The 72089-nt window shown below is 46.5% G+C and overlaps 1 protein-coding gene across 1 annotated transcript; it reads left to right on the forward strand.

Moving 5' to 3' along the window:
- Nucleotides 1-31374: 31374 nt before the first annotated feature.
- On the forward strand, nucleotides 31375-33069 carry LOC119319343 (B-box zinc finger protein 20-like). Its single transcript, XM_037593833.1, has 3 exons — nucleotides 31375-31836; nucleotides 31942-32304; nucleotides 32628-33069. Exons 1-3 carry the CDS (start codon nucleotides 31402-31404, stop codon nucleotides 32766-32768), a joined length of 939 nt encoding a protein of 312 aa, XP_037449730.1. The 5' UTR covers nucleotides 31375-31401; the 3' UTR covers nucleotides 32769-33069.
- Nucleotides 33070-72089: the final 39020 nt, after the last annotated feature.

Raw genomic sequence — 72089 nt, forward strand, 5'->3', positions numbered from 1 at the left:
CCATTTATGACATAATTTAGCCTATTTAGTCCACAAATGACATTATAAGATGAAGAAAATCCAGGAAGAGGAATAAAAGAAGGAATAGGAAGAAAAGAAGAAGAAAAATAAGAAGAAGAAAAGAAGAAGAACTTCTTCTTCTTCTAGTCTTCTTCTTCTTCTTCTAGTTTTCTTCTTCTTCTTCTCCGAAATGAAGTTAGCTCTAAGTTATATCAAAAATGGCATAATATGCTTAGTTCACTCAAAAATGGCATAATTAGCTAGGTTAGCTCCATTTTACCTAAGTATGCTTACTTCTTCTTCTTCATTTTCTTCTTCTTCTTCTTCTGATTCTAGTCTTCTTCTTCTAACTTTCTTGTTTCCCATTTTGTAGATTTAATTCACTATATGGAAGCTTGCATGGATGGAGTGCTTGTTTCCCTTTTCTTTTTTTCGTTTGTATCGATGAAAAATGTGGAACTTCTTATATGGATGCATGGAACAATGTGTTGGATGAACATTGTGATGTTACTGTAATATGTATGGATGGAAATCTGTTTCTTATTATGTATGTATGTTGATCATGGATGGAGCTATGTGTTGGATACATCATATGTCTGTTGTGCATGTGAAAAAATATGTATATTTGTGTGTGAATTCCTGTGAAATTAAATGGATTCAAATAAAAATAGGGGATATGTAGCCTCTTTGCCGTCTGCTAGCAGACGACGAAGCTCTTTGTCGTGTGCTAGCGGATGGCAAAGAGGACACGTGGCAGCTACCTGTAAAAACTGGGAACACTGGCTGCCTATTTGGTCACTTTGCCATCTGCCAGCAGACGGCAAAGATTCAAATCACTTTGTCGTCCGCTGGCGGATGGCATAGATGGCCACGTGGCAGCTTCCCAGTGCTGCCTAGTTGAGCTCTTTGCCGTCTGTCAGCGTACGGCAAAGAGCTTTGACTCTTTGTTGTCCGCTGACAGACAACAAAGAGCGCCGTTAAGCCCCTAACGGTTGTCACGCCACCGCACTGCCGTCCGTTGTCTATGCCGTCTGCTGACCTCGGATGGTGGACGACACAATCCTTTGTCGTCCATTTCAGGAAGCGGACGACAAAGCAGGCCTTTGCTGGCACGTGTTTAGCTGTACAGTTTGTCGTCCGTTGGCAGACGACAAACATGTTTGCCATCCGGGATCTATGCCTTTTTCGTCTGCCATGGCAGACGGCAAAGAAGCTGATTCCAGTGGTGAAGTGAGGCAAGTCCTTCATGGACGATGGCCATGGTGGGATAGACAAGGTTGCTTCTTGTGGACCCTTCGTGGGTGGAGCCCTCTGTGGACTCGCGCAACCGTTACCCTTCGTGGGTTGAAGTCTCCACCAACGTGGATGTACGATAGCAGCACCTATCGGAACCACGCCAAAAATCTCCGTGTCTTCAATTGCGTTTGCACACTCCAATCCCATCCCTTTACTTTATTGCAACTTGCATGCTTTATGTCCTGCTGCTCATATACTCTTGCCATGCTTGCTTGAAATGTATTTTGAATGTTTAAACTTGTGCTAAAACTCCACCTTAACTTGAAGAATTTAAAAACTGCTATTTTTCTTTGTTGAGGGTCTAATCAACCCCCCCCCCCTCTAGACGCCTCTTCTCAATCCTTTAAATTGGTATCAAAGCATTGATCTCCATTGCCTCGTGATGACCCACAAGTATAGGGGATCTATCGTAGTCCTTTTGATAAGTAAGAGTGTCGACCCCAACGAGGAGCAGAAGGAAATGATAAGCAGTTTTCAGTAAGGTATTCTCTGCAAACACTGAAATTATCGGTAACAGATAGTTTTGTGATAAGGTAATTTGTAACGGGTAGCAAGTAATAAAAGTAAATAAGGTGCAGAAAGATTGCCCAATCCTTTTTGTAGCAAAGGACAAGCCTGGAAAAACTCTTATATAAAGGAAAGTGCTCCCGAGGTCAGATGGGAATTATCGTCAAGCTAGTTTTCATCACGTTCATATGATTCGTGTTCGGTACTTTGATAATTTGATATGTGGGTGAACCGGTGCTTGGGTACTCCCCTTCCTTGGACTAGCATCCCACTTATGATTAACCCCTCTTGCAAGCATCCACAACTACAAAAGAAGTATTAAGGTAAACCTAACCATAGCATGAAACATATGGATCCAAATCAGCCCCTTACGAAGCAACTCATAAACTAGGGTTTAAGCTTCTGTCACTCTAGCAACCCATCATCTACTTATTACTTCCCAATGCCTTCCTCTAGGCCCAAACAATGGTGAAGTGTCATGTAGTCGACGTTCACATGACACCACTAGAGGAAAGACAACATACATCTCATCAAAATATCGAACGAATACCAAATTCACATGACTACTAATAGCAAGACTTCTCCCATGTCCTCAGGAACAAACGTAACTACTCACAAATCATATTCATGTTCATAATCAGAGGGGTATTAATATGCATAAATGATCTGAACATATGATCTTCCACTGAATAAACCAACTAGCATTAACTACAAGGAGTAATCAACACTAGTAGTAACCCATAGGTACCAATCTGATGTTTTGAGACAAAGATTGGATACAAGAGATGAACTAGGGTTTGAGATGAGATGGTGATGGTGAAGATGTTGATGAAGATTGACCCCCTCCCGATGAGAGGATCGATGGTGATGATTTCCCCCTCCCGGTGGGATGTTTCCCCGGCAGAACACCTCCGCAGGAGCCCTAGATTGGTTCCGCCAAGGTTCCACCTTGTGGCGGAGGAGTTTTGTCCCATGAGCTTGCTTATGATTTTTTTCTCGGACAAAAGACTTCATATAGCAGAAGATGGGCACCAGAGGCCTGCCAGGGGGCCCATGAGGCAAGGGGCGCGCCCAGGGGGTAGGGCCTTGTCAGAAGGCATGCTTTTAATTATCTCATCAATCTTTGCTTTTGAGAATGGATCTTCCAGGTGTGAAAGGTCTTCAATATTTTTTAGCAAATTTGGGAGCTCAAAAAAACTTGAGGTTTGAGTTGTAGTCCATAGCCTTGACTTGAAGGCCCTCTATAGCACATCTACTTTGGCTTGATGATCATGGTGCTCCTGCAGATTATCATACATAATAAGTGGGATCTAGTTATTTGTTTATTTGATTATTGCTTTAGCCTAGAAAACTTTGTGTTCCCATCACCAAATTTTACCCATCTTATGGTGGCTCTCCGCTTCTAGTAAATGCTTTGATACTTCAAAATATTAATTTAAAGTTTTTTTACTATTTCTCTCCCATTCCATTCTTCTGTGGCAAGGGACCTGAATTCTTTAAGTACATCCAGTAGCATGACCATCTCATTTGAATGTTTAATGGATTGGACCAAATTTTCAGCCCTTTTCCCAGTCTTTTAAACTTTGTAGTAATTCTCTTAGCATTGTCAAAGATGTGAGTGTCTTGTTCCCAGATGTTTTCAACTACCTCTTTAAAGTCAGGGAGTTGTAACCAATAATTCTCAAATCTTAATATGGTTGCTTTAGGAATGTTGGTGCCCACTTGAATAATACATAGAACATGATCAGAAATTGGCTTTGCTAAACAGATAGCAGATGTGTCAGGGTAGTTCGAAGTCTAGAATTTTGAAGAAAAACACCAGTAAATTTTTCGAGGAGGGGTGCCTCTTGCATATTTCTCCATGTAAAATTTCTTCCTTTCATGGGAATTTCTACCGACCCTAGAGTGCTAATTGCAACATTAAAATTCATCATGTCTTGTATATTCCCTCCTTCTTTGTTTCCGTTGTTTGCATATCTGATGAAGTTGAAGTCTCCCACCATCAACCAGTCTAGATCATTAGTCATTTGAATATTTTGAAGCAAATCAACGAATTCAACTCTCTTAGTTGGGAGATAAGGTCCATAGATGTTTGTAAGTATCCATAAACTACCATTCAGGCAAGAGGTGAACTGGATTGATAAAGCAAACTTGTTTTTAAAAAATCTCCCTAAAATAGATGCGCAAATGGAAGGATGACAGTCAAACTTGTAAATTCTTCTCATTTTATTTATTCCCTAGGATTACCATGCCACCTATGGTTGTATTCTCTTATCATACCTTTTATTTTTGAGATTACTATATAGTGCATGAATTGCCATGCTTCATCGGTTCAATTTACTGTCATACATGTTAGGATTGTTTCTTGGCTTCCTGGTTCTTCTTTTCTGTGGTGAACTTGAACAGCTCTATTGATGTGTCACAACATAAAGTCTTGTACAAGGCTACATATATTTAATCATGTATGCTATATATCACCTTTCATTCGTTTCCAACCGTGTTGCTGCATGACTTCTTTTAAGAATAGATTATCCAACTCAGTGGACCTTGAATGTCTGATATAACTTCATAATGACCTTTCCTACTAGCAATATTTCCCATTTGTACCACACTAAGGCACCCCACTTTCTGATATCCGAGTCAAATGCTTTACCTATTGTCATTCGTGCTGTCCTCAGGCACACATGAAATGGTTCTTCACAAGATCATGATTGTATTCATACAAAACAATCTCCTTCTCTTGTATTATTTGGCCTCTCTCTACTGTGTAGTACGTAAAAAGCTGCCTGTAATCATATAGGCATCTGTCTTTACATTATGTTTTCGTCGCACGTGTAGTAGCTAGTATGTAATAAACAGAAACATAAAAGGACTTGCATGAATCCAGCTAGCAAATCAAAATACACACGCCACCTGCTCGCCCTCAAATCCATCGACGCGTCTACTCTCACTAAAACAAAAGATGACATACATGGATGCACATGCTCTTTGATGGGCACAGCATGCCGCCGCGCCTCTGTCTGCTAGTTAGTAATTAGGATGCTAGGGGAAGGACACTTTTTGACAAAGGGTGGGTTTTATTGGCTCAAAAAGAAGCATCAAGTGAATACAAACTCAAAGAGCACACACCCAGCCTCTACATAGCTAGGATGCACATATCTAACACTAACGCACGCACACAAAAACACACCAACAAATAGCAAAGTCATATAAGATCAAAACTATGCATAGGCGAGTAAAATAGAAAAATCCAAAGCTATTAGGAACATGATCGACACTAAAGAGTTGTCGCCACCACTTTTTCGCAATCCTAGCAGCTATATGTGATGCAACTGCCCCCGCTGCACAACCATCCCTATGTGTCAAGTCAATGTCCATAATTTGCATCTCACCACCGCAGTCAACCACTCAATGTTGAGAGTTGAACATTCATGATCTTTGGATGACCACCGCTGTCGTGGCGCCATACGAGGTCGCTGCACCATAGTCTACAATCAACCCCACTCGACCGACCAAATCTAAATGATCACCACCAAGCCATGGACCGTAGCGCCTCGACCTATCACCGCCCGCATGAATGTCCCTAATCTCCCTCTTTGGGTTTGTTACCATGTTTCAATGTCAAATTGTTTCTTTTTTTCTCGAATACGCACGAGTGTGCGTATCGTAGTATAAAGAAGGAAGCGGGGAAGACAACCATCCACCAAGTCCATCTACAGATTACATGCAACGAACAAACCCACCTCCACCCTCATCTATGCTACCTACTCCTATCTACCCACCTTGTCAATGAACTGAAGAAAAAATCAAGATCACCCTTATGTAGCCCTGCCGCTATTCAAGGACTACCTTCTCTCTCAATTGTCCTTTCCAGTCTAGGGATAGAAGGAAGGCTCCCTCAAAGACTATATCGTGGCGTTGGTTCCAAATGGACCATGAGGGAGTCCTGGATTAGGGGGTCTCCAGACAGCCAGACTATCTCCATTGGCCGGACTGTTAGACTACGAAGATAGAAGATTGAAGACTTCGTTTCGTGTCCGGGTGGGACTCTACTTGGCATGGAAGGCAAGCTAGGAAATACATATATGGATATCTCCTCCTTTGTAACCGACCTTGTGTAACCCTAACCCTCTCCGGTGTCTATATAAACTGAAGGGTTTTAATCCGTAGGACAACAACCACAACATACAATCATACCATAGGCTAGCTTCTAGGGTTTAGCCTCTCTGATATCGTGGTAGATCTACTCTTGTACTACCCATATCATCAATATTAATCCAGCAGGACATAGGGTTTTACCTCCATCAAGAGGGCCCGAACCTGGGTAAGACATTGTGTCCCCTACCTCCTATTACCATCCGGCCTAGACGCACAGTTCGGGACCCCCTACCCGAGATCCGCTGATTTTGATACCGACATTGGTGCTTTCATTGAGAGTTCCTCTGTGTCGTCGCCGTTAGGCTTGATGGCTCCTCCGATCATCAACAACGATGCAGTCCAGGGTGAGACTTTTCTCCCTGGACAGATCTTCGTATTCGGCAGCTTTGCACTGCGGGCTAATTCGCTTGGCCATCTGGAGCAGATTGAAAGCTACGCCCCTGGCCATCAGGCCAGATTTTGAAGTTTGAACTACACGGCCGACATCCACGGAGACTTGATCTTCGACGGATTCGAGCCGCAGCCGGGCACGCCGCACTGTCACGATGGGTGAGGGAGTCTTAGATTAGGGGGTGTTCGGGTAGCCGGACTATACCTTCAGCCGGACTCCTGGACTATGAAGATACAAGATTGAAGACTTCGTCCCGTGTCCGGATGGGACTTTCCTTAGCGTGGAAGGCAAGCTTGGCGATGCGGATATTCAAGATCTCCTACCATTATAACTGACTTTATGTAACCCTAACCCTATCCGGTGTCTATATAAACCGGAGGGTTGTAGTCCGTAGGCAATAAACTCCATACACAACAATCATACCATAGGCTAGCTTCTAGGGTTTAGCCTCCTTGATCTCGTGGTAGATCTACTCTTGTACTACCCATATCATCAATATTAATCAAGCAGGAGTAGGGTATTACCTCCATCGAGAGGGCCCGAACCTGGGTAAAACAAAGTGTTCCCTGCCTCCTGTTACCATCCGGCCTAGACGCACAGTTCGGGACCCCCTACCCGAGATCCGCCGGTTTTAACACCGACATTGGTGCTTTCATTGAGAGTTCCTCTGTGTCGTCGCCTTTAGGCCCGATGGCTCCTTTGATCATCAATAACGATACGGTCCAGGGTGATATTTTTCTCCCCGGACAGATCTTCATCTTCGTGGGCTTCGCTCTGCGGGCCAATTCGCTCGGCCACCTGGAGCAGATCGAAAGCTACGCCCCTGGCCATCAGGTCAGGTTTGGAAGCCTAAACTACATGGCTGACATCCACGGGGACTTGATCTTCGACGGATTCGAGCCACAGCCAAGCGCGCTGCACTGTCTCGATGGGCATGATATAGCTCTGCCGCCGAACAGCGCCTGGAAGGCCGCATACACATCGGTTCCGACCCCTAACTCGGAGCCTGTTGCGCCAATCGAGGATGAGCGGTTGGACGCCACCTTGGGGGCTGCGATCCCAAAAGCGATCGAGCCGAACGCTAGCCCCGCACTCTGCACGACCCGTGACTCTGAGGATCCGGACTCCTCCCCGGACTCCGAACCCCCCGCGCCCCTGCCAATCGAATCCGATTGGGCGCCGATAATGGAGTTCACCGCAGACATCTTTCAGCATTCGCCTTTTGGCGACATCCTAAATTCTCTCAAGTCTCTCTCTTTATCAGGAGAGCACTGGCCGGACTACGGTCAGCGAGGGTGGAATACGGACGATGAGGAAATTCGAAGCCCACCCACCACCCACTTTGTAGCCACTGTCGACGATCTAACCGACATGCTTGACTTCAGCTCCGAAGACATCGACGGCTTGGACGACGATGTAGGAGACGAACAGGAACTAGCACCTGTAGGGCGCTGGAAGGCCACCTCGTCCTATGACATATATATGGTGGATACTCCAAAAGATGGAGATGGCGATGGAACAGTGGGGGATAACGCCCCCAAGAAACAGCCAAAGCGCCGGCGTCAGCGGCGCCGCTCTAAATCCCGCCAAAGTAAAAACGGCTATTCCGGCACGGGAGACAATACTATCCCGGATAGCACCGAAGAACACCCACCTCGGCAAGATTCGGCGCAGGAAGATGGAGAAGCCAGCCCTCATGAGAGAGCGGCAAACCAAGAGGTCGAGGATGATAACTATACGCCTCCCTCCGAAGACGAGGCAAGCCTCGATGACGATGAATTCGTCATACGATCAGACCCCGCCGAACAAGAGCGTTTTAAACGCAGGCTTTTAGCCACGGCAAGCAGCCTCAAGAAAAAGCAGCAACAGCTTAAAGCTGCCCAAGATTTGCTAGCTGACAGATGGACTGAAGTCCTTGCGGCCGAAGAGTATGAACTCGAACGCCCTTCCAAGAGTTACCCGAAGCGCAGGCCACTACCCCGATCATAGGAGGAAGCACCTACATCACCAGCGCATGACATGGCAGACCGGCCACCTCGCGGCCGCGACAGAGAGGCCTCTCGGCCCTCCACCCAAGCCATGCCCCGACGCCGCTCAACTAAGGCATGGGAAAATGCGCCCGACCTGCGAGACATACTGGAGGATAAGGCAAGACAAACAAGATCAATCTACGAATCGCGCAGGCGCCCTACAGCATGTGATAATGATCTTCACGCTGGATACAACAAATCCGCCTGGGCCGAACACAACAGACATAGCTCTTCCGAGCTGCGTCGTGATATAGCCCAGTACAGAGGCGCCGCACACCCGCTATGCTTCACGAACGAAGTAATGGATCATAAAATCCCAGAGGGTTTCAAACCCGTAAACATCGAATCATACGATGGCACAACAGACCCGGCGGTATGGATCGAGGATTATCTCCTTCACATCCACATGGCACGCGGCGATGATCTACACGCCATCAAATACCTCCCGCTCAAACTTAAAGGACCGGCCCGGCATTGGCTTAACAGCTTGCCATCAGACTCAATCGGTTCTTGGGAGGACCTGGAAGCCGCATTCCTCGACAACTTCCAGGGCACTTACGTGCGACCGCCGGATGCCGACGACTCAAGCCACATAATTCAGCAGCCAGAAGAATCGGCCAGACAATTCTGGACACGGTTCCCAACAAAGAAAAACCAGATAGTCGACTGTCCGGACGTAGAGGCCCTAGCAGCCTTCAAGCATAACATCCGCGACGAGTGGCTTGCCCGGCACCTGGGACAGGAAAAGCCGAAATCCATGGCAGCCCTCACGACACTCATGACCCGCTTTTGCGCGGGAGAAGACAGCTGGCTAGCTTGCAGTAACAACTTATCAAAGAACCCTGGTAATTCGGATACCAAGGACAAAAGTGGCAGGACACGTCGGAATAAGCAAAAACGCCGCGTTAACAGCGACAGCAATGAAGACATGGCAGTCAATGCCGGATTCAAAGGCTATAAATCCGGTCAGCAGAAAAAGCCATTCAAAAAGAATACTCAGGGCCCGTCTAGTTTGGATCGAATACTCGATCGCTTGTGCCAGATACATGGCACCCCCGAAAGGCCAGCCAATCACACTAACAGGGATTGTTGGGTGTTCAAGCAGGCAGGCAAGTTAAGGGCCAAAAACAGAGACAAGGGGCTGCACAGCAACGACGAGGAGCCCAAGCCGCCGAACAACAATGGACAGAAGGGCTTTCCCCCACAAGTGCGGACGGTGAACATGATATACGCAACCCACATTCCCAAGCGGGAGCGAAAGCATGCGCTACGGGACGTATACGCGATAGAGCCAGTCACCCCAAAGTTCAACCCATGGTCCTCCTGCCCGATCACTTTTGATCGAAGGGACCATCCCACTAGCATCCGTCATGGCGGCTTCGCCACATTGGTTCTCGACCCAATCATCGACGGATTTCATCTCACAAGAGTCCTCATGGACGGTGGTAGTAGCCTGAACCTGCTTTATCAAGATACAGTGCGGAAAATGGGCATAGATCCCTCAAAGATTAAGCCCACAAGAACGACCTTTAAAGGCATTATACCAGGTGTAGAAGCCAACTGTACAGGCTCAATAACACTTGACGTGGTCTTCGGATCCCCGGACAATTTCTGAAGCGAAGAGTTAATCTTCGATATAGTCCCGTTTCGCAGTGGCTATCATGCCCTGCTCGGACGAACCGCATTCGCAAAGTTTAATGCGGTGCCGCACTACGCATATCTCAAGCTCAAGATGCCAGGCCCTGGAGGAGTAATTACGGCCAACGGAAACACCGAACGCTCCCTCCGTACGGAGGAGCATACGGCGGCTCTCGCGATGGAGGTACACAGTAGCTTTCTCAGGCAATTCTCCAGTCCGGCCATTAAAAAGTCAGACACTGCCAAGCGCGCCCGGAGTAACCCACAGCAGAACAGCCTGGCACACCCAGAGCAAGCGTAGCAATGCGGCCCCAACCCCAGCTTTCGCGACATAGCGAAACCAGTACCTCGCGTACATAACTACGCCCTTGAAATACCATGGGCACAGGGGAAGGGGCACAATAATGGCACGCCCAAAATACGGCTTAAAACGTACTAGGGGCTGCCGGATTCTTTTTTCATTTTTTCTTACTTTCAGGACTCCATACTTCGGACGACCTGTTCGGCAATTCGACTGCCGCACAAACGATGCAAGATCCAGGGAGGCAGACAAGCCATGCCGCATTATGGAACTCCCAGGTGGTCTCTGTTACGAGCGATATACCTGTTTTAAATACAATTCCGCGGCATGCCCCTGGTCAGGACATACTGAATAGTCCAAATATCTTTTTGCTTATCGCACTCCTTGTATCGTTCGGCTTTGATAAATAGCCTCTCTATAAACAATGCATAGCTTTTGTCTATTTTCTGCATTACTCTCTTTTATATATGTTCATCAATGACATGTTGCACCCGTACACTATGGTACGACAAGTACGCCAGGGGCTTCAGTACCCTTTAATATGGTGTGAGAAGCCCGTACACTTTCACAAGTGCGGCACCCCGAACTTATAGCACTATATGCATCGGCTCTGAATCATGATTTGGGTCAATAGTTGGGTTTTCCCGGCTCCTATGTTTTGGTGCCTTATGTTCCGCTCTATCGGCTAAGGTAGCACTAGGAGAACCACTGCGATTGTGCCCCGGTTGAGCTGGGTTAAGCACCTCAGTGGAGAAAGCTAAAACTGACTATCATGATGAGGCGAGAGACCGGTCGCTGTTCAAGAGGTTTTTCGAGTCCCTAAAGACTTATGCCGCTTCGACCGAGGAGCCGGATTTGTCCGGCCAAGGCGTGGATAGCGCCCCGAACTCGGTCTTCCGAACTAGGGGCTTCGTCGAAATTTAAAATTATAAAGTTCTATGGCTAAGTGAGAGTGTTCAAGCATTATAGTCCGATTGCCTGGTTCGTCGTGCTGAGCGCCTCCCTCGAAGGACCCAACCATGGGAAAAAGAGCGCTCAGGTTTATCACCGAACACCCCAGCACTAGTGGCATGGGGGCAGAAGCCGACGACTGGCCATCTCTCAATTTTTGATAAACGGCCGCACAGAAAATAATATTTTAAATTCAATAAGCATTGCTTAGCGCATATGAACACGTTTTCAACGCACAGGATAAAAACGAGCGAGTTTATTCAAAAATTACATCCTTGGTACATTCATCCGCCACAAGGCGGGCACCTGCAAGAACATCCTTGTAATAGTTCTCGGGCTTGCGATGCTCCTTCCCCGGCGGCGGCCCGTCCCTCACAAGCTTTTCACCATCTAGCTTACCCTAGTGCACCTTTGCACGGGCAAGGGCCCTACGGGCACCTTCGATCCAGACGGAGCGCTTGATGACCTCGAGCCTTGGACAGGCCTCCACCAGCCGCCGCACCAGTCCGAAGTAGCTCCCAGGCAGGGCCTCTCCGGGCCACAGCCGAACTATGAAGCCTTTCATGGCCTGTTCGGCCACCTTGTGGAGCTCGACCAGCTGTTTCAGCTGGTCGCTCAAGGGCACAGGGTGTCCGGCCTCAGCATACTGAGACCAGAACACCTTCTCCGTCGAGTTGCCCTCTTCAGCTCGGTAGAATGCGGCGGCGGCGGATACGCTGCGGGGAAGATCTGCGAATGCCCCTGGAGAACTCCGGATTCGGGTAAGTAATAGGTAGTTTACTTTTATATTTCTGCTTTGCATAAAGAATGCCTTACCTGCTGCTATCTTCTTCATCTCCTCCAACTCTTGGAGGGCCTTTTGGGCTTCAGCCTTGGCAAACTTGGCCGTCTCAAGGGCCGCCGCGAGCTCGGACGCTTGGGTCTTTGACTCAAGCTCCAAACCCTCATGTTTTTTCATGAGAGCCTGAAGCTCTTGCTGCACCTCCCCGACCTGAGCCCCAAGTTTCTCTTGCTCGGTGCGCTCCACGACCGTTTTCTTTTCGGCCTCGGACAGCGCTTGCTTGAGGGTCGCCACCTCAGTCGTGGCCCCTATAATAAGCAGTGCAATCCTGTTATTTTTTGCAATCACGCCTCTCTATAGGCACTTTTTCTGTAAGGTATTTCTTACCCTTTTTCTCCTCGAGCTGCCGCTTGGCAAGGCCGAGCTCTTGCTCGGTCCACTCGAGGTCCTGCTTCAGGACACCCACCTCCACAGTCAGTGCGGCGGTGGATAGCAGCGAAGCCTGCATACGTATATTGACTCTTTTTCGTTAGACTCCTACGAAATTTAATAGATCCTCTATTCGGCTTTTCTTTCCGAATGCCAAACAGAGCATCAGGGGCTACTGTCTATGCGGTAATATTTTTATATATTTTTACTTACCTCGAAGCCTGTTAGGAGGCTAGCGCAAGCTTCACTCAGTCCGCTCTTGGCGGACTGAACCTTCTGGATCACCGTACTCATAACAGTACGGTGCTCCTCTCGATGGAGGCGCCGTCAAGCACCTCCAGCAGATTGTTCGGCACCTTCGGTTGGACGGAGGCTGCCGGCTCAAAAGGCTTGCTCCTCTTGGAAGGAGTTCGCCTACCGCGGTCCGGAACTGTTAAAGATTCTGGCGTGGTGTCCGACACAAAGCCGGACTTGGAGCCCTGGGGGGTCTTGTCCCCTTTACTCCTGGAGTCCGGGAGGTCGCCTTGCGGCTCCTCCAGGACCACCTCCTCCTGCCCCGGAGCTCGTTGCGACGCCACTTCAGCGTCGTCCGCAGTGCGGGGGGAGACAGCGGGCGAAACTGAGTTCATGTCCGATGAATCCAGGGAGCCGCTCGACGACTCGTTGAGTTCGGCCCGGGGCGGGCTGCATGATTATATTTGGCATTAGGGAAAGCTGTGCAACAAAAAGAATATCATGAGTTACTCTGGTATCCGAACACTTACGATTTCGCCGGACGCTTGGCCCTGTTTGGCCACTCCTCTTTGCCCTCTTCGGCGTTGGGGCGTAGTCTGGCGGAGGGGTCTTCCTTTTCCTAGACCCCTCGGCCTCCCCCGTTGGGGCGGCCTTCCTCTTCTCTCTTCCCCCCGCTGGGGGGGAGAGGTTTCCTCTTCCTCCACCTCGTCTTCACGGGGGGAGTGTGTCTCGGACTCGTCGGACGACGAGTCCGACACCACCATATGCCGGGAACTCTTTCGAGTCCCCGTGGCCTTCTTCTTCTTGGCCTTCTTCTCCGGCACCACATAAGGTGCCGGAACCAGCAGCTTCGCTAGTAGAGCGGGGGCTGGGTCTTCGGGCAAGGGAGCCGGATAGTTAATCGATCCGGACTTCGCCCGCCAAGCCTGTCAAAGGTGAGGGAGTTTAGATCCCGCATAGAGTCAAACTATGAAAAGAACCTAACATCCTGTAAAAGGTGAAAATAGCCTACCTCGCTAGCGTGACGCTGCGAGCTATATCCGCGGTCCTCGGAACCGGATGTGGGAGCCTCGGCGCCTTTGGTTAGCACCCTCCAGACGTCTTCATACGTCGTGTTGAAGAGCCTGTTAAGGGTTCGGTGCTGCGCCGGGTAGAACTCCCATAGATTAAAGTCCCGTTGTTGACACGGGAGGATCCGGCGGACGAGCATAACCTGGACTACATTTACGAGCTTGATCGGCTTGCTCACCAGGGACTGGATGCACGTCTGCAGTCCGGTCAGCTCTTTTTCGTCACCCCACGACAGGCCCATCTCTTTCTAGGACATAAGCCGCGTGGGGGGTCCGGATCGGAACTCAGGGGCTGCGGTCCATTTCGGATCGCGCGGCTCGGTGATGTAAAACCGCCACGATTGCCACCCCTTCAGGGTCTCCACGAAGGAGCCCTCGAGCCATAGGACGTTGGCCATCTTGCCCACCATGGCGCCTCCGCATTCCGCCTGGTTGCCGCGCACCACCTTGGGCTTGACGTTGAAGGTCTTGAGCCAGAGGCCGAAATGGGGGCGGATGCGGAGGAAGGCCTCGCACACGACGATAAACGTCGAGATGTTGAGGACGAAGTTCGGGGCCAGATCATGGAAATCCAGGCCATAGTAAAACATGAGCCCCCAGACAAATGGGTGGAGTGGAAAACCCAGTCCGCAGAGGAAATGGGGAAGGAATACTACCCTCTCATGGGGCCTTGGGGTGGGGAGAAGCTGCCCCTCCTCGGGAAGCCGGTGCGTGATGTCTTTGGACAAGTATTCGGCCTTCCTTAGCTTTTTGACATGGCCCTCCATGACGGAGGAGACCATCCACTTGCCTCCCGCTCCGGACATTGCTGGAGAAGGTTGAGGTGGGAAGTGCGGGCTTGGGCGCTGGAGCTCGAGTGCGCAGGAGATGGATAGGCAAAAGAGGAAGAAGGCGTAGGTAAAAGGGTGGATCCTTATCCCCTTATATGGGTGGATGCGGTTCTGTGTCCCCACCAGCCTAGTAAAACTCGCTTGCCTCCCAAGCGCCGTGATAAATGGCGCGGTTGGGTTATCCACGTCCGTATTGATGAGAATCCCGTAAAGGGGGTACACGATCTCTGCTTTGACAAGACGCGCCAAGGAAACCGCCTCGCGAAACATGCTGAGGTGGAAAAGTAAAAACGATTCAAGTAAAGGACTTGGCCGTAGTGTGATGACGCACTGCGGAATACGTTGGCAGATTTGATTTGTGTCAATGTTATTCTCTCTATGGCAATATGTGGAAACTTATTTTGTAGAGCCGGACACTACTATTGGTGTTTACAATCTTCTATGAAGGACTTGGAGGAGAACCCGCCTTGCAATGCCGAAGACAATTTGCGCGCCGGACTCGTCGTCATTGAAGCCTGGTTCAGGGGCTACTGAGGGAGTCCTGGATTAGGGGGTGTTCGGGTAGCCGGACTATACCTTCAGCCGGACTCCTGGACTATGAAGATACAAGATTGAAGACTTCGTCCCGTGTCCGGATGGGACTTTCCTTGGCGTGGAAGGCAAGCTTGGCGATGCGGATATTCAAGATCTCCTACCATTGTAACCGACTTTATGTAACCCTAACCCTATCCGGTGTCTATATAAACCGGAGGGTTGTAGTCCGTAGGCAATAAACTCCATACACAACAATCATACCATAGGCTAGCTTCTAGGGTTTACCCTCCTTGATCTCGTGGTAGATCTACTCTTGTACTACCCATATCATCAATATTAATCAAGCAGGAGTAGGGTATTACCTCCATCGAGAGGGCCCGAACCTGGGTAAAACAAAGTGTTCCTTGCCTCCTGTTACCATCCGGCCTAGACGCACAGTTCGGGACCCCCTACCCGAGATCCGCCAGTTTTGACACCGACATTGGTGCTTTCATTGAGAGTTCCTCTGTGTCGTCGCCTTTAGGCCTGATGGCTCCTTTGATCATCAATAACGATACGGCCCAGGGTGAGATTTTTCTCCCCGAACAGATCTTCGTCTTCGGCGGCTTCGCTCTGCGGGCCAATTCGCTCGGCCACCTGGAGCAGATCAAAAGCTACGCCCCTGGCCATCAGGTCAGGTTTGGAAGCCTAAACTACACGACTAACATCCACGGGGACTTGATCTTCGACGGATTCGAGCCACAGCCAAGCGCGCCGCACTGTCTCGATGGGCATGATATAGCTCTGCCGCCGAACAGCGCCTGGAAGGCCGAATACGCATCGGTTCCGACCCCTAACTCGGAGCCTGTTGCGCCAATCGAGGATGAGCGGTTGGACGCCACCTCGGGGGCTGCGATCCCAAAAGCGATCGAGCCGAACGCTAGCCCCGCACTCTGCACGACCCGTGACTCTGAGGATCCGGACTCCTCCCCGGACTCCGAACCCCCCGCGCCCTTGCCAATCGAATCTGATTGGGCGCCGATAATGGAGTTCACCGCCGCAGACATCTTTCAGCATTCGCCTTTTGGCGACATCCTAAATTCTCTCAAGTCTCTCTCTTTATCAGGAGAGCCCTGGTCGGACTACGGTCAGTGAGGGTGGAATACGGACGATGAGGAAATTCAAAGCCCACCCACCACCCACTTTGTAGCCACTGTCGACGATCTAACCGACATGCTTGACTTCAGCTCCGAAGACATCGACGGCATGGACGACGATGTAGGAGACGGACAGGAACCAGCACCTGTAGGGCGCTGGAAGGCCACCTCGTCCTATGACATATATATGGTGGATACTCCAAAAGATGGAGATGGCGATGGAACAGTGGGGGATAACGCCCCCAAGAAACAGCCAAAGCGCCGGCGTCAGCGGCGCCGCTCTAAATCCCGCCAAAGTAAAAACGGTGATTCCGGCACGGGAGACAATACTACCCCGGATAGTGCCGAAGAACACCCACCTCAGCAAGATTCGGTGCAGGAAGATGGAGAAGCCAGCCCTCATGAGAGAGCGGCAAACCAAGAGGTCGAGGATGATAACTATACGCCTCCCTCCGGAGACGAGGCAAGCCTCGATGACGACGAATTCGTCATACCATCAGACCCCGCCGAACAAGAGCGTTTTAAACGCAGGCTTTTAGCCACGGCAAGCAGCCTCAAGAAAAAGCAGCAACAGCTTAAAGCTGCCCAAGATTTGCTAGCTGACAGATGGACTGAAGTCCTTGCGGCCGAAGAGTATGAACTCGAACGCCCCTCCAAGAGTTACCCGAAGCGCAGGCCACTACCCCGATCAGAGGAGGAAGCACCTACATCACCAGCGCATGACATGGCAGACCGGCCACCTCGCGGCCGCGACAGAGAGGCCTCTCGGCCCTCCACCCCAGCCATGCCCCCACGCCGCTCAACTAAGGCATGGGAAAATGCACCCGACCTGTGAGACATACTGGAGGATAAGGCAAGACAAACAAGATCGATATACGGATCGCGCAGGCGCCCTACAGCATGTGATAATGATCTTCACGCCGGATACAACAAATCCGGCTGGGCCGAACACAACAGACATAGCTCTTCCGAGCTGCCTCCTGTTACCATCCGGCCTAGACGCACAGTTCGGGACCCCCTACCCGAGATCCGCCGGTTTTGACACCGACAATGGGTATGACCTAGCTCTGCCGCCAAACAGTACCCCAGAGGTCGTGCCCGCATCAGCTCCGACCCTTAGCTCGGAGCCAACTGCGCCAATCGAGGACAGGTGGCTAGACACCACCTCAGGGGCTGTAGTCTCAACGGCGATCGAGCCGAACACCAGCCTAATCCTCTGGGAAGCCCGTGACTCCAAGGCGTCGGACTCTTTTTCAGACTCGAATCCCATTGGGCGCTGATCATGGAATTCACCACCGCGGATATCTTTCAGCACTCGCCCTTCGGTGACATTCCGAATTCACTAAGGTCTCTCTCTTTGTTAGGAGAGCCCTGGCCGGACTATGGCCAACAGGATTGGGATGCGGACGACGAAGAAATTCGACGCCCACCCACCACCCACTTCGTAGCCACTGTCGATGATTTAACCGACATGCTCGACTTCGACTCTGAAGACATCGACGGTATGGACGACGATGTAGGATACGAACATGAACCAGCACCTATAGGGCACTGGAAAGCCACCTCGTCATATAACATATACATGGTGGATACACCCAAAGAAGGCAATGGTGATGAGATAGCGGAGGATGACCCCTCCAAGAAGCAACCCAAGCGTCGACGTCAGCGGCGCCGCTCTAAGTCCCGCCAAAGCAAAAATGGTGATACCGGCACAGGAGATAATAACACTCTGGATAGTGCCGAAGGCAACAACAATCCCCTCCAGCAAGATTGAGAGCAGGAGGATGGAGAAGCCAGCCCTCCTGAGAGAGCGGCAGAAGGAGAGGAGGAAGATGACAATTACATGCCCCCCTCCGAAGACGAGGCAAGCCTTGGCAACGATGAATTCGCCGTACCAGAGGACCCCGTCGAACAAGAGCACTTCAAGCGTCGGCTTATGGCCACGGCAAATAGCCTCAAGAAAAAGCAGCAGCAGCTTCAAGCTGATCAAGATCTGCTAGCTGACAGATGGATTGAAGTCCTCGCGGCCGAGGAATATAGACTCAAGCGCCCCTCCAAGAATTACCCAAAGTGCAGGTTACTACCCCGACTGGAGGAAGAAGCGTATGATACGGCTGATCGGCCACCTTGTGGCCGCGATAGAGAGGCATTCCAGCCAAAAACTCAGCCTCCACCCCGATGCCATTCACATAAAAAGGCTGGGGAGATACGCCAGACCTGCGGGACATATTGGAGGACAAAACAAAGCATGCAAGATCAATCTACGGATCACGAAGGCGCACCACTCTGCGAGACGATAAACGTCATGCCGGATACAGTAAAAGCAAATCCGGCCAGGCCGAACACAGCGGGCAAGACCCATTCGAGCTGTGTCGCGATATAGGCCAATACAGAGGCGCCGCACACCCCTTATGCTTCACAGACGAAGTAATGGATCATCAATTCCCAGAAGGTTCCAAACCCGTAAATATTGAATCATACGATGGCACAAAATTTCCCGCAGTATGGATCGAGGATTTCCTCCTCCACATCCACATGGCCCGCGGTGATGACTTACACGCCATCAAATACCTCCCACTAAAGCTCAAAGGACCAGCGCGGCATTGGCTTAACAGCTTGCCAGCGGAGTCCATTAGCTATTGGGAAGATCTAGAAGCCGCATTCCTCGACAACTTTCAGGGCACTTATGTGCGACAACCAGACACCGATGACTTCAGCCACATAATTCAGCAGCCAGAAGAGTCGGCCAGGCAATTCTGGACTCGGTTCCTTACAAAGAAAAATCAAATCGTCGACTGTCCGGATGCAGAGGCCTTAACGGCTTTCAAACACAACATCCGAGACGAGTGGCTAGCCAAGCACCTTGGTCAGGAAAAGCCGAAATCTATGGCAGCTCTCACGACGCTCATGACCCGCTTTTGTGCGGGAGAAGACAGCTGGCTGGCTCGCAGTAATAACATATCAAAGAACCATGGTACCTCGGATACCAAGGACGACAATAGCAGGTCATGTCGCAACAAACATAAGCGCCGCATTAACAGCGAAAATACCGAGGTTACGATAGTCAATGCCGGATTCAAAGGCTCTAAACCCGGTCAGCGGAAAAAGCCATTCAAACAAAGTATGCCGGGTCCGTCCAGCTTGGACCGTATAATCGATCGCTCGTGTCAAATACACAGCACCCCAGACAAGCCAGCCAATCACATCAACAGGGATTGTTGGGTGTTCATGCAGGCCGGCAAGTTGCTTGCCGAAAATAATGAGAAGGGGCCGCATAGCGATGACGAGGGGGAATCATGGCAGCCACACACCGGAGGACAGAAGAGGTTTCCCCCACAAGTGCGGACGGTGAACATGATATACGCAACCCACATCCCCAAGAGGGAGCGGAAGCGTGCGCTCAGGGACGTATATGCGTTGGAGCCTATCGCCCCAAAGTTCAACCCTTGGTCCTCCTATCCGATCACCTTCGATCGCAGGGACCACCCCACTAGTATCCGTCATGGCGGATTCGCCGCACTGGTCCTAGACCCAATCATTGATGGATTTCACCTCACTCGAGTCCTTATGGATGGCGGTAGCAGCCTGAACCTGCTTTATCAGGACACAGTGCGCAAAATGGGTATAGAACCCTCAAGGATCAAACCCACGAAAACGACCTTTAAAGGCGTCATTCCAGGTGTAGAGGCCCATTTCACAGGCTCAATTACACTGGAAGTGGTCTTCGGATCCCCGGATAACTTCCGAAGCGAAGAGTTAATCTTCGACATAGTCCCGTTCCGCAGTGGTTATCATGCGCTGCTTGGGCGAACCGCATTTGCTAGATTCAATGCGGTGCCACATTATGCATACCTCAAGCTCAAGATGCCAGGACCTCGCGGAGTTATTATAGTCAATGGAAACACATATCACTCTCTCCGAACAGAGGAGCACACCGCGGCCCTCGCAGTAGAAGCGCAAAGTAGCCTCTCAAGGCAATCAACCAGTTCGTCGCTCCAAAGCCCGGACACCTTCAAGCGCGCTTGGAGCAATCGGCAAATGGACCGCCTGGCACGATCTGAGCTCGCGTAGCAATACGGCGCCCACCCAAATCCCAGCCCAACGGCAAAACTCGTGCCACGCGTACATAATTACGCACTAAAAATATCATGGGCACAGGTGGGGAGGGGGGACAAAACTGCGGCACGCCCCAAGACGCGGCTTAAACCACACTAGGAGCTTCCCGTTTTGTAATTTTTCTCTTTTTTCAGGACCTTAATCTCTGGAAACACTGTCCGGCAGCACTATTGCCGAACACATGATGCAGCAACCAAGGAGGCAACCAGCTACGCCACACCACGGAATTCCCAGGTGGATTACAGTAATGAGCGAAATATTCGATTTCATATCATTCCTCAGCTTGCCCTTGGAAGGGACATAGTCCTACTCTTTGCTTATCGCACTACCTGTATCACTCTGCTTTAACGCGATCTTTTGACTAAACAATGCATGACATTACGACTATTATTGCATTCCTGTTATATATATATATCCATGTGTTCATTAATGACGCCTTGCAACTGTACACTTTGGTATGGCCAACACACCAGGGGCTTACATACCCCACAATATGGTGTGAAAAGTCCGAACACTTTCACAAGTGTGGCACCTCGAACTTATAGCATTATATGCATCAGCTCCGAATCATGTCTTTAGTCAAATGTTGGGTTTGCCCGGCTCCTATGTTTTGGTACCTTACGTTCCGCACTATCGGCTAAGGTAGCGCTAGGAGAACTACTGCGATTGTGCCCCAGTTCTGCTGGGTTCAGCACCTCAGTAGAGAAAGCTAAAACTGACTATCATGATAAGGCGAGAGACTGGTCGCTGTTCGGTGAGGTTTTCGAGTCCCTAAAGACTTATGCCGCTTAGAGCGAGGGGCCGGCCCTGTCTGGCTTAAAGGCGTGTATCGCGCCCCGAATTCGGCCTTCCGAATACCAGGGGCTTCGCCAAAATTTAAAATTATAGAATTCTATGGCTAAGTGAGAGTGATAAAGCATTATTAGTCCGGTTGCCTTGTTCGTTGTGCTGAGCACCTCCTTCGAAGGACCCAAACATGGGAACAAGAGTGCTCAGGTTTATCCCGAACACCGCAGCACTCGTGGCATGGGGGCAGAAGCCAAGGACTAGCCATCTCTCAGATTGGATAAACAGCCAAACAGAAGGCAATATTTTAAATTCAAACAAGCGTTGCATACCGCATATGAAACAAGTTTTCATAAATATAGGATAAAACGAGCAAGTCTCACTCAAATATTACATCTTTGGAACACTCGTCCGCTATGAGACGGGCACCCGGCAGAACACCCTCGTAGTACATCTCGGGGTGGCGGTGCTCCTTGCCCTTCGGCGGCCCCTCCTTGATCAGCTTCACGGCGTCTAGCTTGACCCACTGCAATTTCACACGAGCGAAAGCCCGGCGTGCACCTTCAATGCAGACAGATCGCTTGACGACCTCCAGCCGCGGATAGGCATCCACAAGCTGCCTCACCAGGCCGAAGAAGCTGTTCGAAAGGGCGTCGCCAGGCCACAGCCGGACTATAAAGCTCTTCATGGCCTGATCGGCCGCCTTATGTAGCTCGACCATCTGCTTCAGCTGGTCGCTCATTGGCACCGGGTGTTCGGCCTCAGCATACTGAGACCAGAACAGCTTCTCCGTTGAGCTTCTATCCTTGGCCTGGTAAAATTGTGCGGCATTGGACACGCTGTGGGGCAAATCTGCGAATGCTCCTGGAGAGCTCCGGATTCGGGTAAGTAATCAGTAATTTACTCTTACATGCTTGCTTTGCATATAGAAAGCCTTACCCGCCGCTATCTTCTTCATTGTGTCGATCTCCTGGAGGGCCTTTTGGGCTTCGGCCTTGGCACTTTTTGCGCTCTCGAGGGCCGCGGCAAGCTCAGACCCCCGCATCTTTGAGTCAAGCTCCAACACCTCGTGCTTCGCCACGAGAGCCTGGAGCTCTTGCTGCACCTCGCCCACCCGAGCCTCGTGCTTCTCTCGCTCGGTGCGCTCCTTGGCCGCTTTATCTTCGGCCTTGGTTAGCGCTTGCTTCAGGGTCGCCACCTCGGTCGTGGCCCCTGGCAAATATACGATGATCCTGTCATTTTGCAATCGCGTCTTTGTTTATATATACATATCTATAGACAGGGTATTACTTACCCTTGTTCTCCTCGAGCTGCCTCTTGGCAAGGCCGAGCTCTTTCCTGGACCCCTCGAGGTCCTGCTTCAGTATGGCAACCTCCGCAGTCAGTGCGGCGGACGCCAGCAGCGAGGCCTGCATACGCATATTGACATACTTATATTAGACTCCTGCGATATTATTTGATCCTCTGTTCGGCTTTTCTTTGTGAACACCGAACAAAGCATCAGGGGATACTGTCTGTGCGGTAATATTTCTACTACATTTTAAAACACTTACCTCAAAGCCTGTTAGAAGGCTGGCACAGGCTTCAGTCAACCCGCTCTTGGCGGACTGAACCTTATGGACCACCACACTCATAACAGTACGGTGCTCCTCGTCGATGGAAGCACTGCGAAGCGCTTTCAGCAGATTGTCCGACGCCTCTGGATGGACAGAGGTCACCGGCACAGGCGTCTTGCCCCTCTTAGAAGGAGGTCGCCTGCCCGAGCCTGGAACCGCTGGAGGTTCCGGCGCGGTGTTCGGCTGAGGGCCGAACTCGGAGCTCTCAGGGGCCCTGTCCCCTCGGCTCCCGGAGTCCGGAAGGTCGTCTTGAGGCGCCTCCGGACTGTCTCCCCTCGGTCCGATGCCTCTTGACAGCACCTCGGCGTCATCGGCAGGATGAGGGGAGGTGGCGGTCGGACTGGATCTCTATCCATGTCCGACGAGCCCAAGGAGCCGTCCGATGATACATCAATACTGGCTCGTGGCGGCCTGCATAATCATGTTCGGCGTTAGGGAAAGCAGTGCGACAAAGGAATGCTATGAGTTACTCTGGTATGCGAATACTTACGATCTCCCCGGGGGCTTGGCCCTCGGCAACCACCCGTCTTCGCCTTCGTCGGCGGCGGTGGAACTGTCCGGAAGGAGAGTCCTTCCCTTCTTGGACCGTTCGGCCCCCCCCAGTTGGGGCGGCCTTCCTTTTCTTATCTCCCCCAGCTGGAGGGGGAGCATCTTCTTCTTCTTCCTCGTCTTTGGGGGAGGAGTGCGCCGCAGAGTCATCGACGGAGAGTCCGACGATGCCTGGCGTCGGGAACTCTTTCGGGTTCCCTTGGCCTTCTTGGTCTTCTCCGGCACCGTATAAGGGGCCGGAGTCAGCATCTTCACCAGAAGAGCGTCTGCTGGGCCTTCAGGCAAAGGAGCCGGACAGTTGATCTGTCCGGCCGTCTCCTGCCAGTCCTGTCAAAGGTACAGGAGTTTAGATCCTGCATGGAGTCAATCTATAAGAAATAAGTATCCTGTGAAAGGTAAAGCAGCTTACCACACTGGCTTGGCGCTTCGCGCTGAATCCGCGATCCTCAGTAATGGGAGGGGGGACCTCGGCGCTTTTGAACAGCACCCTCCAGGCATCTTCGTGAGTTGTGTCGAAGAGCCTATTCAGAGTTCGGTGCTGCGCCGGGTCGAACTCCCACAAGTTGAACTCCCGTTGTTGGCACGGGAGGATCCGGCGGTGGAGCATGACCTGGACCACGTTGACAAGTTTGAGCTTCTTGTTCACCATGTTTTGGATACATGTTTGGAGTTCGGTCAGCTCTCCTGAACTACCCCAGGACAAGCCCTTCTCTTTCCAGGAGGTGAGCCGCGTGGGGATGCCAGATCGGAACTCGGGGGCCGCTGCCCATGCAGGGTCGCGCGGCTCGGTGATGTAGAACCACCCTGATTGCCACCCCTTTATGGTTTCCACAAAGGAGCCCTCGAGCCATGTTACATTGGGCATCTTGCCCACCATGGCGCCTCCGCACTCCGCCTGGCGGCCGCCCACAACCTTCGGCTTGACATTGAAGGTCTTCAACCATAAGTCGAAGTGGGGCTTGATGCGGAGGAAGGCCTCGCACACGACGATAAACGCCGAGATGTTGAGGATGAAGTTCGGGGCCAGATCATGGAAATCCAGGCCGTAATAGAACATGATCCCCCGGACGAATGGGTGGAGAGGAAATCCCAGTCCGCAGAGGAAATGGGTGAGGAACACTACCCTCTCATGGGGCCTGGGGGTGGGGATGAGCTGCCCCTCATCTGGGAGCCGGTGTGCGATGTCGTCAGGCAGGTATCCGGCTCTCCTCAGCTTCTTGATGTCTCCATCCGTGACGGAGGAGACCATCCACCTGCCTCCCGCTCCAGACATGGTTGGAGAAGGTTGAGGTGGGAAGTGCGGACTTGGGCGCTAGAGCTCGAGTGTGCGAAAACGGATGAGCGAAGGAGGAAGAAGGCGTGGATAGAAAGGTGAATCCTTATCCCTTTATATGGGCGGACGAAACTAAGCGTCCCCACTAGCCTGGTAAAACTCGCTTATCCCCCAAGCGCCATAATCGATGGCGCGGTTGGGTTACCCACGCCCGTATTGATGAGAATCCCGTAATAAGGGGACACGATCTCTGCTTTGACAAGACGTGTCGAAAAACTGCCTCGCGTATTTGCGGGGCTAGTTAAAGGAAACGGTTCGCATAATCACCGGGCCATGACATAACGTCATGCTATCAAAACAAGTCAGCAAATTAGATTTGCGAAAATATTATTCTCTCTACGGTGGTATGTGGAACTTATTTTGCAGGGTCGGACACTATCCTCGTATTCAAATTCTTCTGTGATGTATTCGGAGAAGGAACCCGCCTTGCAATGCCGAAGACAATACTGCGCGCCGGACTCATCGTCATTGAAGCCTGGTTCAGGGGCTACTGAGGGAGTCCTAGATTAGGGGGTCTCTGGACAGCCGGACTATCTCCATGGGCCGGACTGTTAGACTACGAAGATACAAGATTGAAGACTTCGTCTCGTGTCCGGGTGGGACTCTACTTGGCATGGAAGGCAAGCTAGGCAATACGGATATGGATATCTCCTTCTTTGTAACCGACCTTGTGTAAACCTAACCCTCTCCGGTGTCTATATAAACCGAAGGGTTTTAGTCCGTAGGACAACAACCACAACATACAATCATACCATAGGCTAACTTCTCGGGTTTAGCCTCTCTGATCTCGTGGTAGATCTACTCTTGTACTACCCATATCATCAATATTAATCCAGCAGGACGTAGGGTTTTACCTCCATCAAGAGGGCCTGAACCTGGGTAAAACATTGTGTCCCCTGCCTCCTGTTACCATCCGGTCTAGACGCACAGTTCGGGACCCCCTACCCGAGATCCGCCAGTTTTGACACCGACAGACCACATGATTAGCACCACAATTGCCCGGATGTCCTTGGCGTGATGTCCATTGTCATTCTTGGCAATGCACCACTCCATAAGCATGTCCATCCCCAACGGCGTCCAGTCATGCCTGCCCAGTGCCTCACACACATTGTGCTGACCTCCCTCGCAAACACACACCATAGCAGAAGTTGTTGGATGCTATCCTTATGTTGATTACAGAAGGGACACAAGTCTTGGTGTAGGAGTCCTCTCCTGGCTAGTCTATATGATGTCCAACACCTATCTCTGAATGCGAGCAAAGTGAAGAAACGACATTGTAGCGAGGCATTTGATTTCCAGGTGAAGTATGATGCCGGTGCCACCTCCCTCCTCCAGAACTTTGTAGTGTAGGCTGAGCGGGCCAAAAACTATCCATCCTTCTCCCAAGACCATCTAAGTTGGTCCCTAAGAAACATGCTTAATTAGGGCAACATGCTCCACCGCTTCCCAGACCAGGAAGTATTCATGTAACAACTCCAGCTCCAAGTCCGGTCCAACATGCATCCCATGCCCAGAGAGCATTCTCGAGCCCATCCCTTGCTCTCCTGCTCGCTTAGTCCTCTCATGGATTCGATCATAGATCCTGGGGACCATCTCATGTACTCGCCAACCGGATACCCACAGGTCTCCCCAAAATAAGGTTGTCGCGTCGTCGCCCACAGTCATGTGTGTAGTCGATCTGAATAGTGCCAAGGATTCTTTCGACACCTTCCACGTGAACTCATTCCATGCCCGCGAGGTGTCCGAGCGGTGCAACCATGACCAGCGCGCCTGAAGAGCAATAGTGAGCCATTTGAGGTTTGGCACGCCCAATCCTCGTGCCCATCTTGGCGAACAAACTACCTCCCAAGAAACCACACAAGCTCCACCTCGTGTTTGGGCTTTGCCACACCATAGGAAGCCCCTACATATCTTGATCATTGCAGCAATAGTCTTTGGCAGTATATCCAACGTAAGCATGGAGTGAATCAGAATGCCACAAAGTACATACTGGACAAGGAGGAGGCGCTCACTCTCTTGCAGCATGGTTGCACGCCATGTGGGCAAACGTGCCGCGAGCTGACCCATCAATCCATCGAACTGAGTTGTCATCTGCTTTCGTAATGTTAGTGGTAAGCCTAGGTATTTGCAGGGAAAAGTTCCTGGTAGGCATCCAAAAATCATGCAGATCCTGGCCACGGTCTCCGCATTGCACCGAATAGGCAGGGCATTGCTCTTTGTCCAGCTGACATGGAGCCCGGACGCTTCACCATTGTCCCTCAAGATGGTTGTACACACTTGCATCTCGATCTCCACCGGCTTCAAGAAGATCCGTAGCTAGCTGAAAAAGCTTTTGTAGCGGCTCCATGATCAAGATGAAGAGCATCGGGGATAGCGGATCACCTTGTCGTAGCCCGCAAGTATTAAGAACCATTCGCACACCATTTACCAAGACTTTCCTCAAGGAAAGCTCCTCGATGGCAGTGGCGTACACGCGGAACAAGCGGCCGGTCATAGTCGTCAGTGGCCATAGCGGCAGGAGCCGGATCCTCTAACATGCACAAAGGAAGTCAGAAAGCTACGGTGAACTTTGTGTATAAAACAAGGAAGGGGTGTCAGGGAGCTAGCACTGTGCATGAATGACTGTACACGCGGTATTTCCTTAAACCATGATCTAACACAGAGATCTACAAACAATAATTATCTACAGTAATTTTCCAAACAGTGCGGTGAAGAGATGTCAGGGTACTGTAGCTTCCTCTGACTTCCCTTTGTATGTCAGAGGATCTGGATCCATGATGGCAACGCTCCATCTATTGCCGGCCCGGCAACCCCAGATCCTTCATAAACAGAAACAGCCGATCAAGAGACAGGTCGAGCAATTAAGCATGTCATATCCTAGATATATTTTTTAAAACATTTGGGCCTCCTTTGGTTTGGAGGAATTTTGTAGGATTTTCATAGGATAGGATTTTTATAGGAAAAATTCCTCCAGAGCTCTTTGGTTTGTAGGAATGAAATCATATTCCTATGGAGGAATTCTTCCTATCCTCCACATTCATAGGAAAATAAACATTAGCCTAGACTCAATGGAAAAAATTCTATAGTGTGAATCAAAGGGCATCTCCTTTTCTATTCCTATGCATAGGATTTGAGATGCATGTCATCTTATTTTCTATGACTTTTCTATTCCTATAATTTTTCAATCCTATGAAACAAAAAAGGCCTTGAAGTACTCGTTGCTGCCCCGTCGTGGCAGCTGGGCACAACGCATGTGGTTGAGGCGAGGCCCGCCGCGCGCCCGTGCTGCCAGTGCCAACGCGGCGTGCAAAAGCGACGCTAATGCGGCCAAAAATGACCTTTTTGGTGCACTTTTTCGCCTTTCCGGGGGCGCTGCTACGCATGCAGATCACCGGCCGGGATCCAGTGGATCCCCGCTGCTCCTGCACGCCACCTCCACTAGACTTGCATTATTGGCAACAACAGCGCGGATCGACAGCCACACGCTTTCAATCAGCGTCTTGATCTCATTCCAACAAGTTGGTCAAGGATTAGATGCCGCCCTCCATGGTTTATATTTATATACCACTACTATCATGGATTAAGGAGTAATACATGTCTATAGCCAGGGCACAAACACACAAACGGCAGAAGATTTCCATGTTGATGCAAAATGCCCAATTGTCTCAAGAACGCAATTTGTTCTCAGCTCTACAGACCGGCCGTATAGATGACAGGCTTTTTATCATCCCAGCATCTAGATTCTAGAGCATGGCACCGCCACCTACAGTGGATGCATGTTAGCCAGCGCACGTTCCTTCAAGCATCTGCATATGGACCGGAGATAGCCGCTAGTGGTAGCCGAGGGAAAAGCGGTCGTGTGTCGTCTAGCTAGCATGGCAGCGCAGAGGACGACATCAAATCTCGTTGTCCCGATCTTGGCGACGCTACTTTCGCAGTTCAGCGCGCGTGGGTGACGCGGTACTGGCGGATCCTGGTCGATCGCTGGTTTTGGCTGCTAGAGGGGTGAGCGAGTGAGTGATTGGGTAGCGTTCAGGACGGTGGTTAATGGCCGGCGCCTCAGGAAGCATCCAAGTTGAAGAGAGAGGCCACGAGGAGGGAAGAGGGATGCATCAAGTTGGAGTCTGTCTTTATTGTCGGAGCCGATGGCGCCCATGCTGCCATGCCCCTGCCCTCCGTCCATCACTTGCCCATTTCATGCCCATCACGTCTCCAAATCCAGCACGAGTTTCCTCAGACTCGGAGGCTCAAGGGAATATTCGGCAAGATTACAACAAGATCAAAATGTACAAAATGATTTATCGCTATGATATGGTGGTCTTCCCCCAACCCTAGACGTTTAGATGAAACTCTCCTCTCCAGACTTCACCAACGAGTTCGTGGATTCGCCTACCCTCTGCAAGCCGCTCTGGCAGGCGACGACGAGGAATGGAATTTCAGTGCCTCCGCTTCGGTTAGTAGTTTAGGCTAGTTTTTCCTAGTCCTCGCAGGGGTGGTGCTTCTTCGTCGACTTTGTCTTCCGGGCACCGATCCTCTTCGAGTTTGTCTGTCTGGACGTAATCGATGAAGCTTCGGTGTACATTTTTATTGTCTCCTTGGGGCGGTGAGGTTAGGGTTTCTCATCATGTGGCGAGATTTGGTGTCAGATGCTTCAGATCTATCCAAAGGTTCAACAACGACGACTATGGCTCTAGGGTGCTAGGGTGCTAGTCTTTAGAAGCATGTGCACGAAGACTCCAATATGAGAGCGTCAACGGCTTGTTGTGGAGGTAGTAGTGATCATTCGATGGTCTCAGAATCTTAATATGATTTATATTATGTTTGAGATGCTTTGTATTTCCGGTGAACATTTATAATAGATATATCATGTTTGTCCAAAAAGAAGATTGTGATGGCACACCTAACTCACGAGGTTAAATTCTGTGAGGAAATGAAGTGTTAATCATCAGTTGTCACGACAATTTGTGTCCACTGTGGAAATTATAGGATGGCTAATATTTTTGTTATATTGATCCGATCCTCATAGAGGTAGGAGTATATGGGGGTGTTTGGTTTCAGGGGCTTTTTTGTGTTGGGACTAGAAAAAGTCCCTAGCAAACCAAACAATGTAAGACTTTTTTGGAACTTTTTGCTAAAAGTCCTTAGAAGCACCTCCTTGAGAGTCTTTTTCAAAAAGTCCTAGGGATTAGAAAAAGTCCTAGGACTAGATAACCAAACACCACCTATATAAAATACATGAGAGAGGGGTAGGCTTGCAGTACAACATCACATTGTTTAAACCAATTTTATCTCTAATAAATATTTATCTTTAACTCTCAAATATTATATCTCGAACATTCCTTCTCGGTTGTAGCAGGAGTAAATGGCTGAATTTAAAGTCTACGACAAGTGAATTTAGTACTTGCGTACACTATATGAATATTGTATTTCATTCTTTCTTCCGGTGGGACGAGTACTGTATTGTCATGACCAGCTATGTAGCCATGACAATGCTAGAGTGGATCAGAGTCTCGTCCTCATGCCACTTTTCTGTTTGATACACCTTCATCGCGTTTTATTAAGCTCCATCATAATTTAGATCAAAATTTGACCATCTATATAACTAATACTTCCTCCGTCCGAAAGTATTTATCGGAGAGATGGATGTATCTACACGTAGTTTAGTTCTAGATACATTTAATTATTTTTATCCATTTTTCTGATAAATATTTCCGAACGAAGGGATATGCTCAAAGTAATACTGCCTCTATCCTAAAATAAGTGTCGCTCAAAGTTGTAATAAGTATTTTGGGACGGAAGAAGTATTATTGAACTTGTATTTGAAAAAAGAATTCTCATCATATAAATTTTACGACATACTATTTGTATTTTACTACCCCCGTTTTGGTTTATTGGCCCCCTTCATATTTTATGTCAAATTTTGATCATAGATTTAACTAACAAAATACTATGTTAATACATATCATAAAAAGCATATCATTGGATTCGTATAAAACATAGGTTTTGACAAATACTACTATTTTACTGTGAATAAATTATATTTTATTAGTTAAAATTATGGTCAAAATACAACTCTAAATACGAGGGTACTAATAAACAAGGACAAAAGTAGTATTAGTTAACAGTAAATACATGTCTCAACTTTATACTAATTTTAGTACAAAATTATACTAAAATTAAGACATTTATTTTGAGACCGAGGTAATGTTAGTTAACACTAAATATGAGAGCCCAATAAACCTAAACCCTGACCGAAGTAGCTGGCACACCGCAGCCGGACATGGGGCAGTCAAGGCGACTACGCTATAGACACGGAAAAACCTCATAAATCCCCAGAAATAGTAACCTTTTTCCTTTAATTAGTCAACACCCGAACAACCACAGAAAACAGGAGTGGCATGCCCATTCAGCCACAGCACGACGATGGTGGAGTTCTTTCCAATCAACACAACCCTTTTGCAGGTCCGTACTATCATCAAACCATCACGTACTACAAAGCCACGCCCGAAACCTAGCACATGTACCCGAACGGCAAAATGCATGGCAGCCACAGCCCACAGGGATATGATAGATAGATCAGATCAGATCAGGGAGGGAGAACAATTGACAAACATGGCGCGACTCACGCGAGCGAGACGCAGCGCCTACCACCAGGCGCGTCAGGTCGGCAAAGTACGCACGCACACTTGACCGGCCTCGTCTGACTTAATCGCCCATGCTTAGCGCCCCGGATCGCCTCCCGGCGGTGGTATATAAACGCGCGGCCCCTCACGTTTATCTTCCACGCATCGATCCATCTAGCATTCTAGCTAAGCCGCCGTGTACAGTTGCAACACGCACTGCGGGCGATCCATCGCCAGCCCAGACCATTGACCCGCATCTCGGGCGACGCGCGCGAGCAAGGGAGGGGGAGATCGATCGATCGAGAGTTCCGACATCGACCATGAAGGTGCAGTGCGACGTGTGCGCGGCCGACGCGGCCTCCGTCTTCTGCTGCGCCGACGAGGCCGCGCTCTGCGACGCCTGCGACCGCCGCGTGCACCGCGCCAACAAGCTCGCCGGCAAGCACCGCCGCTTCTCGCTGCTCAACCCGTCGCCGTCGTCCGCGTCGCCGTCGCAGATGCCGCCGCCTCTCTGCGACATCTGCCAGGTCAGGATCAGATCAACATAAGGATATCTGTCCCTTGTTTCTTGCCGTTCATGATTGCCGTGAAAGTGGCGGACGGGAGGTTAAGTCGAGTGTGCTGGGCTGCAGGAGAAGAGGGGCTTCTTGTTCTGCAAGGAGGACAGGGCGATCCTGTGCCGGGAGTGCGACGTGTCGGTGCACACGGCCAGCGAGCTCAGCATGCGCCACGCCCGCTTCCTGCTCACCGGCGTGCGGGTCTCCTCGGAGCCGGCCGCCTCCCCCGCGCCCCCGCCGTCGGAGGAGGAGAACACGAGCAGCCACTGCTGCAGCGGCGACGACGACGCGCACGGCGCCAGCAGCGGCAGCAGCATCTCCGAGTACCTCACCAAGACGTTGCCCGGGTGGCACGTGGAGGACTTTCTGGTCGACGACGCCACCGCGGCGGCCGCCGCCGCCGCTTCCGCCGGCTTCTCTTCAGGCGGATCGTATCAGGTTGGTGCCACTGAACATTGGTGCAGATGAGTAGATGTTTACAATTTTTTTGGCACGTTCCGGATCGAGAAAGCTAGAAACGCGGCAATGTTCCGGTCATGTCTGCATCCACATCACTGCACCCAGTACAACCATTCCATTATGGGGATGGTTAGTAGTCATACGTACTACGCTCATGTTTCGCAGCTTGCACACACGCTGGTCCAGGGTGTTGTAGTAGCGACAACATCCTCAGAGGCCCACCTAGATCCACCATTTTGGACACAAGCAAAATTTACATCTCCTCTGACTAACTTGGCTTTCGGTGATGCCCGTTTGAGCAGGGAGTAGCTCCCAATTTCGCGGTGCACGACGCTGGCTACCCGGCGGGGTGGATGAGGCAGGAGCATTGGGTGCCGCAGATGTACACGGAGCTGGCCGGCGGCAAGAGATCCCGGACTTCGGCTGCCAGTCCGCACTGGTGAAATATAAGTGTCACCGGCGGCACGTCTGTGTTATGCACTGGATCGGAGTTAATATGCTGGAGTACATGACTGTAATACTAGATGATGTTGTTTCGGGCTTAATTTCTGGGTTTTGCGTTCCCTGGGCGTCCTCATTTCTCGGGATGTTTGGGAGCGTTCGTGCTTTTTGAGGCCGTGGAGAAAATCTCCGCTCCTTTATGTGCTTTTCTCCTAAGTTTTTGCCCCTAATACGCGAATAAGGGAGTCGTTTTCCCCTCCGATAACAGTTTGGTCAGAAGTTGAATTTCTGCAGTTGTTTGCACTTGAGCGTGTGCTTGGGTACCGGTTGCTTGATTGACTGTAAATGGCGTGGAGAGATCAGACTGAAGCTATGTGACGGTGTGCAATGAACATGTTGCAAATGAAGCACCCCACTAGCTAGGTGTGGGACGACGAATCTTGTGTCACATAATCGGACACCCTCCAGCACCCCAGGGCAAACCTCCCTCATCGTCCGATCAGGTGCAACGTGCGGTACACGATGTGAAGTACTACAACATGCAACAAGTTGCATCAGTGTTGCAGCATATGAATACAAAGATGCAATACCCATCAAAAAACCAGTACACCATCAATAATAAGATGGAGTGCAAACGTCATTGCAATCACATCAACTAACGCATCGCCCACGACCTTTCTTTATGGATAGCACTAGACCATGAAGGTGCGCGTTGCCGCACCCGTTCATCCTAAGAAAATAGAAACAATAAAGAAAGTTTGAATTATAAAAATATTTGATGAAATTTCATTGATTCAAATTACAATATTTTGATATGGGTGGTGGGGCATAATCATCAACCGGTAATTAGAATTGATCCACAGATCACATAATTGCGTTTGTGTTCATGATTTTCCTGTTCAAACTATAGCTAGAAATAGCTAATCGAGAAATAGACAGCAAAAAATGTACAAACTCCAAACTAAGAAAAAAAATCTAGAGACTATCTTCTGAAGCTAACATCTGCTCTTGCACATAGTCCAACTCTCAAGGTGAGTTCTTGGGTGGAATGTCTCCAACTAATTGGCTATCTTCTCTCCAGAACTACAGAATACATACATAGTTACCAAGATTTTTCCAATGCAGTGAGTTGACATGGTTCCTATAAATTCCGTTCCTTGAATGGATTTTTTTTTGTTACTGCAACTGATTCAAGAAAAAGGACCACAACATTTTGATTCCCTTTTATAGTTCCATGACCCATTCCTTCAAGTCAGAATGTGTGAAGAAAATGGCAATCCAAATAAAATACTATCTTTGCAGGGAAAATTAGATATGTTACTCTCCGAAGCAATCAAAGTATATGATGTGATGGCATGAAATTTTGCATCATTTAACGGGAAAATATTTCATTGATAATTCTGTCATCGTCATTTCTTCTCTTTCCACCTATAAGAATGTTGTCGGAAACTGAAAGGTACCTGCAGTACAAGTTTCGTCACAGTAGTTCTCTTCTCACACAAAATAGTTTCATCAGAATATTACCACGAGTATATTTGTCTTTTCAGATCGGTTTCGTCTACATGATCGAGGATGAATTTATGTGTGTACAAGCAGAGAATAAACACTTCCATCAAGCTGCAATCAACACATTGTTTTCAGCATAAATAAATAAATCATGGGAACAAAAGGGTCTTGAGGGAAAAACAAATTCATGTTGTACCAGATCTTCTGAAGGCAAGTGAAATTGGTATAAATGTTGAGCGATGGCTCCAGTTTGATCATTGGTTTCAAAATGTGATGACTTACCCTTGGATTTAGCTCTCTATCTTTTGAGCACGGGTTGCAACCTGCAACTTTACTATCAGAAACTTGACATAAGGTTGGACATTTCCAATATTAGGTGCTCTGCTCTTCAGTCTTCACCTGTTTGATCATTCTGTTGAAAATTACGCCAAACTCTGAAACCTGCTAAAAGGCAAATCAGAAAAGGCATATTAAAAGATCGAACAGGGTTCTAAGAAAACACTGAAAGAGCTCAACGAGGAGTGAAGCAACAGGAAGAGGAAAGTCAAGTGGACATGTTGGTCACCGCTTGAAAACTCTTTGTATCATCGCCAAGCCACTCCCTACTCCTAGATGACAGATTATACATGGAACAATTCGTCTCCTCATCTATGGGAAACAGGGAACGACATGGAGGCCCATGCACGCCTAGGAAAGCTGGAGAAGGACACTGACAGCGTGGGTCGCCACCGCATGGTTGAAACTAAGCAGCTCGCGGACCAGATCCAGAGGAGACGATCGCCGTATGGATGAAAAGAACAAAGAACCTAGGCTGATTCATATCGCGTCGAGGTTCTGAGGAGATGAGCAGAAGAACGGCCACATATCGCGTCGCGGCGGCGCTGAGGAACGCATGAAGAACACCGGTTCCGGAGAGACAAAGAGGCAGGGCATGAACGGTATGGGCCTCAACCATCCATTTTTGGGCCTACGTAGGCTGTCCCGTTCAGTCGGCCTGATTAATAAGAGGATTCCCAGGTCGCTATGCGGAGCAGCGGCCCTGCTACGGTGAGCCAAAACGACCAGAGGCACCGTGTGGCAGGATAGACCGATCTCGAACGTCATTAGCCTGATCTGACGGCCGAGAATGTTAAATCGCTGTGAGGGGTCCTAGGTAGCTGTGTTATACTGTTTAGCAATTGCGAGCCATATTGTTGATGCAACAAAGAGGACAAGGTGTGGTGTAAAATTCAAAACCATACACCGAATTATGACCATAGAGAGCACTGTTGCTAATGGGTATGGTGTGAAACACCTCGCATGCCTCCTCTTCATGGTTTTCGTCATGTAGGCTACATAGGGAGCATCCCTTGCACCACTTAGAACAAGTATAATAAGATGATGTAGACGGGGTATAGCAATTGCCATATAAATTTGTGTTGAGTTGAAGGAGAGAAGAGAAACAGACTTCCAGTATGCCATAACCCTTCTACCAACGAGCGCAAACCCACCACCATTGATGTGGTTTTGCGCCCATCGGTAATCTTTGGCCACTAATGCTGAAAAACTCGCTAACAGGCACCAGACCCATTAGCGAGGTCCAACTGTAAGTGCATCTAGGGGGCTCATTGTGGGTTTCGTTGATTCATGGTAATTAGATTAAAGGGACAATTATTTTCTAAGTAATGATTCAATTTAGGTCCCAAAAGATGTTTTGTTTGTGAAGATGGTGTTTGATCCCTTTATTTGTTTTTTTATTTTATCCCTCGATTTGTAAGGAACAAGTGTTGGTATCTTTTTCAAGGATTGATTTCAATGCAAAACTAGCATGAGCAGGTGGTGCCATTGATCTACAATAGAAATATGAAAAACACTAAGACATGTATTCATGAAGAATAATTCACATTAAATTTTTTAATAAGAATATTAGTCCCATTAAAATCAACATCCCTCCATCGATACTTAGTGATTCAAGATCCAAAATCAACATGTCAACTAGTGAGCTTTTGCACACTAATAGAAGACTAGATCACTCGGTAAACAACAATTGCTAATCGTACCTCTACACGACACTTGTTTGTCGGGGACATCACATGCCACGCCAACTTCTATGCCTCCAGGCCCAAAACTATTTCGATAACCACGATAAGTTAACCAATGCTTCGCTCGTAGGTGTCCGACACAAACACACCATGTTAAGGAGAATTAGTAGCACCCTAATTTTATAGGCCCACCATGAAAAAAATACTTAACATGTGATGTTGCAGCAATTGGGAAGGCGGTTTTACTTGACATTCTTTGAGGGATCACCATACTTACAACATCTACCATACAAAAGAAGGGTGCCTAAAAAGAAATAACTTTCACAGGCAATTTATACATGTGTGATATCGTATAGCTGCTTTTTGGTAGTGCATGGTGATCTCCATCTCCACGTACGCGGCTGTCTCATGGTGATCTCCATCTCCATGCAAGGTTTTCCTCGTGGTGATCTCCATCTCCACGCCTCGATGTTAATCGCCAAGTATTACATAATATACCATGCTATTACAAACTAATAGCCATGAAAGTAAATTACATTAAAAATCTTCTTATGTTGACACACAGATCATTAAATTAATAATGGAACAACCATATGGCTCCAGCAGGTTGCCGTACTCACCATGTGCAGGCCATGACATAAAAACATACATGCAACATTCATGGGCTAAAACTATACATGCAACATTCATGGCCTATAGCAATTCACAAGTATTCCCTACAAAAACAAGTCAAGCGTTCTATGATTGAAGATAAAACCATCTAAAACTCTATTTTGCAACAGGATTTTGGCCTCCAATAAATTTCCTTGATCTGCAATGCTTCACCCATCCCAAAGGGAGGATGGACACAAGGAGAAGGCAAGTACTTCATTTAAGACGCTACATCTCCATGGATAGAGTTTGGACATAGACACACCTGCCTAACTACACGCTAGTAGGGCCGACCATTGGCCTGTTTGAGTTGTGCTCCCGCCCAGGACCCCCAATTAGAGTGAATTCCCCCTATGTGCCTACTAGAACATCAAGAAATACTTCATCATTCCGTTTTGGGCTTTGGTCCCCTTGTGGACCTCGTGGGCTTGTTGGTCTAGATTAGCCAAACTAAACATTTCGATCTACATGAGCGGTCAATTGGTTTATACTCAGCGGCTCAATGCCCTAGCGCTCCTTTCTTTTGGTACACAGCCTAAATAATTTACTAATTTAGAGTTTTTTATGTATAATTATGTTAGTGTGTATACACAATATAGAATAATTCTCATCAATTCATCTTGATAATACTATATCGAATCACTATGTTAATTGATCATTTCCATCTTTTGTGTACATGTGCACCTGTTTATTAATTTTTTTTATCTTCTATTGTGAAGTGGAATTGTTTGGGGTAGATATAATTGGTGATTTAATTTAAGAAATACTAGACCGCTGATGCTTTTCGGTAGATCAGGAGGTCATATTATTGTTTTTTTACAATTGGTATTTCACAATTCTAATTTTTGTACAAAATGATATTCCCTTTGTTCCTAAATATAAGTCTTTCTAGAGATTCGAATAGGGACTACATGCAGAGCAAAATGAGTGAATCTAAACTCTAAAATATGTCCATATACATATGTATGTAGTTCTTATTGGAATCTCTAGAAAGACTTATATTTAGAAATGGAGGGAGTATTTATCTAAAGTTATCATTAAATGATTATATACTTTGATTATATTATAAGAATATTTAAAATTTTGTGGGGTTGTTCCGCATTTCGCACCGGGACCTCAAATTTTTGGAGACGGCCCTACACGCTAGAGTCTATACAAGGTCTAGAATGTTGTCGCAACAAAATAGACGCACACAAGAACTTAAAATAAAAACAACCACTCTATCGTGCTCACCATTTACATGTTGTGAGTAGTCCACCCCCTAAACTAGGAGTTCTTGATAGTAGCCAAGATGTAATCTCTCCAATTTGTAGTTCAATACAATAGCCATACGAGCGGCCCTACATTTTTATGCTTATCATGTGATGAATTATTTCTTTATGTTCAATTTTTTTATGTCGTATGGCTGAATTATAGATGCATATTTCTCTCCGGTTTTATGCCTAATCTTGGAAATTATAGAGGGGTAATTAGTAGACAGACAGAGAGAGAGAGAGGGAGAGAAAGAGAGAAGTCTGCAATAGTTAGGTCTAATCTTGCAAGTAAACTACCGCAGTGACAGAAAGTGAAAAATAATTGAATTTTATTATTACCACTAAGGATAAGTAGTTTTATGAGGAATGAAATGATTCATATAAACAAACGTATGTCATCTTTACTCATTTCAATAATCTGTGTTTACACTTAAAAATTTGGTTGGTGCAGATACTATCTCGACTTACAAATGGGTTATTAGATGTGGGGAGGGTCTCGACCTATAGAATTATGGAGGGACTGCCTACATAATATTAACACATAAGGCTAGTCATAGTGGGAGTAACTTAGCTAGTAACATAGCATACTCCAAGGAAATTTTGCATATGTGGAAAGTAGTTAATGAGAAATAGTAACATAATATGTTACTGTAACATAGCGCTTCCCAAGACAATATGAGTCTACATGCTAATAAATAAAGCCATCTATGACACTACTAATATGTTATTTTGCACTATGCAGGTAGAAACTTAGACTAGTGTCATATGCATGACACTAGTATAAGTTACTCCCCACTATGACCAGCCTAACATATGGTTGGTATGAGCATGAAACATTTCAATATGCACTTTTTCACATGACTATGTTACTTGTGGCATTTTATCATACTCGAGAGTTACACTTGGTGAACCAATCAACCCCGATCGAGTTTTTAACATAAGAATCACCTTCCAACAACTTTTTTATGAACTTTATTTTTATTTTTGTTTTATCCCTAAAATGCAAAAATATTATCCATCGCATTATATTTTAATTGTTTGTGCAATTAGCAAGACTAGCCTGGTTGATACCCTTGTTGAGTACACAAGTGAAGTTTTATTTGTGTTGCAAACACTTATCCCTATTGCAGAACACTATTACCTCCATGAGTTTGTACCTTGGTTTCCATGTAAGGGAAACTTATCGCTTGCTACAAGCTCTTGCATTTGGGAGCCCGACTCGGTGTTAGACTACGTACCTATCGATCAGCAGGGAGATCATATTTGCCGCCCTCTATGACAAAGGTCAACTTTAGTAATTGGAAATAGGGCAATTTTGTTCATGTTTTTTCTACTAGGAAAAACCTAGTATAATAGAAGGTTGAAGAAAGAATCATGAAATTAAAATATATAGTGAAATTTAGAAATATGATCACAAAAAATATTTGTGTTTTCAAAACAATTGTCTCTAATTATAAAAAAGCATGTACTTTATCATTTTCTTAATTAAAAAACAATAACAAATTAACATTTTTAAAAATATGATTTTTAAATTGTGAATTTTTTTGAAACTTGGTCATTTTCTATTATTTGAATATTTTTTATTTCAGAAATATTTTAAAAACTGCAAACATGTTTAAAGGAAAATACCCCCCCCCCCATTTTTTAATAAGAGTAGGTAGAACCGATATAGAAAACCACATGAAAATGAGAAAGAAAGACATATAGTAACCTCCTAGGAGCTTCCTGTTACCAGAAAAACCAAACCATGTGTTAAAAAGCAATGTTACCCTAATGGGCGGCCGAATCGCTAGGTCATGTGTGATGGAGTGACACTTTGAAGCAGAATGTGTCTAACACGGAAAAGGGAACCCAATTGCATGAGTTTTCTCCTACATTTGTGGCTTCGCTGGCGAGGCCATGTGCTCTTTCCCCCTCTACTGCTCTGGCGACAAGTGGTGGAGGAGACCCCGGTTCTCCAACTCAGCCGTGTACTTAGGGTTTGGATGTGTGTTTCTCACGTCGTTGTTTGACCTCGGCGGTTGGAATAAATTTTCCCTAGTCCTGGCTCCATCTCGGCAGTGCCATGGCGGCGAGTGTTGGTGTCAAAACCAGCGGATCTTGGGTAGGGGGTCCCGAACTGTGCGTCTAAGATTGATGGTAATAGGGAACAGGGGGCACGAAGTTTTACCTAGGTTTGGGCCCTCTTGATGGAGGTAATACCCTATGTCCTTCTTGATTGATATTGATGAGTATGAGGATTACAAGAGTTGATCGACCACGAGATCATAATGGCTAAAACCCTAGAAATCTGGCCTGTAAGATTGTGATTGCCTCTATGGACTAACCTTCCGGTTTATATAGACACCGAAGGGGACTAGGGTTATACAAAGTCGGTTACAGAGAAAGGAATCTTCATATCCGAACGCCAGGCTTGCCATCCACGCCAAGGAGAGTCCCATCCAGACACAGGAGAGAGTCTTCTGTCTTATATCTTCACGGCCCATCAGTTTAGCCCATGTCCAACACGTCAGACGCCTGAGGACCCCTTAATCTAGGACTCCCTCAGTAGCCCCCGAAGCAGGCTTCAATGACGAGATGTCCGGTGCGCAGATTGTCTTCGGCATTGCAAGCCGGGTTCCTCCTCCAATCACTTCAAAGTACCTTACTTAAAGAGCTATATTCGGTCTTCCATTTAATGTCGCACCCATCGGCTTATGTGCCTCCACACCCTCTACTTCCACATGTCGAGCGAATACGAGAGGTCGGGGTATTTTTTGCACATAACCCCCTGGCCACGTAAGAAAGGCCTCTATTTAAAGGGATTGGATCTCAGATCCATTCCAGACCTAGCGAAAAATCCTCAGAGTCTTGCCAGGGGAAACCATTCAACATGGCTAGGGTCCCCAGTTCTTCCTCCCGCCCTCACGGCTCCGGAAAAGGTGATTGGGAGAGATGTTCTATATCCCATGAGCAGTTGGTTAAGCTCCAAACACAGGGGTTCCTTCCCCCCATGGATCTGGTCCCTGTTCGAGCAGGGTCGACCTCCTTCACAGGCCAAGTTCTGGCGGAAAATTTCTCCAATCCAACCAGGGGGAATGGGTGTGCTTCATATCCTACTTGTTGAGAGGTGTCAGGTTTCCAATCCACCCTTTCCTCCGTGGACTCCTGGAGTTTACGGACTTGAACTGCACAACCTCACGCCAGTCTCTATCCTGCACATCAAGGGTTTTGTTGCCCTTTGCAAGCTTTTCCTGGGCTTTGAAGCCCACTTTGATTTGTGGAGGAAGCTATTCTGCCTCGTCCCTCACAACCAAGAGGGGTCGATATTCGAGGTGGGCGGCGCCGAAGTATGGCGCATAGCCGGGACCGGATACCTGTCCGGCACGCCGAAGAAGGCACCCGAAGAATGGCCCTCAGAATGGTTCTATATTGAGGACGTCGCTCTCCCCGACCCAATTCGAATGGATCTTCCCAAATTTTCAAATGCTCCATTGAAGAAACGCCACAGCTGATGCCCTCGGAGCCTCAAGGAGGAAGATAGCGCGGAAGTCCGTCAATTGACGGGCAAGATAAGGACACTTGCCCAGTCCAGATTATCAATAATCGAGGTAATGGCGACTTCCATAGTGCGGGGGGTCCAGCCACTCCAATATAGAGGGCTTCCCATGTGGCACTATAATGGGGAAGATGATGCCTCACGCTGCGGTCAGAAGGGTCTGGACACTCCCAATGCTTTGGTCAAAATATTGGACGAACTGTACAAAGGGGAGAAAGAGGAGTTCACTCGTCTTAAACGTCGAGATGGATTTTCCATGTACAGTCCTCCTAGCTAGGTGAGTTCTAATCCCACCACTTCACTCAATCCTCTCCCTGAGTCACTTTTAATGGACATTAACCCATCTATTTGTAACAGGAATGGCGGAAGGTTACCGAGGTTATCCATAGCCCCGCCCCACAGCCAGAAGATCACAACCGGGACCTTGACCCCGGATCCGAAGAGGATACAGACGTATTTGTGGAGCTTGTGGATGGAGTATTCTACCAGGCGAGCTATGACAGCACGGAAGTGGCCATCATCGCTGACTATCCCGGCCTCCTCCCTGCCTTGCATGTAATTAATCAAGAGACACCTTCTTCGAAAGAGCTTCCTCATTACGCCTCACCCACCACACTATTTCGTGCTCCAAAGGGGAGGCGCCCGATGCCTCAACGTGCACCAGAGGCATCTCCTAGGAGAGCGGCGCCCGTGTCGAGGAAATCTTTGAAGAGGAAGGCGAACGACAACACGGCAGAACCTTCATCAAAGAGGTATGGTTTTTTAATCATGCCCCCTGGCAGTCACATCAAACTGTGACATTATCCGCCGTGTCTTATCAGGAAAAGCGTTTGCCAGACTATGTCCGGGGATCCTGCCGGCCGCGCCTCCACAAGTCAGGTTCCAGACCCTGCCTTAAAGGCCAGGGCTGATATGAGAGTGACGCCGGATGGTCCTTCGGCAGAGGATTCGGATGATGTATCCGTCACAAACTCTGAAGTGGAAAGCGCCATGAATCATCGGCACCGGCGGGCCGTTCTTCGCGACCCTGTGATACGTCCATTTTGCATCATGCTTTTATATTGATATTTATTGCATTATGGGCTGTTATTACACGTTATGTCACAATACTTATGCCCATTCTCTCTTATTTTACAAGGTGTACATGAAGAGGGAGAATGCCGGCAGCTGGAATTCGGGGCTGGAAAAGGAGCAAACATTGGAGACCTATTCTGCACAACTCCAAAAGTCCTGAAACTCCACGGAAGTTATGTTTGGAATTAATAAAAAATACTAAGTGAAGAAAATACCAGAGGGGGCCCACACCCTGGCCACGAGGGTGGGGGGCGCGCCCTCCTGCCTCGTGGGCCCCTTGGTGGCCCTCCAGTGCCCTTCTTCTGCTATATGAAGTCTTTCGTTCGAGAAAAAAATCACAAGCAAGCTCACGGGACGAAACTCCGCCACCACGAGGCGGAACCTTGGCGGAACCAATCTAGGGCTCCGGCGGAGCTGTTCTGCCGGGGAAACTTCCCTCCGGGAGGGGGAAATCATCACCATCGTCATCACCAACGATCCTCTCATCGGGAGGGGGTCAATCTCCATCAACATCTTCACCAGGACCATCTCATATCAAACCCTAGTTCATCTCTTGTATCCAAACCTCGGATTGGTACCTGTGGGTTGCTAGTAGTGTTGATTACTCCTTGTAGTTGATGCTACTTGGTTTACTTGGTGGAAGATCATATGCTCAGATCCATTATGCATATTAATACCCCTCTGATTATGAACATGGATATGCTTTGTGAGTAGTTACGTTTGTTCCTGAGGACATGGGAGAAGTCTTGATATAAGTAGTCATGTGAATTTGGTATTCGTTCGATATTTTGATGAGATGTGTGTTGTCTTTCCTCTAGTGGTGTCATGTGAACGTCAACTAAATGACATTTCACCATTGTTTGGGCCTAGAGGAAGGCATTGAGAAGTAATAAGTAGATGATGGGTTGCAAGAGTGACAGAAGCTTAAACCCTAGTTTATGCGTTGCATCGTACGGGGCTGATTTGGATCCATATGTTTCATGCTATGGTTAGGTTTACCTTAATACTTCTGTTGTAGTTGCGGATGCTTGCAATAGGGGTTAATCATAAGTGGGATGCTTGTCCAAGTAAGGACAGTACCCAAGCACCGGTCCATCCACATATCAAATTATCAAAGTACCCAACGCGAATCATATGATCGGGATGAAAACTAGCTTGACGATAATTCCCATGTGTCCTCGAGAGCGCTTTACTTCATATAAGAGTTTGTACAGGCTTGTACTTTGCTACAAAAAGGATTGGGCCATCTTGCCGCACCTTATTTACTTTCATTACTTGTTGCTCGTTACAATTTATCTTATCACAAAACTATCTGTTACCGATAATTTCAGTGCTTGCAGAGAATACCTTGCTGAAAACCGCTTATCATTTCCTTCTGCTCCTCGTTGGGTTCGACACTCTTACTTATCTAAAAGGCTATGATAGATCTCCTATACTTGTGGGTCATCAAGACTCTTTTCTGGCGCCGTTTCCGGGGAGTGAAGCGCCTTTGGTAGGTGGAATTTGGTAAGGAAAAATTTATATAGTGTGCTGAAATTTACTGTCACTTGTTACTATGGAAAACAATCCTTTGAGGGTTTGTTCGGGGTATCTTCACCTCGTCCCGAACCACAATTAGTTACCCCTTGACCTACTGAACCTACTGAAAATGTTTACTTTGAAATTCCTTTGGGTATGATAGAGAAACTGCTAGCTAATCCAATTGCAGGAGATGGAATATTGCATCCTGATTTACACTTAATCTATGTGGATGAAGTTTGTGGATTATTTAAGCATGCAGGTATGCCCGATGATGTTATCAATAAGAAGGTCTTCCCTTTATCTTTTAAGGGAGATGCATTGACATGGTATAGGCTATGTGATGATGTGGGATCATGGAACTACAAACGATTGATATTGGAATTTCATCAGAAGTTTTATTCTATGCATCTTGTTCATCGTGATCGTAATTATATATATAATTTTTGGCCTCGTGAAGGAGAAAGCATCGCTCAAGCTTGGGGAGGCTTAAGTCAATGTTATATTCATGCCCCAATCATGAGCTCTCAAGAGAAATGATTATTCAAAAAATTTATGCTCGAACTTTCTGACAACAATCGCTCCATGCTCGATACTTCTTGTACTGGTTCTTTTATGATGAAGACTATTGAGTTCAAATGAGATTTATTGGAAAGAATTAAACGCAACTCTGAAGATTGGGATCTCGACAAAGGTAAGGAGTCATGTATAACATCTAAGTTTGATTGTGTTAAATCTTTTATGGATATCGATGTTTTCCGTAAATTTAGCACTAAGTATGGACTTAACTCTGAGATAGTAGCTTCTTTTTGTGAATCTTTTGCTGCTCATGTTGATCTCCCTAAGGAGAAGTGGTTTAAATATCATCTTCCCATAGAAGTAAAAGTAGTTGAACCTATTAAAGTTGAAGAAAAGACTATCACTTATAATGATCCTATTGTTCCTACTGGTTATGTTGAGAAACCATCTTTCCCTGTTAGAATAAAGGATCATGCTAAAGCTTCAACTATGGTTCGTAAAAGCAATATTAGAACTTATACACCTCCTGAGCAAGTTAAAGTGGAACCTAATATTGCTATGGTTAAGGATCTCTTGGCTGATAATATTGATGGGCATGTTATTTATTTCTGTGAGGAAACTGCTAGAATTGCTAAACCTGGTGCTAAAGATAAACATAGACCTGTGGTAGGCATGCCTGTTATTTCCGTCAAAATAGGAGATCATTGTTATCATGGCTTGTGTGATATACGTGCTAGTGCTAGTGCAATACCTATTTCTTTATACAGGGAAATTATGCATGATATTGCACCTGCTGAGATAGAAGATATAGATGCTACAATTAAGCTTGCCAATAGAGATACTACTTCACCAATTGGGATTGTTAGAGATGTTGAAGTCTTGTGTGGGAAAGCTAAATATCCTGGTGATTTTCTTGTTCTTGGTTCCCCACAAGATAGCTTTTGTCCCATTATATTTGGTAGACCCTTCTTGAATACTGTCAACGCTAAGATAGACTGCGAAAAGGATGTTGTTACTATTGGTTTGGATGATATGTCTCGTGAGTTTAATTTTTCTAAATTTCATAGACAACCCTGTGATGAGGAATTGCCTAGTAAGGATGAAATTATTGGTCTTGCTTCTATTGTTGTGCCTCCTAATGATCCTTTAGAAAAATATTTGCTAGACCATGAAAATGATATGTTTATGAATGAAAGAAGGGAAATAGATGAAGTATTCTTTAAACAAGGACCTATTTTGAAACACAACCTACCTGTTGAAATCCTAGGGGATCCTTCTCCACCCAAGGGTGATCCCGTGTTTGAGCTTAAACCATTGCCTGATACTCTCAAATATGCTTATCTTGATGAAAAGAAGATATATCCTGTTATTATTAGTGCTAACCTTTCAGAGCATGAAGAAAAGAAATTATTGAAAACTCTGAAGAAGCACCGTGCTGCTATTGGATATACTCTTGATGATCTTAAGGGCATTAGTCCCACTCTATGTCAACATAAAATAAATTTGGAGAAAGACGCCAAACCAGTTATTGATCACCAACAACGGCTAAATCCCACAATGAAAGAAGTGGTAAGAAAGGAAATATTAAAGCTCCTTGAGGCAGGTATAATTTATCCCATGGCTGATAGTCAGTGGGTAAGTCCTGTCCATTGTGTCCCTAAGAAGGGAGGTATTACCGTTGTTCCTAATGATAAAGATGAATTGATCCCACAAAGAATTATTACAGGGTATAGGATGGTAATTGATTTCCGCAAATTAAATAAAGCTACTAAAAAGATCATTACCCTTTGCCTTTCATTGATCAAATGCTAGAAAGATTATCCAAACATACACATTTTTGCTTTCTAGATGGTTACTCTGGTTTCTCTCAAATACCTGTGTCAGCTGATGATCAAGCAAAGACCACTTTTACTTGCCCTTTCGGTACCTTTGCTAATGGACGTATGCCTTTTGGTTTATGTAATGCACCTTCTACCTTTAAAAGATGCATGATGGCTATATTCTCTGACTTTTGTGAAAATATTTGTGAGGTATTCATGGATGATTTCTCCGTTTATGGATCCTCTTTTGATGATTGCTTGAGCAACCTTGATCGAGTTTTGCAGAGATGTGAAGAAACTAATCTCGTTTTGAATTGGGAGAAGTGCCACTTTATGGTTAATGAAGGCATTGTCTTGGGGCATAAAATTTCTGAAAGAGGTATTGAAGTTGACAAAGCTAAAATTGATGCTATTGAAACGATGCCGTGTCCCAAGGACATTAAAGGTATAAGAAGTTTCCTCGGTCATGTCGGTTTTTATAGGAGGTTCATTAAGGACTTCTCTAAAATTTCTCGGCCTCTGACTAATCTATTACAAAAAGATATTCCTTTTTGTCTTCGATGATGATTGTGTAGAAGCATTTGAAATACTTAAGAAAGCATTAATTTCCGCACCTATTGTTCAGCCACCTGATCGGAATTTACCCTTTGAAATTGTGTATGATGCTAGTGATTATGTTGTAGGTGTTGTTCTAGGGCAAAGAGTTGATAAGAAGTTAAATGTTATTCAATATGCTAGTAAAACTCTAGACAATGCCTAGAGAAATTATGCTACTACTGAAAAAGAATTTTTAGTAGTTGTATTTGCTTGTGATAAGTTCAGGCCTTATATTGTTGATTCTAAAGTAACTATTCACACTGATCATGCTGCTATTAAATACCTTATGGAAAAGAAAGATGCTAAACCTATACTTATTAGATGGGTTCTCTTGCTACAAGAATTTGATTGGCATATTATTGATAGAAAGGGAGCTGAGAACCCCGTGGCAGACAACTTGTCTAGGTTAGAGAATGTTCTTGATGACCCACTACCTATTGATGATAGCTTTCCTGATGAACAATTAAATGTCATAAATGCTTCTCGAATTGCTCCATGGTATGCTGATTATGCTAATTATATTGTTGCTAAATTTATACCACCTAGTTTCACATACCAGCAAAAGAAAAAGTTCTTCTATGATTTAAGGCATTACTTTTGGGATGACCCACATCTTTATAAAGAAGGAGTAGATGGTGTTATTAGATGTTGTGTACCTGAGCATGAACAGGAACAGATCCTACGCAAGTGTCACTCTGAGGCTTATGGAGGACACCACGCTGGAGATAGAACTGCACATAAGGTATTGCAATCCGGTTTTTATTGGCCTACTCTCTTAAAGGATGATCGTAAGTTTGTCTTATCTTGTGATGAATGTCAAAGAATTGGTAATATTAGTAGACGTCAGGAAATGCATATGAATTATTCACTCGTTATTGAACCATTTGATGTTTGGGGCTTTGATTACATGGGACCGCTTCCTTCCTCTAATGGGTATAAACATATTTTAGTTGTTGTTGATTACATTACTAAGTGGGTAGAAGCTATTCCAACTAGTAGTGTTGATCACAACACTTCTATTAAGATGCTTAAAGAAGTTATTTTCCTGAGGTTTGGAGTCCCTAGATATTTAATGACTGATGGTGGTTCACACTTTATTCATGGTGCCTTTCGTAAAATGCTTGCTAAGTATGATGTTAATCATAGAATTGCATCCCCTTATCACCCGCAATCTAGTGGTCAAGTAGAATTGAGTAATAGAGAGCTCAAATTAATTTTGCAAAAGACTGTTAATAGATCTAGAAAGAATTGGTCCAAGAAACTTGATGATGCACTATGGGCTTATAGAACTGCATATAAAAATCCTATGGGTATGTGTAAGTGCATCTAGTGCCACCCCTAGTTGGTTTTGGAGTATTGACGACAAACCTAGTTGAGGGACTAATGTGTTTCTGGGAATTGCAGGATAACACAGGTAGAAGTCCCTCATTGATTCGGTTTTCCTACCAGAGATGACCAATAAAAATGTATGAAGACATTGAAGTCAAAGGTGGTATGTGAAGACATTCACATTAAATACTATGACAAGAGAAGACATCGCATGAAGACTATGGAGCGCGAAGACTTAGATCTTTCGTAGTTCTTTTTCTTCTTTGTTGAGTCATAGGAACCAGCGTACTGTTAAGTGGGGTCCAAGAGAACCAGTTAGAATGACTGAAGTGATGCTTAACCAAAATCCTATGTCTTCGAGTGAAGACTATGAGAGCGAATCTTGTCCAGAGTTGGACAAGTCAGCTTTTCTTGTAGCCCAAGTAAAGTTGTCGTGTGTGTTTGAAATCTGACCGTTCGAACACGTGTCAGTTCCTTAGTGACCCAGGGTCATTTCAGACAAATTAGGTCGGGTTGCCTAGTGGCTATAAATAGCCCACCCCCTACTGAAGGAAATATGCCCTAGAGGCAATAATAATGTTATTATTTTATTTCCTTATATCATGATAAATGTTTATTATTCATGCTAGAATTGTATTATCCGGAAACATAATACTTGTGTGAATACATAAACAAACCAAACTTCACTAGTATGCCTCTACTTGACTAGCTCATTAATCAAAGATGGTTATGTTTCCTAACCATAGACATGTGTTGTCATTTGATTAACGGGATCACATTATTAGGAGAATGATGTGATTGACATGACCCATTCCATTAGCTTAGCACCCGATCGTTTAGTATGTTGCTATTGCTTTCTTCATGACTTATACATGTTCCTATGACTATGAGATTATGCAACTCCCGTTTGCCGGAGGAACACTTTGTGTCCTACCAAATGTCACAACGTAACTGGGTGATTATAAAGGAGCTCTACAGGTGTCTCCAAAGGTACATGTTGGGTTGGCGTATTTCGAGATTAGGATTTGTCACTCTGATTGTCGGAGAGGTATCTCTGGGCCCTCTCGGTAATGCACATCACATAAGCCTTGCAAGCATTTCAACTAATGAGTTAGTTGCGAGATGATGTATTACGAAACGAGTAAAGAGACTTTGCCAGTAACGAGATTGAACTAGGTATTGAGATACCGACGATCGAATCTCGGGCAAGTAAAATACCGATGACAAAGGGAACAACGCATGTTGTTATGCGGTCTGACCGATAAAGATCTTCGTAGAATATGTAGGAGCCAATATGAGCATCCAGGTTCCGCTATTGGTTATTGACCAGAGACGTGTCTCGGTCATGTCTACATTGTTCTCGAACCCGTAGGGTCCGCACGCTTAAGGTTTCGATGACAGTTATATTATGAGTTTATGAGTTTTGGTATACCGAAGTTAGTTCGGAGTCCCGGATGTGATCACGGACATAACGAGGAGTCTCGAAATGGTCGAGACATAAAGATTGATATATTAGACGGCTATATTCGGACACCGGAAGTGTTCCGGGTGATTTTGGAGAAAACCGGAGAGCCGGAGGGTTACTGGAACCCTACCGGGAGAAGTAATGGGCCATATGGGCCTTAGTGGAGAGAGAGAGGGGCAGCCAGGGTGGGCCGCGCGCCTCCTCCCCCCTGGTCCAAATTGGACTAGGAGAGGGGGGGCGGCACCCCCCTTTCCTTCTCCCTCCCCACTTCCTTCCCCCTCCTAGTAGGAGTCCTACTCCTACTACGAGGAGGACTCCTCCTGGCGCGCCAATAGGGGCCGGCCGGCCTCCTCCCCTTAATCCTTTATATACGGGGGCAGGGGCACCCCTAGAGACACAAGTTGATCCAGGTGATCATATTCTTAGCCGTGTGCGGTGCCCCCTTCCACCATAATCCTCGATAATATTGTAGCGGTGCTTAGGCGAAGCCCTGCGACGGTAGTACATCAAGATCGTCACCATGCCGTCGTGCTGACGGAACTCTACCCCGACACTTTGCTGGATCGGAGTCCGGGGACCGTCATCAAGCTGAACATGTGCTAAAACTCGGAGGTGTCGTAGTTTCGGTGCTTGATCGGTCGGGCCGTGAAGACGTACGACTACATCAACCGTGTTGTGCTAACGATTCCGCTGTCGGTCTACAAGGGTACGTAGATCACACTCTCCCCTCTCATTGCTATGCATCACCATGATCTTGCGTGTGCGTAGGAAAATTTTGAAATTACTACGTTCCCCAACAGTGGTATCAGAGCCTAGGTTTTATGTGTTGATGTTATATGCACGAGTGGAACACAAGTGAGTTGTGGGCGATATAAGTCATACTGCTTACCAGCATGTCATACTTTGGTTCGGTGGTATTGTTGGATGAAGTTGCCCGGACCGACATTACGCGTACGCTTACGCGAGACCGGTTCTCCCGACGTGCTTTGCACAAAGGTTGCTAGCGGGTGACAGTTTCTCCAACTTTAGTTGAACCGAGTGTGGCTACGCCCGGTCCTTGCGAAGGTTAAAACAGCACCAACTTGACAAACCATTGTTTTGGTTTTGATGCGTAGGTAAGATTGGTTCTTGCTTAAGCCCATAGCAGCCACGTAAAACTTGCAACAACAAAGTAGAGGACGTCTAACTTGTTTTTGCAGGGCATGTTGTGATGTGATATGGTCAAGACATGATGCTAAATTTTATTGTATGAGATGATCATGTTTTGTAACCAAGTTATCGGCAACTGGCAGGAGCCATATGGTTGTCGCTTTATTGTATGCAATGCAATTGTGTTGTAATGCTTTACTTTATCACTAAGCGGTAGCGATAGTCGTGGAAGCATAAGATTGGCGAGACGACAACGATGCTACGATGGTGATCAAGGTGTCGCGCCGGTGACGATGGTGATCACGACGGTGCTTCGAAGATGGAGATCACAAGCACAAGATGATGATGGCCATATCATATCACTTATATTGATTGCATGTGATGTTTATCTTTTATGCATCTTATCTTGCTTTGATTGACGGTAGCATTTTAATATGATCTCTCACTAACTATCAAGAAGTGTTCTCCCTGAGTATGCACCGTTGCGAAAGTTCTTCGTGCTGAGACACCACGCGATGATCGGGTGTGATAGGCTCTACGTTCAAATACAACTGGTGCAAAACAGTTGCACACGCAGAATACTCAGGTTATACTTGACAAGCCAAGCATATACAGATATGGCCTCGGAACACAGAGACCGAAAGGTCGAGCGTGAATCATATAGTAGATATGATCAACATAGCGATGTTCACCAATGAAACTACTCCATCTCACGTGATGATCGGACATGGTTTAGTTGATTTGGATCACGTAATCACTTAGAGGATTAGAGGGATGTCTATCTAAGTGGGAGTTCTTTAGTAATATGATTAATTGAACCTAAATTTATCATGAACTTAGTACCTGATAGTATCTTGCTTGTTTATGTTTGATTGTAGATAGATGGCCCGTGCTGTTGTTCTGTTGAATTTTAATGCGTTCCTTGAGAAAGCAAAGTTGAAAGATGATGGTAGCGATTACCTGGGCTGGGTCCGTAACTTGAGGATTATCCTCATTGCTGCACAGAAGAATTACGTCCTGGAAGCGCTGCTGGGTGCCAGGCCTGCTGCTGGAGCAACACCAGATGTTATGAACGTCTGGCAGAGCAAAGCTGATGACTACTTGATAGTTCAGTGTGCCATGCTTTACGGCTTAGAATCGGGACTTCAACGATGTTTTGAACGTCATGGAGCATATGAGATGTTCCAGGAGTTGAAGTTAATATTTCAAGCAAATGCCTGGATTGAGAGATATGAAGTCTCCAATAAGTTCTATAGCTGCAAGATGGAGGAGATAGTTCTGTTAGTGAGCATATACTCAAAATGTCTGGGTATAATAATCACTTGATTCAATTGGGAGTTAATCTTCCAAATGATTGCGTCATTGACAGAATTCTCCAATCACTGCCACCAAGCTACAAGAGCTTCGTGATGAACTATAATATGCAAGGGATGAATAAGACTATTCCCGAGCTCTTCGCAATGCTGAAAGCTGCGGAGGTAGAAATCAAGAAGGAGCATCAAGTGTTGATGGTCAATAAGACCACTAGTTTCAAGAAAAAGGGCAAAGGGAAGAAGAAGGGGAACTTCAAAAGAATAGCAAGCAAGTTGCTACTCAAGAGAAGAAACCCAAACCTGGACCTAAGCCTGAAACTGAGTGCTTCTACTGCAAGCAGACTGGTCACTGGAAGCGGAACTGCCCCAAGTATTTGGCAGATAAGAAGGATGGCAAGGTGAACAAAGGTATATGTGATATACATGTTATTGATGTGTACCTTACTAATGCTCGCAGTAGCACCTGGGTATTTGATACTGGTTCTATTGCTAACATATGCAACTCGAAACAGGGACTACAGATTAAGCGAAGATTGGCTAAGGACGAGGTGACGATGCGCGTGGGAAATGGTTCCAAAGTCGATGTGATCGCGGTCGGCACGCTACCTCTACATCTACCTTCGAGATTAGTATTAGACCTAAATAATTGTTATTTGGTGCCAGCCTTAAGCATGAACATTATATCTGGATCTTGTTTGATGCGAGACGGTTATTCATTTAAATCAGAGAATAATGGTTGTTCTATTTATATGAGTAATATCTTTTATGGTCATGCACCCTTAAAGAGTGGTCTATTCTTATTAAATCTCGATAGTAGTGACACACATATTCATAATGTTGAAACCAAAAGATGCAGAGTTGATAATGATAGTGCAACTTATTTGTGGCACTGCCGTTTGGGTCATGTCGGTGTAAAGCGCATGAAGAAACTCCATACTGATGGGCTTTTGGAACCACTTGATTATGAATCACTTGGTACTTGCGAACCGTGCCTTATGGGTAAGATGACAAAAACGCCGTTCTCCGGTACTATGGAGAGAGCAACAGATTTGTTCGAAATCATACATACAGATGTATGTGGTCCGATGAAAGTTGAGGCTCGTGGCGGATATCGTTATTTTCTCACCTTCACAGATGACTTAAGCAGATATGGGTATATCTACTTAATGAAACATAAGTCTGAAACATTTGAAAAGTTCAAAGAATTTCAGAGTGAAGTTGAAAATCATCATAATAAGAAAATAAAATTCCTGCGATCTGATCGTGGAGGAGAATATTTGAGTTACGAGTTTGGTGTACATTTGAAACAATGCGGAATAGTTTCGCAACTCACGCCACCCGGAACACCACAGCGTAACGGTGTGTCCGAACGTCGTAATCGTACTTTACTAGATATGGTGCGATCTATGATGTCTCTTACTGATTTACCGCTATCGTTTTGGGGTTATGCTCTAGAGACGGCCGCATTCACGTTAAATAGGGACCATCAAAATCCGTTGAGATGACGCCTTATGAACTATGGTTTGGCAAGAAACCAAAGTTGTCATTTCTGAAAGTTTGGGGTTGCGATGCTTATGTCAAAAAGCTTCAACCTGATAAGCTCGAACTTAAATCGGAGAAATGTGTCTCCATAGGATATCCAAAGGAAACTATTGGATACACCTTCTATCACAGATCCAAAGGCAAAAACTTTTGTTGCTAAATTCGGAAACTTTCTAGAGAAGGAGTTTCTCTTGAAAGAAGTGAGTGGGAGGAAAGTAGAACTTGATGAGGTAACTGTACCTGCTCCATTATTGGAAAGTAGTACATCACAGAAACCAGTTTCTGTGACACCTACACCAATTAGTGAGGAAGCTAATGATGATGATCATGAAGCTTCAGAACAAGATACTACTGAACCTCGTAGATCAACCAGAGTAAGATCCGCACCAGAGTGGTACGGTAATCCTGTTCTGGAAGTCATGCTACTAGATCATGATGAACCTACGAACTATGGAGAAGCGATGGTGAGCCCAGATTCCGCAAAATGGCTTGAAGCCATAAAATCTGAGATGGGATCCATGTATGAGAACAAAGTATGGACTTTGGTTGACTTGCCAAATGATCGGCAAGCAATTGAGAATAAATGGATCTTTAATAAGAAGACGGATGCTGATGGTAATGTTACTGTTTACAAAGCTCGACTTGTCGCAAAAGGTTTTCGACAAGTTCAAGGGATTGACTACGATGAGACCTTCTCACCCGTAGCGATGCTTAAGTCTGTCCGAATCATGTTAGCAATTGCCGCATTTTATGATTATGAAATTTGGCAGATGGATGTCAAAACTGCATTCCTGAATGGATTTCTGCAAGAAGAGTTGTATATGATGCAACCGGAAGGTTTTGTCGATCCAAAGGGAGCTAACAAAGTGTGCAAGCTCCAGCGATCCATTTATGGACTGGTGCAAGCCTCTCGGAGTTGGAATAAACGCTTTGATAGTGTGATCAAAGCATTTGGTTTTGTACAGACTTTTGGAGAAGCCTGTATTTACAAGAAAGTGAGTGGGAGCTCTGTAGCATTTCTGATATTATATGTAGATGACATATTACTAATCGGAAATGATATAGAATTTCTAGATAGCATAAAGGGATACTTGAATAAGAGTTTTTCAATGAAAGACCTCGGTGAAGCTGCTTACATATTGGGCATTAAGATCTATAGAGACAGATCAAGACGCTTAATTGGACTTTCACAAAGCACATACCTTGACAAAGTTTTGAAAAAGTTCAAAATGGATCAAGCAAAGAAAGGATTCTTGCCTGTGTTACAAGGTGTGAAATTGAGTAAGACTCAATGCCCGACCAATGCAGAAGATAGAGAGAAAATGAAAGATGTTTCCTATGCTTCAGCCATAGGCTCTATCATGTATGCAATGTTGTGTACCAGACCTGATGTGTGTCTTGCTATAAGTCTAGCAGGCATGTACCAAAGTAATCCAGGAGTGGATCACTGGACAACGGTCAAGAACATCCTGAAATACCTGAAAAGGACTAAGGATATGTTTCTCATATATGGAGGTGACAAAGAGCTCATCGTAAATGGTTACGTTGATGCAAGCTTTAACACTGATCCGGACGATTCTAAATTGCAAACAGGATACGTGTTTACATTAAACGGTGGAGCTGTCAATTGGTGCAGTTCTAAACAAAGTGTTGTGGCAGGATCTACATGTGAAGCGGAGTACATAGCTGCTTCGGAAGCAGCAAACGAAGGAGTCTGGATGAAGGAGTTCATATCCGATCTAGGAGTCATACCTAGTGCATCGGGTCCAATGAAAATCTTTTGTGACAATACTGGTGCAATTGCCTTGGCAAAGGAATCCAGATTTCACAAGAGAACCAAGCACATCAAGAGACGCTTCAATTCCATCTGGGATCTAGTCCAGGTGGGAGACATAGAGATTTGCAAGATACATACGGATCTGAATGTAGCAGACCCGTTGACTAAGCCTCTTCCACGAGCAAAACATGATCAACACCAAAGCTCCATGGGTGTTAGAATCATTACTGTGTAATCTAGATTATTTACTCTAGTGAAAGTGGGAGACTGAAGGAAATATGCCCTAGAGGCAATAATAATGTTATTATTTTATTTTCTTATATCATGATAAATGTTTATTATTCATGCTAGAATTGTATTATCCGGAAACATAATACTTGTGTGAATACATAAACAAACCAAACGTCACTAGTATGCCTCTACTTGACTAGCTCATTAATCAAAGATGGTTATGTTTCCTAACCATAGACATGTGTTGTCATTTGATTAACGGGATCACATTATTAGGAGAATGATGTGATTGACATGACCCATTCCATTAGCTTAGCACCCGATCGTTTAGTATGTTGCTATTGCTTTCTTCATGACTTATACATGTTCCTATGACTATGAGATTATGCAACTCCCGTTTGCCGGAGGAACACTTTGTGTGCTACCAAACGTCACAACATAACTGGGTGATTATAAAGGAGCTCTACAGGTGTCTCCAAAGGTACATGTTGGGTTGGCGTATTTCGAGATTAGGATTTGTCACTCCGATTGTCGGAGAGGTATCCCTGGGCCCTCTCGGTAATGCACATCACATAAGCCTTGCAAGCATTTAAACTAATGAGTTAGTTGCGAGATGATGTATTATGAAATGAGTAAAGAGACTTGCCAGTAACGAGATGAACTAGGTATTGAGATACCGACGATCGAATCTCGGGCAAGTAAAATACCGATGACAAAGGGAACAACGTATGTTGTTATGCGGTCTGACCGATAAAGATCTTCGTAGAATATGTAGGAGCAAATATGAGCATCCAGGTTCCGCTATTGGTTATTGACCAGAGACGTGTCTCGGTCATGTCTACATTGTTCTCGAACCCGTAGGGTCCGCACGCTTAAGGTTTCGATGACAGTTATATTATGAGTTTATGAGTTTTGATGTACCGAAGTTAGTTCGGAGTCCCGGATGTGATCACGGACATAATGAGGAGTCTCGAAATGGTCGAGACATAAAGATTGATATATTAGACGGCTATATTCGGACACCAGAAGTGTTCCAGGTGATTTCGGAGAAAACCGGAGAGCCGGAGGGTTACCGGAACCCTACCGGGAGAAGTAATGGTCCATATGGGCCTTAGTGGAGAGAGAGAGGGGCAGCCAGGGTGGGCCGCGCGCCTCCTCCCCCCTGGTCCGAATTGAACTAGGAGAGGGGGGGGCGGCGCCCCCCTTCCCTTCTCCCTCCCCACTTCCTTCCCCCTCCTAGTAGGAGTCCTACTCCTACTAGGAGGAGGACTCCTCCTGGCACGCCAATAGGGGCCGGCCGGCCTCCTCCCCTTGCTCCTTTATATACGGGGGCAGGGGGCACCCCTAGAGATACAAGTTGATCCAGGTGATCATATTCTTAGCTGTGTGCGGTGCCCCCTTCCACCATAATCCTCGATAATATTGTAGCGGTGCTTAGGCGAAGCCCTACGACGGTAGTACATCAAGATCGTCACCGCGCCGTCGTGCTGACGGAACTCTACCCCGACACTTTGCTGGATCGGAGTCCGGGGATTGTCATCGAGCTGAACGTGTGCTAAAACTCGGAGGTGCCGTAGTTTCGGTGCTTGATCGGTCGGGCCGTGAAGACGTACGACTACATCAACCGCGTTGTGCTAACGCTTTCGCTGTCGGTCTACAAGGGTACGAATATCACACTCTCCCCTCTCGTTGCTATGCATCACCATGATCTTGCGTGTGCGTAGGAAAATTTTGAAATTACTACGTTCCCCAACACCTACAACCATAAACGGTTGGCTACTCAGAGTTAAAGTACAGATGTTGTCGTTTGAGAGCAACCCACCTCGAAGCCTTTGAGAGAGAATTCCTTGCGAGGATAAAGTCCTAACCACCCAGAGCCAAAGAGTGTTAGGCATCACTTAAGTCGTCATGTCTGTGTGATCAGAAGACTTATTACACTTGAGGACTGTGAATCCTCCAGCCGGTTAGGCGTCGCGTTCTGAGCATCCAAGAGTCATTGTGGATCGCCGGTGAACGAAGTCTGTGAAGGTTTGGGAGTCTACCTTGAAGACTTACCAGAGTGATTGAGCGAGGTCGGCGTGACCTTAGCTCAAGGGGAATACGGTGAGGACTAAGGGTTCTCAGCTGCATGTTCAGGACTGGGTGTCCGGGACTGTGTGTCCTCAGGTTTAAATACCTAGCCGCCCTAACCAGACGTACAGTTGTCACAGCAACTGGAACTGGTCCAACAAATCATTGTCTTCAACGAGTCACTAGTTTCATCATTTCCTTCCCTTTACTTACTGTTGGTCCTTGAGAAGTCATTGCATGATTGCATCATCTTTTGTCTTCACTGAGTGACTGCTTGTTCTGATTGGCTTCACAATATCTTCCTACCTGATCCTTACTGCCTAGCTGCTATTAGTCATTGTGCTTTCACTTCTTTGGTTACTTGACTAAGGTTTGCCTAGTGTAGTCTACTCTCCGCTGCGTGGTAATAGGTTTACTTCTATCGTTTGTCTTCGAAACTTCCATGTTTTGAAGACTTTCATAAAAATTGCCTATTCACCCCCCTCTAGTCGATCACTAGCACTTTCAATTGGTATCAGAGCAAGGCACTCCCTTGTTCTGTGTGATTCGGTTTAACCACCTGGAGTTTTAGCTATGTCAACTACAAGGATAATTAAAGTCTCCGCTGCGTGCCCCGTCTTCGATGGAACTGAATATCCCTACTGGAAGAATAAGATGTGCATGCATCTTGAAGCCATTGATGTCGACCTATGGTATGTCGTCAAGAACGGCGTTCCCAAGGCTGGAGAAGGTGTCATTGCTGCTGATGTCAAGAAGTTCGTTCAACTGGACTCTACTGCCAAGAATATCATCTGTGGTCATCTGACCAAAGGACAGTATGGCCGTGTGAGTGCTTTGGAGACTTCCAAGCTAGTCTGGGACTGGCTCTCCAAGGTCAACGAAGGCGTCTCCACCCAGAGAGATCAGAGAATCGGTGTCCTTCGCAACCTCTTCAACCGCTTCAAGAGAAATGACAATGAGAATGTCCAGCTCACGTTTGATCGACTCACTGACATCACAAATGAGCTTCAAGCCCTCGGCGCCACTGAGATCACCAAGCTTGAAGTCGTCAAGACACTCCTGAGATCACTTGACAGTTCGTTTGACACCCTAGCCCTAATGATCAAGAACGCCCTGATTTCAAGACACTCGATCCGTCTGACATACTTGAGAGGCTCAACACACATGAGTTTCAGCTTTCTGAGAAAAGAGAAATCTACGGCCCCAGCTATGGGCGAACTCGTGCCTTGAAGGCAAAAGTTGTCTCCTCATCAGAAGAAGAATCTGACAGCAGTTCTGATGATCCTGAAGACATTGGAAAGGAGCTTGCTATGCTTGTGAAGAAATTCCAAAAATTCACCAAGAAGAAAGGGTTCAGAAAGTCTTCACGATCAAGCTCAAGGAATGATGAAGCTTCTGCTCATGAGTACAAGAAGAGAACATGTCACAAGTGCAAGAAACCTGGCCACTACATCTCTGAGTGTCCACAGTGGGACAATGAGAACAAGAAGAAGAAGAAGAGCAAAGAGTATGACTCTGACGACAAGAAGAAGAAGAAATACTCAAAGTCTTCTTCCAAGTCTTCCTCAAAGTCTGCATCACACAAGAAGAGCTCATCTGGCAAGGCACGTGCGTTTGTTGGCAAGGAAATGGATTCTGAGGAGGAGTCTGCTTCTGAGGAGGCGGAGGTGGAGTCTGAGGAGGAGTCCGATTCTGGCGTTGCGAGTCTGGCTACAGCATACGTTGCCAAGTCCATCTTCAACACTGAAGACAATGACTTCATCACCGACACCGATGCAAATGACGAGGACTACTCCGCTCCTTCCTACTGCTTCATGGCACGCGGTGCCAAGGTAAACACACGCACTACTCACTATCAAACATCTAGTGACGATGAATCTGATTGTGATTCCAAACCTAGCTACAAAACAGTTGCTAAAATTGCAACTGGACAACAGAAAGCTATGGAACACATTCATAAACTGTTAGACAAAAGCGATGATCTGTTAGACGCTGAAATGACTCGATCTTAGTCCTTAATTGAAGACATAAAAAAAATCTTCACATTAAGTATGAGGAACTTGAAAGTCGTCATGAAACGCTCTCAACAACTCATGAAAGGCTTTCCTATGATTATCTTCAAAGGAAGCAAGATCTTGAGAAATTGAGAGCGGCTCATGAAGATCTTCAAAAGGAAAACGAGTCACTTCGCGCCAAACAGATCAGTTCAGCTCAGGAAGGATTTGAACCACCATGTCTTAAATGCATTGAGCATGATAACGCTACTTTTGTTGTTGAATGTTCTACTGCTGCTACTGTTGCAACATCTTCACCTGTTGATGTGGTAACTAACCCCTCTGCTGAGGATACCACTGCTATTGCTGATGAGAATGCTAGGTTGAACACACTGCTTGAAATAGGGATGTACAAAAGTCTCAAAGGGCATCAGACACTATGTGATGTCCTCAAAAGGCAGATCCTGAACCAAAACCCTAGGAAAGAGGGTCTTGGGTTCGAAAGGAAAATGAATGCCGATGGCTCTTACTAGAAACCTGAGTAGTGCCCCAAAACCACATGGGTTGCTGCAAAGGAACCTTCAGCGGATCCATCCACCCTATCTGGCTTCACTTGTGCTAATCCCATTGTTATTGATAAATCCTTTGATGCAAACTACAAACTCTTTAAGAATCAGAATGGTGAAGTGTTTGCCAGGTATATTGGTACTAACTGCAGGAATGGACCGCCTATGAAGAAGATCTGGGTGCCGAAAAGGTGTTTGGAGAATCTTCCTGTGAATGTCATCATGACACCACATGTGAAGAAGACAAACCCCAGACCACAGACTTCATACAGACAGAGGACTCACCGGAGTCGCACTAACGCAAATGTTTTGCAGGGAAGCCATACTCAGGCCTATGAATATGAGCGCGGTTCATCAAACCGCCATGTTCATAAGACCAAGAACTATTCTGCTTATTCTTATGAGTACTATTGTCCACCTGCAAGACTTTTTGCTAGGGCTCCAATGCCAAAGTTCTTAGGTGCTGCACTTAGACTCATTGCTTCAAAGCCACCCTTGAAGATGTGGGTGGCTAAGAAAGCTTAACTCTCTTTTGCAGGGAAAGGTCTCCAGCAGAAAACCAAAATCGTCTGACGCTATTGCTGGGGACCTTAAACATCTTGTAGGGCGCAAGATCAAATGCCCAAATGGTCTTATTATGTACTTTGTTCCTGAATCGCTTGCTACTCGCCCTATCAGTCCAAATCTTGATCTAAGCTTTCATAATACACTGGTTCGTCAAATGTTTTTGCTTCACAATTCTCTTCGTGAAGCCTATCCCCCTAACTGCACTGTAGGGTACGACACCAGCTGCTTCAGAATGGATTATTGATAGTGGGTGTACCAATCACATGACTGGCAAGCGAAGCCTTCTTATGGACTCAACCTTACGTCCATCCGACAAAAGTCACATCACATTTGCTGACACTGGTAAAAGTAAGGTATTGGGTCTAGGTAGAGTTGCAATCTCAAAGGATCAACACATGGATAAAGTCATGCTTGTTGAATCCCTTGGTTTCAACTTAATGTCTGTCAAGTCTCTAGTGTTTGAAGGGTATCGAAAAGATGATTTGTACGTGGTAGATTTCTCAGCAGGACCACAACTTGCCGTATGTCTTCTAGCAAAAGCTTCAGAATGTTGGCTCTGGCATCGGAGGCTAGGGCATGCTGGCATGAGGAACCTGCACACCCTTGCAAAGAATAAGCATGTCATAGGCATCGAGGGGGTCAAGTTCAAGAAAGATCACTTATGAGATGCCTGTGAAGCAGGAAAGATGACGAGGGCCAAGCATCCCTCGAAGACAATCATGACAACGACTCGACCCTTTGAACTGCTCCACATGGATCTTTTCGGTCCCACTCATTACTCAACTCTTACTACTACTGCTTGTCTCTATGGCTTTGTCATTGTTGATGATTATTCTAGATATACTTGGGTGCATATAATCCTTTACAAGACTGAAGTGCAGGATGTCTTCAGACGCTTCGCCAATCGAGCAATGAACAACTATGGCGCCAAGATAAAGCACATCAGAAGTGACAATGGCACTGAATTCAAGAACACTGGCCTAGATACATATCTTGATACGTTGGGCATCACACACAAATTCTCAGCTCCGTACACGCCACAGCAGAATGGCGTCGTCGAACGCAAGAACAAAACACTTATTGAGATGGCTCAGACGATGCTTGATGAATACAAGACTCCAAGAAAATTCTGGCCTGAAGCCATTGACACTGCATGCCATATCATCAACCGTGTTTATCTTCACAAGCTTCTTAACAAGACATCCTATGAGCTCCTTACTGGCAAGAAGCCAAATGTCAGTTCTTCAGAGTATTTGGCGCCAGGTGCTGGATCAAGGATCCACATCACACTTCAAAATTTGCACCAAAAGCACATGAGGGTTTTATGCTTGGATATGGAAAGGATTTGCACTCCTACAAAGTCTTCAATCTCTTTCATTATAAAGTGGTTGAAACAGTGGATGTGCGGTTCGATGAGACTAACGGCTCACAAAGAGAGCACCTGCCAAATGTGCTAGATGAAGTTCCATCTAGTGAATCAATGAAACTTATGGGAACTGGAGAAATCATACCGTCTGAAGCTCAGCCTAAAGAGGAACTTATCATCTCTGCACCTGATCAACCTGAAGACAATGCTCAGCCTGAAGACAATCCCTCTAACGATGACAATGATCAGCAAGAGCAAAATCTTCGTCCTGTACATCCTTGTGTTGCAAACGAAATACAGATTGAGAGAATAATTAATAGCATCAATGCACCAGGTCCACTCACTCGTTCAAGGGCAACACAGCTAGCAAATTTCTGTGGGCACTTCGCATTTGTCTCAATATCTGAACCCAAGAAAGTTGAAGAAGCCTTCTTGGAACCTGAATGGATTCAAGCTATGCAAGAAGAGCTTCAGCAATTTGAGCTGAATAATGTATGGGATCTGGTTAAGCGTCCTGATCCTCGCAAGCACAATATAATAGGCACCAAAATGGATATATCACAACAAGCAAGATGAGCATGGTCAAGTTGTCAGAAACAAAGCTCGTCTCGTTGCTCAAGGGTACACTCAAGTTGAAGGGATTGACTTCGATGAAACATTTGCTCCTGTGGCTAGACTTGAAGCTATCCACATACTGCTGGCCTATGCAAATCATCATAATATTCTTCTGTATCAAATGGATGTGAAGAGTGCCTTTTCTCAATGGCAAGATTGAAGAAGAGGTGTATGTTGCACAACCGCCTGGTTTTGAAGATCCAAAACATCCTGACATGGTGTACAAGCTCAAGAAGGCACTTTATGGCCTCAAACAAGCCCCACGGGCTTGCTATGACACACTCAAATACTTCCTGAAGAGCAAAGGCTTCCCACCTGGTTCCCTCGACCCCACTCTCTTCACGAAGACATATGATGGTGAACTGTTTGTGTGCCAAATATATGTGGATGACATTATCTTCGGCTGCACCAATCAAAAATACAGTGAAGAGTTTGGATATATGATGCAAGAGCAATATCAGATGTCGATGATGGCTGAGCTGAAGTTCTTCCTTGGTCTTCAAATACGTCAGCAATGCAACGACATCTTTATATCTCAAGAGAAGTATCTCAAAGATTGTCTGAAGAAGTTTGGTATGCAAGACTACAAAGGCTTCACGACGCCAATGCCAGCCAAACATCATCTGGGTCCCGGCGACAATGGTAAAGAGTTCGATCAAAAGGTATACCGCTCCATGATTGGTTCTTTACTTTATCTATGTGCATCCAGGCCAAATATTATGCTTAGTGTTTGCATGTGTGATCGATTCCAAGCGGCACCAAAGGAATCGCATCACTTAGCTATGAAGCGAATTCTTCGATATTTGGCTTACACCCCAACTCTAGGATTATGGTATCCAAAGGGCTCAGAGTTTGATCTGGTTGGATTCTCGGATGCTGATTATGCTGGTGACAAGGTGGATCGCAAGTCTACATTAGGCACATGTCATTTTCTGGGACGATCACTTGTATGTTGGTCTTCAAAGAAGCAGAACTGTGTATCTCTCTCCACTGCTGAATCTGAATACATTGCCGCTGGATCTTGCTGCGCGCAGCTTCTATGGATGAAGCAAACACTCAAAGACTATGGCATTCATCTGAAGCAAGTGCCACTCTATTGCAATAACGAAAGCGCCATCAAGATTGCCAACAACCCAGTTCAGCACTCGAAGACAAAGCACATTGAAATTCGTCATCACTTTCCCAGAGATCATGTTGTGAAGGAAGATATTGATATCATACACGTCAACACTGAAGAGCAATTGGCAGATATCTTCACCAAGCCCTTGGATGAGAAGAGATTTTGCAAGTTACGGTGTGAGCTAAATATCTTGGAATCATCAAATGTCCTGTGATCAGGCACACATCCTAACACTTATGCATATTGATGACTTTGATGTGCAACACACGAAGTAAAGTATATCTTCAATCAATGAAGACATACATTCTAAGTGTGAATACATTAATGTGGAATTTGATTTCGGAGCGCCACGATAATTGTGCGCCGTGTCTGGGTCTAATACTTCCTATACGGTGGGTAACGCCACCACCAAATTCTTCTGTTTGAAGTGTTTTACCCATGGCATTACATTTGCTATGTCTTCACATTTGGTTTGGCTTCAATCTCAACATGTCTTCATGATTATCTTCACTATGTTGATTATATATATATATATACTAGTGTTCTGTCCTCTACAGCATTCACTTATAGCTATGTATTCTTGTTGAATCTTTTGAACTAAGTGAATGTGAACGGACCCTAACCTCTCTATGCTTTCTATCTCAAACTCTATCTCTCCAAATCATATGCATTCTCTTGAAACTATCGAATGTCTTCTCTGCGTCCTTGTCAGCAGAAGATATAGAGACAAACATTAAGTCTGTTTTCAATGCGAATTCCTTCACATGAAACCCGGAGAAGTAGGAACGACCACCCGACAATCCAGGCGTGCGTGGGACGTGGAACAACCTCCGATATGTTGCATGATGGCCACGTGTCCTTCATATGTGAATCGCCAGGGGCACCTGTGTAATAACACTGAGCCGTCCCTGTCCCTATAAATACACGCCTCACCATAGTCATTATCCTTTCTTCCACTCTTGCACGAACCCTAGCGCCGCCGCTAGCCCTCGACGACGCTGGCGACGAAGCGCTTAGCTGCCGCAACCTCTCCGACGCCGTCTTCACACCGACCGCGGACATCTTCTTCTCCGCCGTCGCCGTAGGCGTCCTCCGTCGCCAAGTTAGGGCACGGACGATCGAACTGCTCGGCCTCCTCTTCCACTCCGTCTAGCAGTTCTTCGTGTGGTAAATAAAACTTCCTTTTTACGGCCCCTTTGATCCTATAGATTCGTCACTTTCTACCACAAGCAGTTTCTGTTCACACAAGTTGGATCTATTTCATACTGCGTCTCATAATATGCCTAGTATGTTCACTTATGCTTCAGAAAGTAGTTAGATTCCTCACTTGTACTGATCCGTGGATTCGTACAAATCTGGAACCAACTCCTTATCTATGAGTGAATGTCTTCGCACGATGAGGTCAATGTCTTCTAAAACTGATTTATCTTCAAAATCTTCTGAGAATGCATATGACCTCTTCCCCTTCCCTCGCACCTTAATGCTGTCACAGGTACATGTCCGTGGGAGAATCCCTTGGTTCTCATAGTCTGCATTCATTTGCAGAATTCTTACATCATCATATAAATTCTCCCGAAGCCAGTTCCTGTTTGTCCAGCAAGCGAAAGCCTTTGAAGCCTTTGAATGTATTGAAGCCATTTAGTTCAAAGTTCATGGTTGCAGAGAAATCAGCAAGGAAGGGTGGCAGAAAGCGTCAAGGTGAAACATCAAGAGATCTGCCCGATGACCTCTCAGAGTTGTACAAGACAGATCCAGAAGAGGATTACAATCAGCGCAAGACACGAATCCAATGGATTCGACGATATTGGGCAGAATAGTGGTTCAAGTACAGGTTTGTGACAAAGGAATATGTTGAGAAGAATGCCATCAAGCGACCATGGGGAGACATCCTATACAGAAATCTTCAACCCAGGTCCAGAGATGAAGCCATTGAACAAGGCTTCTATCCCTGCATGGTCCGTGGACCATAGCCTGCGGATGCTAACCCATCGTCATTGCTATGGTGTCGTGACGACAATCTGTTCAAGCGCAACTTCCAGTTTGCCCAGAATTCAGCGAAGCAGCACAAGAAGTCTTTGGGACTAGACTTCAACCCTGGTCCCTCTGCTCCCCGTGCCGATGCCACCCGCGAAGCTGAACCCAATCTTGTTGGGCCCTTCTACAACCTAGAAGGTTTCATCACTCATATCGTGGTTCAAGGGACAGCCGTGGATGAGCCTGCAGATGACGTTGAATCTGATAAAGCGCCTGCATCGCCGAAGCCAAAGAAACTGAAGCAGCCTAAAGCTTCAAAGACTGCCTCAGCACCAAAAATCTCACGGGTGAAGCCACTGGCTACTGCACCTCCTGAAGACAGTATGCAGTCTGAAGATTTGTCACGCACTCCAAGCCCTCGAAAGTCAAGATGCCTCTGCCACACACCAGCCAAGAACTGACTATTGCTGCTATTCTGCGCAACGATGCCATTGATCTGTCCAGCGATGAAGATCTTGCAGATGACGCTCTTGAGCAACTGATCAAGAGCAAAGAAGAAGCAGAAATCTTCAATAATTTACCTCTCCTTGACGTGGCAATCATCCATAACTTCATTGATGAGTGGTTTGACACGCCCAACCTCAGCTTTGAAGATCTGCAACTTCCGATTGGCCTCAGTGTTGCCTTCGATGGTGCCATTGCTTCAGAGCTAGCTATAGCCCAGCGCATCATTGAACTGAAGCAAAAGATCGACTTTGAGAAAGCTCAGTTTAAGAAGCATATGGCCAAGCTCAGCGTGCAAGAGGTCAAGAACTTCAAGATCATGCTGCACGAGCTCAAAGAAGCCTTTCTCAAGAAGCATGAAGAAGCTCAAGGTTCTCGTGAGCGCATGAAGAGCCTGGCTGTCAAGTGTGTGCAAGCCTACAATGAAGCTGAGAAGCGCAAGGCCCTTGGTCGTCCTGGCATCGATCCCAGGATGGCTACAAAGAAGAAAAAGAAGCCCGCTGTGGCCGCACCCGACGCACCAAGGCAGGAAGCACATCCCATTGTCTTCCCAGCCAGCATGACTGTCTCGAAGCCAAAGGCCAGGTCAACCGCTACAGAACTGAAGAAGATGAGGACTGCTGAGGCTGAAGCCAGAAAGAGGAAACATCCTGAAGCCTCTGATGCTACTCCCTCCAAGAAGAAGCGGGAGACCAAGAAGGAACGGGCTGCTCCCACAGAGCCCCTGGTTGTTGAACCTATCTCAATGGTTCGCCCTGCATCTACACACCAAGAGCGCCAACTGATTTTCCATGAGCCTGTTTCCACAGAGGCTCATACAGCTAAAGACATTCCAGTAGTTGATCCCACCGCTGCTGAAGACATTGGTCACCATGACAATGTAGAAGATGAAGTAGTTCTTCCTTAGATCGAGCACCAACAGGTATCATCGCCTGTGCTTATGCACAGCGAACTCATCAGCATTGGTCGTCCTCTGACGCCAATTGCTCAGGATGCATCATGGGCTGATCACCCACAACAACAAGTCACACCACCCCGGCAAGGAGAAGAAGATGACTTTGAGGCCCAGCCAACTCCATCTCCAAAGGCGTCGCCAGCGTTACGCAGGCTTCGCAAAGGACAAAGGTCTCAAGTCTCCGAGTCTGAGGCTAAAGCTGCTGAAGACATTCCGGCTGCATCAGCCGATGACACCCAAGAAGAAGAACATGTCCCTACTCCCCCAACTACTGAAGAAGCTGTTCTCAAGGAGAACGTGTCTGTGCCCGACCCTCCAGCTCATCAAGTGGAGGTAGAAAATCTTGAGGCTGCCACCACCAACACGAATAAAGCCACTGACGTTGTCATGGCTGAAGCAAATGTGGAGCCTACACCAACCCATGAACCAGAAGTTAGTGAAGCCAATGATGCTACTACTCCTGTTCCTGCGCCTGCTGCTGGTCCTCAGTTTGACTATCATATTAAGCATAGGCCTCAGGTACGGAAGCCAATGCCAAGGTTGCCCAGGTTTCCAGGTCCTGCATCAGCACCTGGATCCTTTAATGTCAACGGCTTCAAAGCAGACAACACCTTCTTCAATAGCTCCAAGAACCCCTACTCAAGGGAAAGAATATCTTCTGATCGGTTCTGGAGCTATCCGCAGCGAAGTTATTACTCATGCATTCTGTACAATCAAGGTCGCATCTTCCCTCTTATGCGTCTTGACACCGAAGCAATAACTGGACTGCCCTTCTTGGAAGAAGCTCTGGATTGCTTCAAACAGGTTGGCTTGTTGGCTTTCGTCACCGACCAAGAGCACTGGAACGAAGAGTTGCTGCTCCAATTTTATGCCACTCTTCACATACGTGGCTACAACAGAGACCCGAAGACTTGGGTCCTTGAGTGGATGACCGGAAATGTCCATCACGAAGCTAAAGCCTTTGATATCATTGAGCTCACTGGTCTGCCCACTCCTGGAGATCTCTATGAACCTGGCTGTCAGCTGCACAGTGAAGCTATGGAGAGCATCTTTCAGAAGCCTGAACCGAACATGAGTCAGATGCTCAGTATGATGAAGCCTTTGCCTCCAGATGCTGCCTATCCTAAGGAGTTCTTTGTTGAAGGCCTTGAGTATCTGCCACGGACTATCTATCACATTATAAGGCGAACTCTCTGGCCCATCAAAGGACATTCTCCACATGCAAAGCTGGAAGGTGCAATGAAGACTTTGGTCTTCTATATTCTTCACGGCAAATGCTTCAACGCACAAGACTTCTTCATCCGCCAACTTGCTGCATCAGGATCTGATCTTTTTGGCTTGAAGTTCTACGCTCCATGGATAATGCGGCTGATCAAACTTCACTCAGCTATCTCATATCAGTCCTCTGCTCGCAATCATCGGATCTTTTTGCCTGACGTGGATATGTCCATTGAAGCCATCTATCCAGCGCCTGACAAGGAGCCTCTTAGTCTTTAGAATGCGGAGCATCAAAGTTTCTCTTAGAACATTGAAGGAGTTGAAGCAGTCACTCGTGTTTATCCTCTGGCTGGTACTACACGTGCACCTCATCGTGCCCTCAGTGAAGCCACTGAAAGCACTATTGCCCAACGGCCCAAGAAGCAATCTCATGTTCTCAATGACCGAGAGCTTCTAGTTGCCCTTCATCAGAAACAGGATATGCATCATGACTGGCTGAAGCACCAAATGCAAAGCCTCTTGGTGGATGTTAACCGCATTTGCAATCTTGCCACCAAGAATGCCTTTGTTGCCCATGAAACCTGTCGGCGTACATGGAAAGGGCTGACGCTTATGTGTTTTGAGGATGATCTTCAAGACGATGGCTTCTCTGAACGTTTCAAGTTTGACTCCACACCTCCCCGAAGGACTGTGCTGCGACGAACTCCCTCTCTTGAAGACTCTGAGTTCTCTTCCTCTACGGCAATTGTGAATGCCAGAGTGATTGAGGACAAAGACGATGCTACTTCACCGCCCCCTACTTCAGCACGCACCGACACTGCCCCGAGCTCGTCTGCACCGCCTAAAAACACCGACAACCTTGCTAATTCACCTACTCCTCATGGGAACGAGTAGGTGATCTATGTCTTCAAACCTTTTTGGTCCTTACTGATAAAAGGGGGAGAAGCGTATGAGTTTGATAGTCTTCAAGCGGGTCCATATGGGCGGTTATCTTATGTTTTGCCTAGTGTTTACAACTCACGTTTTGATACATTTGGTTCTTTGAGTTGTAACACTTAAACTCGATGGTCGTTTGCTGCTTATTTGCTATTATGTGATGCGATGATAAATTCCGCATGTGCAACGATAAATTCCGCACTTAGATCATTTGCAAACGTCCATTTTCCATTATGCATGTCATTATCTTCACATACTTTTCATGCATAATGAATTGTCATCATAAGTTGAAGAGGATCTCCACAAGTACAGCTTGCCATGTGCATTTGCATTCCAAAAGCAAATTACTTATATGCACATCTTCAGGGGGAGCCCTTGCAACTTATGAAGACAATTCCTTATCCTTTACAATTTCACATATTATATTCCCCGTTGAAAACTTCAACTAGTTTGTCATCAATCACCAAAAAGGGGGAGATTGTAAGTGCATCTAGTGCCACCCTTAGTTGGTTTTGGAGTATTGACGACAAACCTAGTTGAGGGACTAATGTGTTTGTGAGAATTGCAGGATAACACAGGTAGAAGTCCCTCGTTGATTCAGTTTTCCTACCAGAGATGACCCCTAAAAATGTATGAAGACATTGAAGTCAAAGGTGGTATGTGAAGACAGTCACATTGAAGATTATGACAAGAGAAGACATCGCATGAAGACTATGGAGCGCGAAGACTTAGATCTTTCGTAGTTCTTTTTCTTCTTTGTTGAGTCATAAGAACCACCGTACTGTTAAGTGGGGTCCAAGAGAACCAGTCAGAATGACTGAAGTGATGCTTAACCAAAATCCTATGTCTTCGAGTGAAGACTATGAGAGCGAATCTTCTCCAGAGTTGGACAAGTCAGCTTTGCTTGTAGCCCAAGTAAAGTTGCCGTGTGTGTTTGAAATCTGACCGTTGGAACACGTGTCAGTTCCTTAGTGACCCAGAGTCATTTCAGACAAATTAGGTCGGGTTGCCTAGTGGCTATAAATAGCCCACCCCCTACAACCATAAATGGTTGGCTGCTCAGAGTTAAAGTACGGCTGTTGTCGTTTGAGAGCAACCCATCTCGAAGCCTTTGAGAGAGAATTCCTTGCAAGGATAAAGTCCTAACCACCCAGAGCCAAAGAGTGTTAGGCATCACTTAAGTCGTCCTGTCTGTGTGATCAGAAGACTTATTACACTTGAGGACTGTGAATCCTCCAGCCGGTTAGGCGTCGCGTTCTGAGCATCCAAGAGTCATTGTGGATCGCCGGTGAACGAAGTCTGTGAAGGTTTGGGAGTCTACCTTGAAGACTTACCAGAGTGATTGAGCGAGGTCTGCGTGACCTTAGCTCAAGGGGAATACGGTGAGGACTAAGGGTTCTGAGCTGCGTGTTCAGGACTGGGTGTTCGGGACTGTGTGTCCTCAGGTTTAAATACCTAGCCGCCCTAACCAGACGTACAGTTGTCACAGCAACTGGAACTGGTCCAACAAATCATTTTCTTCAACAAGTCACTAGTTTCATCCTTTCCTTCCCTTTACTTACTGTTGGTCCTTGAGAAGTCATTGCATGATTGCATCATCTTTTGTCTTCACTGAGTGACTGCTTGTTCTGATTGGCTTCACAATATCTTCCTACCTGATCCTTACTACCTAGCTGCTATTAGTCATTGTGCTTTCACTTCTTTGGTTACTTGACTAAGGTTTGCCTAGTGTAGTCTACTCTCCGATGCGTGGTAATAGGTTTACTTCTATCGTTTGTCTTCGAAACTTCCATGTTTTGAAGACTTCCATAAAAATCGCGTATTCACCCCCCCCTCTAGTCGATCACTAGCACTTTTAGTATGTCTCCTTATAAAATAGTTTATGGTAAATCATGTCACCTACCTCTCGAATTAGAACATAAGGCATATTGGGCTATTAAAGAGCTCAATTATGATTTCAAACTTGCCAGTGAGAAGAGGTTATTTGACATTAGCTTAGTTGATGAATGGAGAACCCAAGCCTATGAAAATGCCAAATTGTTTAAAGAAAAAGTTAAGAGATGGCATGACAAAAGGATACAAAAGCGTGAGTTTAATGTTGGTGATTATGTATTGCTGTACAAATCTCATTTAAG

This window comes from Triticum dicoccoides, chromosome 6A, assembly GCF_002162155.2.
Source record: "Triticum dicoccoides isolate Atlit2015 ecotype Zavitan chromosome 6A, WEW_v2.0, whole genome shotgun sequence".
Taxonomy (NCBI): Eukaryota; Viridiplantae; Streptophyta; class Magnoliopsida; order Poales; family Poaceae; genus Triticum; species Triticum dicoccoides.

Bases quoted from the DNA above. Each gene is read 5' to 3' on its own strand.
- LOC119319343 (XM_037593833.1), top strand. From the start codon at position 31,402: ATGCTTAGCGCCCCGGATCGCCTCCCGGCGGTGGTATATAAACGCGCG. The intron at 31,837-31,941 runs GTCAGGATCAGA...GCTGGGCTGCAG, and splicing joins CTCTCTGCGACATCTGCCAG to GAGAAGAGGGGCTTCTTGTT. The intron at 32,305-32,627 runs GTTGGTGCCACT...CCGTTTGAGCAG, and splicing joins CTTCAGGCGGATCGTATCAG to GGAGTAGCTCCCAATTTCGC.